We start from the raw sequence: 61,028 nt of genomic DNA on the forward strand, positions 1-61,028 counted from the left end.
AACCAGTGACACAGCTGACATGTACTGGAGTAGTCCATTTGTGACATTTTAATGAGAATACACAGCAATATCTGTCAAATAAACTTCATGAATAGAAAATGAGCGCACTTTATTTTTTTCTCTTAAAATAATTATTTTTCTGCATCTGTAACAGAATTTGTCTCAAAAGAGTCTTCTAAATCATGTCACAATTTTAAACAAAAAAACACCAAACAAACATCCAAGCAGAAATACCTTCAGCATGGTTTCAGTTACTGAAGCTGTTGAAAAAGAAAACATAATAAAACACGCTGACAAATTCACCCAAATGCTCTTCTACAATCCTTACACAGAAAATACTGAGAATAAAGATTCAATTACTTCAAGTCCTACAGCTGCAGCAGACTGTCTCACAGTGAAGGAGGTTGTTGCAGTGATGCTCTGAATGTTGAGCTCTTCTCATAGATAGTTTTGGATCAGCTTTGTTAAGAAATCCTCCTCCTCATTTCAGGGTGTGGCTGATGATTACAGAAACCCCACCTGGACAGATTGATATGAATATATTGCATTGAGTTCATTACAAATATCAGTAACAATACAGTTTAATGGATTTGTCCACTTTTTTAAAAATCTAAATATTCAAGTTTATTATATTTAGAGAAAATTGCAAAATATTGCGTAAAAATGTGTCTCTAGTGTTGGCAAACTTGTAAACAGATGGAAGTACCTGGTTATGATTGCAAGTCAAGAGACTTAGCAGCTCAGGCAGTGAACAGGGAACACCCAGTGAAGCTTGCATTTCTTTTTTCTTTTTTTTTTTGATATTTTATATTGTTTTCAACAGCAAGCAATTGTCAACAGCGCAGCAGTGACAACAAGACAGTCTTCTGCATATGTATACATACACCATGTTGATCAATCAGTTAAGACCAGTCAGCATAAATGGATGTTTACAGCGCTAGGACCTCTTTCCTCCTCTTCATCCATAGATGAGTCCATACAGCAGTAACAGCAGTGAACGGATCCCAGAGTCCAACTGCACAACTGTCAGTATTATAGAAAAGATAAATGAACACAGTAAAAAACAAGTAAAAAATAAAATGGTAACACCCTTCCCACCCACCCCAAAATGAAGAATCAACAGAGTAAAGGTAAATAATTAATTGCAAGAAAAAAAAAAAAAAAAAATGTGTGTCAGCTCCACATCAGTCTCTTTGAAGTGTACGTGTATCCAGGTATGATATACAAAATTACATGTGGAAAAACAGGTAATCCATGCCCCAATAATAGTCAGAGAGATGACGGGGCTACTAAATTAAAGTAAGACAGCCGCTACTTGTGATTCACACGCGCAGAACTGCTCATATGTTCAAGAAATGGCCCCCAAATCCTAACAAATCTGGGAACATCGTTACTGAGAGCGTAGCGTATTTTTTCAAGGTGTAAGCAGGAAACCATATTATTCAGCCAGCACTTAAAAGAGGGAGGTGAGGCTGATTTCCACTCTTAGAGAATGACACCTTTAGCTCCAACCATCCCAAATGAGAGAGCCTGTTGTGCAGGCAGAGGGAGAGCAGGGCAGGAATCAGATACCCCAGAGATGGCAATGAGACAGTCAAAGGTTATCTGCAGTCTGTACGCAGCTTGATAGAGAGAGAAAATATCAGACCTGAAAGCTGTTAGATTATGGCAGTGCCAGAACTGATGTCCCAGGGTGGCACTGGGGTGTCTGCACCTGTCACAGACACTTGAAAGATTTGGGAATATTTTACTTAACTGTGCTTTAGAATAGTGCAGACGATGTACCACTTTAAACTGAATTAGCTGCAGCCTAGTGTTAATGGAGCAGTCTTTTATTCCTATCAGAATATGATCCCAGAGTGTGGCAGAGATTGAAACCCCCATATCTTTGGCCCATGCATCTCTAATATGAAGAGATGATGTAGTTGCAGAGAAAACATTCACAAACTGTGAAAAAAAAATGTTTGGAAGTGGGAGGTTTAATAAGGAGATCATAGAAAACATGTTGCATTGGAAGCTGATTTGAACCCGAGCTAAGTTGGTTTGCAAAGCTCCTAACCTGCAGATAACGAAAAAAATGATGAAATGACAAATTGATCCAAGCAAATAACAAATGCTCTTCTACAATCCTTACACAGAAAATACTGAGAATAAAGATTCAATTACTTCAAGTCCTACAGCTGCAGCAGACTGTCTCACAGTGAAGGAGGTTGTTGCAGTGATGCTCTGAATGTTGAGCTCTTCTTATAGACAGTTTTGGATCAGCTTTGTTAAGAAATCCTCCTCCTCCTCATTTCAGGGTGTGGCTGATGATTATAGACAGAAACGCCACCTGGACAGATTGATATAAATATGTTGCATTGAGTTCATCACAAATATCAGAAACAATACAGTTCAATGGATTTGTCCATTATTTATTATCAAAATATTCAAGTTTAATATATTTAGAGATCATTGCAAATTACTGCTTAAAAATGGCTCTCTTGTGTTGGCAAACTTGTAAACAGATGGAAATACCTGGTTATGATTGCAAGTCAAGAGACTTAGCAGCTCAGGCAGTGAACAGGGAACACCCAGTGAAGCTTGTTTTTCTGTCTGACTAGTTACTGTTATAGCTTAAGTTACTGACACCCCTCCCACAGGGCCAACAGCAACCCCAGGACATCGCCAGCCAGGCCCACAAAGCCCCACCTGAACCCCCATCCCGAGCAAGGTGTAGGGAATAGCGGTGTAGGATGACCCACCTGTGTCCCCCCAAATTGAAATAACTTGATTTTTGATACGCCTTGGGGTCCCTCCTAATGAGCTGGAGGAGGTGCCTGGGGAGAGGGAAGCCTGGGCTTCTCTGCTTAGGCTCCTGCCCCTGCAACCCAGCCGCGGATAAGCGGAAGAGAACGGTTGGATGGGTGGATGTAGCCTTGTGATAAAACAAAGATGGGAACGGTTTACTTTTTTGACATGTTTAGATAAGCAAACATTCAGCTCTGTTAAAAACTGTCCACTGATGAAGGTAATTAGATAAATGAGAAACACAATAGATGGCTGGTTACTTAACTTTGTTGTTACCTCAGACCAAAATTGTGAGCAAGTAATCACACTTTATGAAACAGCTTTACTGACAAATACCTTTGAATGTGAAATGAAACCAACCATGATACATTATTTCTGACAAAGGTTTTCTCACAGGTGTGTCCCTGATTATTGTGTTTCCCCATGTTAAGATGTGGATGTAGATGTTTTTCCTAATAATTATAATTTCCCAACAGTGTGGTATGCAAATGAGATGAAATCATCTCTTGTAACTGTGTATAAAAAGCTCCACTGTCAGAAGAGCATTAGCACAATCGTCCACATCTCTGAGACAGTCTGCTGAAGTTGTGAAGCCCTGACGGTAACATTATCATTCATTTATTGTTTCTTTGTTTTCACTCTAATGTTGATGTGATGGTGATTTTACTGATGTTTTAGAACAAAAACTCATCTGAATCACTGGTAACAGGTCAACTCACTGAAACCATGCTGAAGGTTGTATTTCTGCTTGGATGCCTGCTGAGCCTTGCTCTGGCAAATCCTGTAAGTGTAATAAAGTATTCATAGACTGTCTCAGTGTTCCTGTACTGTCATATCCAAACACGACATTTGTACATTTGTTTTTAAACAGACTGACTCGGAACACGAGCGCGTTGCACGTTCTTCTTCTTCTTCTTCTGAGAGGGTGAGTGTCACATTTGTATTCCTGGGTTTTAATATTACACACAAGACTCTGATACTGTCATAGTTCAAGAAAATCCTTGAACAGAGAATGCTTCATCATATTTAATAATGCATATTACTGATTTTCTTGCAGAATCCTGGAACTACTACCAGTCCTCTTGCCACACTCCTTCCTCTTCTTCTCCAGAATCCAACGCTCCTTGCGCAGAATCCACAGCTCCTTGCAGCTCTGCTTGCTGCTTTAAGATAAGCTGTTTCTGCACCAACAGCTACTACTGCTACAAATGATAAATTGGAAATGAACCAACAATGAATAAAAGCCTGTGCTGAATGACACTTTGTTTTTCATCATTTCATCATTTTCAGAAATCATTGACAGTCACCAACTGTTTTAAATAATTTGATCATACAGAGTTTCAACAATAATTATTCTAGTGGTTAAGCCAACATGAACAAAATCACTTTGTCTTTAGCATCTCTCAAATAAACCAGAACTTAAACCTATATAGCACATATATAGCATATATATTCTTATGTTTCTTAATGAAAAAAAAAAACATACTGTAAGGGTAAGATAAATAAAACTTGGTTTCTAATATAAAAACAGTATGACAGATGAAAAAAAAACAAAAAAAGTAAAAGACAACAGTAGAAATAGAAGGTATAAAGTGATTCTACATTCTCCAAATCCCAAATGAGCTGGAAGAACTGAAACTGTAACAAACACTATTAGGATGTATTTATGAACCATTTCTACTTTCTAATTGCAAAGATAGGCCCAAGGATTCAGCAGGGGGAGTCTGTTATACAGTCCAGAACAAAGAGAAAAAGAGAACAGCTAGTTTGTAATTACAAGGTTTAGTTAATTAATATAAAAACGTAGCTCAGACCAAAAATTGTGAGGAAATGCTGAGAATGCATAAGAGAAAAAGAACCCCAAACCTTTGAAATTTAAATCAGTTTTGGGAACAAACACATATTTTTGGAGCTAAGCTTGTCATGCATGGTCCAGGGTCCTTTTGACCCTGTGTGTGTATTGTTTTGCCTTATTGTGTTTGTTCTGTTCTGGGTTTTTTTTAATTATGGGATTTAGTTTGCTTTCTAGTTCCTTGTGTTTCCTGGTGTCAAGTCTGCGTCTTGGTTCCCCCTTCTGTGTTCCTGTTTTATTTGGATATTTGTCTAGTCTCTGTCTGTTGTGTGCAGTTTTTGCTTCCCCTGGTCTCGTCTAGGTAATCAGCATCACCTGTGTTCCCACCTGTTTCCACTTCCCTCATCAGCCCTCCTGTGTATTTAAGTCCTGTTTCTCTGCCTGTTGTTGTCTTATTCATTGTCTTTCTGCTCTGTGTGTGCATGCCTGCCCGTCCGGTTTCCATAGTATCTGCAAACTTAGTATAGTTATTGTTGTTCTGGATTTTTGCCGCTGGCTCTGTCCAGTTCTGCACTCACCAAATAAAAGCTGAGTTGATTTTTTTTTTTTTTTTTTTACCTCTGTCTTGTGTATCCTGCGTTGGGGGCCTCCTCCTGTCTGCCACACAGCACAGCATTCCATGACAAAGAGTACATATATATTAGAGTATATTAGAGTACTTGTATTTGCCATGTGTCAGGTATGGTGCTGATTACCTTCTGCGTTTCCTCATCTTGTAGTAGTGGAAGATTTATTAATAATTATTGTTCACCCACAACAGTGCATTATGCTAAGAAAAATACACTTTGGCTTTAGCAAAAACGCAGCTTCAGCACAACATTACCAAAATCCTCTTGATCATCTGTGAGACAGTCTGCTCAAACTTCAGACCGCACACTCATTTTATTGCGATATTTGTCCAGTGGGTGTATTCACTGTTTTTCTGTTTGGATGTGTTCTCAACTTTGTTCTGGCCAATCCCATGGTATTAGCAGAGCAGTCTAGATTGAGTAAGGTCATTTTCATTAATCAGACATCTCATAGTTAATTTGAATTGTTTTACCTCTTCTTCAAAGTGCAATAACCAAGTTCTCATAGAAAGCCTAACCGATGAGGCTAGACAGAGAAGCTGATAGCTACTGGAAAAATTAATTTAGTGGTGAAATGCAAATGGGAGAGAGACTATTCATTTTAAATATCTGAATTAAAATCTACACATCCAAATTAAAACTATATTTTAAATAAATTTGTGAATCTTACTTTTCTGTTTAAACTGCATTTAACTATCATTTTAAAGTGTTTAAATTAAACAATGTTTTAGTAAATCCTTCTTTCATTTGAACTATAAATTTGTTGTTCATTAAGTTATCAGTAAAACTTAATTTACTGATTTTCACCATTGTAAGATAGCCTTTTCTTCTGAAGGTCAATGAAGTAATCTATAAACAAATTTATTGATTTATATTTTTTATTATATTATTACTATTCATTTGTGAAAATTTTTATCACTATTTCCATGAGCCTTGATCTCCTACATGTTTACAAAAATATATGGACTTGATCTTTTTCTTGTCCAGTTTTGTATGTATGGCTTCTTTGATCTCATTGTCCTTGTCCATGTCTACTGTTTACATTGATCCCACGCCAGCTGAGAGATATATATTTTCTCCAGTGTGTTCTGGGTCTACCCTAGGCCCTCCTCCCAGTAGGCCATGCCCAGAACACCTCACTCACCCTCACCCTCACTCAGGCGACCTCCTAGTCAGATGCCTGAACCACCTCATCTACGTCCTTTTGACATGGAGGAGTAGCGACTTGGGGTAGCAACTCATCTCTGACGCAGAGTGGGCACTCCACCCTCATTCTCATACCTACAGAAGTCTAATAACAGAACACCACTCGGGTTGAGATCATGCAGGTTGTTCCTCCCAGCCACACCCCTCCAGGTCTCACTGTCATTGCCCACATGAGTGCTGGAGTCTCCCAGTAGAACTACAGAGTGACCAAATGGAGCACACAACGACTCCAAGTAGGATGGGTTCTCTAAACGGTTGTTTGGTGCATGAGTGCAAACAACAGTCAAGACCCATTCCCTCATCTGAAAGCACAGGGAAACAACCTTCTCATCTACTGTTAAAAAGTTTGTGTGTGAAGGTTAGCTGAGTCCAAATCAGTGAAAAGACATGTCATTTCTGCTGGAACACAAAAGGGTTGAAGGGGACTTGTATTACTTGTATGGGGATATTAAAGAGAGACAAAATATATGATATCAAGAGTCTGGAAGACAACAAAGGGGTGACAAGATTGAAGACTGAGACTTTTTTAGAGACAGTTTAGTTGCTTGTTGAAGGACATTGTTAGGATGACCGTAGCGGCTGAATTAAAATAGGAGGCTTGAGGCAGAGGTGACGTGCTGACCCACAGGTGTTTTATTCACCAACATTTATACCACAAAAACATAACAAAACCAAACAGTACAGCACAATGGTGAGCAGGGTTCCAACAACAGTCTGATTTTAACTGGCAGCCTTTTATAGACTGCTGCTAATTCACCACTTGAGCCTAACCATTCTCTGGGGTACACAAAAAACTACACTAACAAACTAAACACACAACTTAACTAATTAACTTTATTAACATTGAAACCATACTACAAAACATAAAATCTGTTACATAAAATACTCATCCAACAGACCCTCCATGCAAAATATACAAATCAAACTGGTAATTGCTTATTCAATCCCCTTTTCAATTCCTTGGTATAACCTGGAACCTTTAAAAGGCTCTCAGGAACCTGGGGACTCTTTTGGCCGGAACACCTTTTGGAGAGAGCACAGGTAAGCAATCTCAACTTAAATGTTTACCTTTTTAAAAAAAATATCAATAAATGCCAGCCATTAAAACATTAATTCTATAAAGGTTAAGATGTAGTTCCTGTTGATTTACCAAATCTGCCATAGTAATATAACATTTGTTCCTAGGCAGACCTTCACCTGTACCAGCTGGGAGACTGCAAACAGGAATCTACAACACAAATAAAACATATTAAACCTTTAATGTGGCTGCATTCCTTTACTTGTCTGCTAAAACCATTTGTGCATATTCCACCCTAAACATGTAATGAAGACCTTCATTACAGACATTCAGAGCTCTTCTTTGGATGTTGGCTGCTTTTTGTTCTCTGTCAAAATGATCCCACACTGCTTCCATATTGTTGAGATCCCGGCTGTGCAGGAGCTAATCCATAACTGATATTTTGTATGTTTTTCTATCCAGGTATGCTTTTACTGCATTGGCAGTATGTTTGGGATCATTGTGAAATGAAAATGTTGCCAGTCAAATGCTTTCCAGATAGTATGGAATGGATAAAAGCTGAATGTCTGCACTTCAATGACATCTTGATTGTTTGATTTAAAATTCACGGTTGTGAGGCACAAATATCAGAAACAATACAGTTCAATGGATTTGCCCAATATTTTCATTGAAATATTCAAGTTTGGTATATTTAAAGAATATTGCACATTATTGCTTAAATATGGCTCTCTGGAGTTGGCAAACTTGTAAACAGATGGAAATACCTGGTTATGATTGCAAATCAGGAGATTTAGCAGCCTAAACAGTTAACAGGGAACACCCAGTGAAGTTTGCATGTCTGTCTGACTTATTTTGGGGTTTTTTGGAAATTAGTTCCTGCTATCTATCTACCTAATTAATGTGAATATGTGCAATTATTTGAAGAATATTATCTGATTATTTATGATAAAAACAATTAGTTTTTTGATGTAGGTGATACAGTTTTGTGAAAAAACAAAGATGGAAATAGTTTACTTTTTTGATATATTTAGATAAACATTCAGCTCTGTTGAAACCTGTCCACTGACAAAGGTGATTTAATTAAATAAATGAGAAAAAAATAAAATGTCAACTTCAGAAACTTACCACTGCAATCTTTCTGCACATACTTCAAAATGGTAGACAAGTACATTTTAAGAATCATGTGCACGAAACGTTAAGTTGTTCACATGAGTCATAATTAGTAAATATTATGTTACTGTTCCAGCAACAACAAGATTAGCTCTTGCATGTACAGTAGACCACAAGCCTCTATAGTTATTCTTCCAAATACAACATTTCTTCACATTAAAAACTTCAAGGACAAGAAGAAAACGGACAGTTTACAGCTGATTGGGTGGCTGGTTACTTAACTTTGTTGTTACCTCAGACCAAAATTGTCAGCAAGTAATGGCAATTTATGAAGCAGCTTTACTGATAAATACCTGTGAATGTGAGATGAAACCAACCATGATACATCATTTCTGACAAAAGATTTCTCACGGGTGTGTCCCTGATTATTGTGTAAGATGTGGATGTAGACATGTTTCTAATAATTACAATTTCCCAACAGCGTGGTATGCAAATGAGATGAAATCATCTCTTGTAACTGTGTATAAAAAGCTCCACTGTCAGAAGAGCATTAGCACAATCGTCCACATCTCTGAGACAGTCTGCTGAAGTTGTGAAGCCCTGACGGTAACATTATCATTCATTTATTGTTTCTTTGCTTTCACTCTAATGTTGATGTGATGGTGATTTTACTGATGTTTTAGAACAAAAACTCATCTGAATCACTGGTAACAGGTCAACTCACTGAAACCATGCTGAAGGTTGTATTTCTGCTTGGATGCCTGCTGAGCCTTGCTCTGGCAAATCCTGTAAGTGTAATAAAGTATTCATAGACTGTCTCAGTGTTCCTGTACTGTCATATCCAAACACGACATTTGTACATTTGTTTTTAAACAGACTGACTCGGAACACGAGCGCGTTGCACGTTCTTCTTCTTCTGAGAGGGTGAGTGTCACATTTGTCTTTCTGGGTTTTAATATTACACACAAGACTCTGATACTGTCATACATCAAGAAAATCATTCACCAGAGAATGCTTCATCATATTTAATAATGCATATTACTGATTTTCTTGCAGAATCCTGGAATTGCTACCAGTCCTCTTGCCACACTCCTTCCTCTTCTGCTCCAGAATCCAACGCTCCTTACGCAGAATCCACAGCTCCTTGCACTGCTGCTTGCTGCTTTAAGATAAGCTGTTTCTGCACCAACAGCTACTACTGCTACAAATGATAAATTGGAAATGAACCAACAATGAATAAAAGCCTGTGCTGAATGACACTTTGTTTTTCATCATTTCATCATTTTCAGAAATCATTGACAGTCACCAACTGTTTTAAATAATTTGATCATACAGAGTTTCAACAATAATTATTCTAGTGGTTAAGCCAACATGAACAAAATCACTTTGTCTTTAGCATCTCTCAAATAAACCAGAACTTAAACCTATACAGTGCATATATGGTATATATATTCTTATGTTTCTTAATGAAAAAAGCATACTGTAAGGGTAAGATAAATAAAACTTGGTTTCTAATATAAAGACAGTATGACAGATGAAATAAAATACAAACAAAAAGTAAAAGACAACAGTAGAAATAGAAGGTATAAAGTGATTCTACATTCTCCAAATCCCAAATGAGCTGGAAGAACTGAAACTGTAACAAACACTATTGGGATGTATTTATGAACCATTTCTACTTTCTAATTGCAAAGATAGGCCCAAGGATTCAGCAGGGGGAGTCCGTTATACAGTCCAGAACAAAGAGAAAAAGAGAACAGCTAGTTTGTAACTAGAAAAAGCATTTCCTGAAGAAAATGCACTGTGAATGCTGCAAGCTTAATGATTGGAGCTGAAATGCCAGGAAATGTTTCAGAGCTGAATTCTGATTGGCTGAAAGAGTTAAAGCAGCTGAAAAATGCTGAAAATGAATTTGAAATGCAAAACAGCTGAAATTGTCAAGAAAGTAGCTAAATTAAACTTGATTTGCTTAAAGGGCTGAAAAACAGCCTAAAGAAATTTTAACTGCAGCTGAAGAAAAACCATAAAAGACATTGAAATGGGTAAAATGGGCCACCATGAGTGAGATGGCTATGGCAGCTGATGACCTTGGGCCATTTTTCCTGAGCATGCTGTTCTGACATTGTGTCATTAATGCTACTGTTTCTCTGGTTAACCACTAGAGTGAGCGTTGTCAGAGCAAAAAGCAACAAGCGTTTTTTCTTGTTCAGCAGGAGTTTGCTCAAGTGTCAATATAAAAAGTTTTAAAGTGTCAAAAATGGCTTGAAGAAATAAACAGACACTGAAACTTTGTCCTAAACATGAAGGAGAAAAAAGGTGCAGAAAACTGTGGAAAGAATAAGTATAATATCATTGAATATGAAAAGATTTAAAGTTCAAAACTCAATGGAGAATCTTTTAAGTTTAGGATAAAGTGGTACTTAAACCTGCTCTGTCTGCTTTTTGTGCATTCATGGTTCCTTTTTCTACCACTGAGCCAACAGGAGTCTCACACAAGCAGTGAGGTTTGCATGCATACGTATTGGAGAGCTCTCCCAAGCTGAATGCTTGTAAATGCACCAATTGAAAACACCTGCCAGGTGCACCTCCTACATTGCTGAGGTGCATGCACTCTGGCCAAATCTCTGTCAAAGTTGGCTCGGTGCACCTGTCAAATAACTGCTTCTAAATCAGAAACCGTAGCTCCTATCAAAATAATTTTTGAACTGTGAGCGTCACAAGGACCTGCTCTAAACAGTGGTGTAATTTTTATTTTCATGAGCTCAAAAGTGTGGTTGTGGGAGCAGTTTAAAAAAGGTGCTCATTTCTGCTTTGGAGAAAATCAGCTCTCTGAAATTACTATGGAGGTTAATGAAGGAGTTGGAAGGTACTCCCTCTGTTTGAATGCTTACAGTTTAAAAAGTTTACATTTGACAGGGTTTAGAGACACACTGTTTGAAAGTAGAGAAGCAGCTCTACATTTTGAGCATACAATGATGGCTGTAGCACAAAGAGTGTGGACACAGTGGCAGTTTAAAAATAAATTTTCCACCTGAAAGTTTTGAAGTCTCCCACTCTACTAATCAGGCTCCCACTCTAGCAAACGCAATACACAACCATTATAAACTCTGAAATGGCTGAAAAAACTCCTTCAACTTAAACGCTCACTGTGCTTAAACCGTAAAAGATCTTGAAACACCAAGTAATAGCTGAATAGCTGAAAGGCTTGGCTTCATTTTAAAGCTTAAATGGTTTTTCTAGCTGAAAGTATGCTGAAGTTATTAGCTTTTAAAGCCTGAAAGGATTTGAAAAGGATTTGAAACTTCCCCATTCATTTTGAATAGCAAAAATGAAGATTATAAAAAGTTCAATATCTTAAAAAGTATAAAGGTTACAAAAAAGAAAAGGAATAGCATAAATCTCCAGAACAGGCTGAACGTTTTGATAGCAGAACGGTGTCTGTAGCCCAAACGCTGCTTGAGTTTTTAGCGACCGAAGTTTTTTGGAGTACAAGAACAATACTGTGAATGCTTTGCAGCATTCACAGTAATTACAAGGTTTAGTTAATTAATATAAAAAAAAAAGTACCTCAGACCAAAAATTGTGAGGAAATGCTGAGAATGCAGGACAGAAAAAGAGTTTGTCCAGTAGGTGTATTCACTGGTATTTCTGTTTGGATGATGATGATACTTTATTGATCCCACAATGGGGAAAATGCCTTGTGAATTTTGCCCTAGCCAATCCTGTAATGTTAGCAGAGCAGTCCACATTGAGTAGGGTCATTCTCAACAATCAGATATCTCATAGCTAATTTGAATTGTTTTACCTCTTCTTCAAAGTGCAATAACCAAGGTCTCATAGAAAGCCTAAACGGTGAGGCTAAACAGAGAAGCTAATAGCTACAGGAAAAATTAATTTAGTGGTGAATTGCAAATGGGAAAGAGACTCTTCATTTTAAATATGTGAATTGAAATTAACACATCCAAATTAAAACTATATTTTTAACTAAATTTGTGAATCTTATTTTTCTATTTAAACTGCATTTTAATATCCAGCGTTATTTTAAAGTGTTTTACTGACATGATGTTTTAGTAAATCCCTCTTTCATTTGAACTATAAATTTGTTGTTCATTAAGTTATCAGTAAATGAATTATTTTCACCATTGTACGACAGCGTTTTCTTCTAGAGATCAATGAATTAATCTGTAAACAAATGTATTGATTTATATTTTTATTAAATAATTAGTATTTATTTGCAAAATGTTTTATTACTATTTCCATGAACCTTGGCATCGTCCATGTTTACAAAAATCTATGGACTTGATCTTTTTCTTGTCCAGTTTTGTATGTATGCCTTCTTTGATCTCATTGTCCTTGTCCATGTCTACTGTTTCCATTGATCACTCAGTCCATCCATTTTCTTCTGTTTATCCACACCTGGGATGTGGGGGCAACCGCCTAAGCAGAGAAACCCAGACCTCCCTCTCCCCAGCCACATCCTCCTACTTCTGATGGGACACTGAGGTGTTTCCAGGCCAGCTGAGAGATATATATTTTCTCCAGTGTGTTCTGGGTCTACCCTAGGCCCTCCTTCCTAAGGCCATGCCCAGACAGCCACCCTTCCACTGATGATGCTTTAATTAACAGGAGATGGATCAACTGAAGGGCCACATTCATCACTTATGTCCTATATCAGGTCTTGGTTGGATTTTTTTGTTTGTTTATTTGTTTATTTCTTAAGGATATGACTTTCAGATCCTGTTGATCTGCTGTAATTTTTTTTTTATGCCTGCTACTCCTTTTGTCCTCCACGTTTCCAGTTCCCTCAATATATTTTACTGGCACACTGTACACCATGCCAAGATACACCAAGTTTTCAAGTAATAGCTCTTTGGGGATCAACTTGTTGGTGCAAAAATACAATTTTACTTTATTGTCTTTGTTGTCGTTGGCATTTTTCACAGATTCAACTTAAGAAATTGGAATAAATTATGCTTCTTACGACAGGTTCCTTGTAGCAAAGTTTTGCTAACTTGTCTGTTATCTGTAGACACAGGACTGGTTCATCCCTTGAGTTTGGATCTTTTTTTATGCTTTAAAGATTCATAAAAGCTGAATGTCTGCACTTCAATGACATCATGATTGTTTGATTTAAAATTCACTGTTGTGAGGCACAGAGGGAAAATGACAAACATTCTGTGATATTATGGACCAAACTGTATAAAAGAGAAGTGATAGTGAAAAAAAACATTCTGAGTCTACATGATTTTCACTTATGAACTTTATTTGGCAGCTACTAAAGACAACAGTGAGCAGAAACACTGATTAAGAAGCATGAATCAATCTGGGAAAGAGAAAAACTAAAGCTGTGCATTCTCAAGAAAGCAGAAGAAGCTGACGCAACATTGTGCTGATGGTTTAAAATTACTCGTTGATCTTTGGTTTCATTTCAGGTTTTAGGGAGCACGAGTTGTAGTGGGTGCAGTTGTTGTAGTAGTTGTTGTAGTAGTTGTAGCAAATGCTTGTAAGAGAGCAAGGAGCTGCAGCAAAAAATTGCTGTTATAGGTGGGCCGCCACTGGAAAAACTGAAACAAACAAACAAACAAAAAACAGTTTTACAGAGAGTGATGCTCATGTGAGATTTATTTGTGCCAATAAAGAAAGCACTCACCTCTCTTGAGTTAGAGCGGGCAAGGCGTTCATGTGCCTGGTCCAGCTGTAGAAAGTTCAAAGTGTGGTATTACTAATATTTATTACAGTAGTATCTGCATATATAATCACTTATAATGATATTGAGTTTGATAATGTCTAAGATAATACTTACAGGCTGAGCCAGAGTGAGGCTCAGGAGACATCCAAGCAGAAATACCTTCAGCATGGTTTCAGTTATTGAAGCTGTTGAAAAAGAAAAGATAATAAAACACGCTGACAAATTCACCCAAATGCTCTTCTACAATCCTTACACAGAAAATACTGAGAATAAAGATTCAATTACTTCAAGTCCTACAGCTGCCGCAGAGTGTCTCACAGTGAAGGAGGTTGTTGCAGTGATGCTCTGAATGTTGAGCTCTTCTTATAGACAGTTTTGGATCAGCTTTGTTAAGAAATCCTCCTCCTCCTCATTTCAGGGTGTGGCTGATGATTAGAGACAGAAACCCCACCTGGACAGGATGATCTGAATATGTTGCATTGAGTTCATCATGCTTAAATATGACTCTCTTGTGTTGGCAAACTTGTAAACAGATGGAAATACCTGGTCATGATTGCAAGCCAAGAGACTTAGCAGCTTATGCAGTTAACAGGAACACCCAGTGAAGCTTGCATTTCTGACGACTTCTTTTTTTTTTACTTGATGTGTATTTATCGTCTGCATCTATCTATCTATCTATCTATCTATCTATCTATAAATAAATATGGGAATGGTTTACTCTTTTGACATATTTAGATAAGCAAACATTCAGCTCTGTTAAAAACTGTCTACTGACAAATGTGATTAAATAAATGAGACATAAAACAAAACACAATAAATTGTGATCTTTCTTCATATATTTACATTCATATACAAAACATTTTAAGAAGCATGTGCACGAAACATTTATTTGTTCATGTGAGTTATAACTAGTAAATATTATGTTACTGTGTCCCAGCAACAACAAGATTAGCTCTTGCATGTACAGTAGACCACAAGCCTCTATAATTATTCTTCCAAATACAATATTTCTTCACATTAAACACTTCAAGGAGAAGAAGAAAATATCACTGACAGCTTATTAGATGGTTGATTACTTAACTTTGTTGTTTTAAGTACCTCAGACCAAAATATTCAGCCAGTAATGACAATGTATGAAACAGCGTTACTGATAAATACCTGTGAAATGAAACCAACCATGATACATCATTTCTGACAAAGGTTTCCTCACAGTGATTATTGCCTGATTGTGTTTCCCCATGTTAAGATGTGGATGTAGATGTTTTTCCTAATAATTATAATTTCCCAACAGTGTGGTATGCAAATGAGATTAACTAATCTAAACTAATCTCTTGTAACTGTGTATAAAAAGCTCCACTGTCAGAAGAGCACAATCGTCCACATCTCTGAGACAGTCTGCTGAAGTTGTGAAGCCCTGACGGTAACATTATCATTCATTTATTGTTTCTTTGTTTTCACTCTAATGTTGATGTGATGGTGATTTTACTGATGTTTTAGAACAAAAACTCATCTGAATCACTGGTAACAGGTCAACTCACTGAAACCATGCTGAAGGTTGTATTTCTGCTTGGATGCCTGCTGAGCCTTGCTCTGGCAAATCCTGTAAGTGTAATAAAGTATTCATAGACTGTCTCAGTGTTCCTGTACTGTCATATCCAAACACGACATTTGTACATTTGTTTTTAAACAGACTGACTCGGAACACGAGCGCGTTGCACGTTCTTCTTCTTCTGAGAGGGTGAGTGTCACATTTGTCTTTCTGGGTTTTAATATTACACACAAGACTCTGATACTGTCATACATCAAGAAAATCATTCACCAGAGAATGCTTCATCATATTTAATAATGCATATTACTGATTTTCTTGCAGAATCCTGGAACTGCTACCAGTCCTCTTGCTGCACTCCTTCCTCTTCTGCTCCAGAATCCAACGCTCCTTACACAGAATCCACAGCTCCTTGCACTGCTGCTTGCTGCTTTAAGATAAGCTGTTTCTGCACCAACAGCTACTACTGCTACAAATGATAAATTGGAAATGAACCAACAATGAATAAAAGCCTGTGCTGAATGACACTTTGTTTTTCATCATTTATTTTCAGAAATCATTGACAGTCACCAAATATTTTAAATGATTTGATCTTGCAGACAGTTTCAGCAATTATTATTGTAGTGGTTGAGCCAAACTAAACAAAATCTCTTTGTTGTCTTTAGCATCTCTCAAATAAACCAGAACTTAATCCTATACAGTGCATATATGGTATATATATTCTTATGTTTCTTAATGAAAAAAGCATACTGTAAGGGTAAGATAAATAAAACTTGGTTTCTAATATAAAGACAGTATGACAGATGAAATAAAATACAAACAAAAAGTAAAAGACAACAGTAGAAATAGAAGGTATAAAGTGATTCTACATTCTCCAAATCCCAAATGAGCTGGAAGAACTGAAGCTGTAACAAACACTATTGGGATATATTTATGAACCATTTCTACTTTCTAATTGCAAAGATAGGCCCAAGGATTCAGCAGGGGGAGTCTGTTATACAGTCCAGAACAAAGAGAAAAAGAAAACAGCTAGTTTGTAATTACAAGGTTTAGTTAATTAATATAAAAAAAAAAGTACCTCAGACCAAAAATTGTGAGGAAATGCTGAGAATGCATAAGAGAAAAAGAACCCCAAACCTTTGACATTGAAGTCAGTTTTGGGAAGAAACACATATTTTTGGAGCTAAGCTATCATATTAGAGTACTTGTATTTGCCATGACGTATGGTACTGATTAACTTCTGCGTTTCTTCATCTTGAAGTATTGGAAGATTTACTAATAATTATTGTTCCCCCACAACAATGCATTATGCTAAGAAAAATACACTTTACCTTTATGAAAAGCTCAGCTTCAGCACAACATTACCACAATCCTCTTGATCATCTGTGAGACAGTCTGCTCATACTTCAGACCGCACACTCATTTTATTGAGTTATTTGTCCAGTAGGTGTATTCACTGGTATTTCTGTTTGGATGATGATACTTTATTGATCCCACAATGGGGAAAATGCCTTGTGAATTTTGCCCTAGCCAATCCTGTAATGTTAGCAGAGCCGTCCACATTGAGTAGGGTCATTCTCAACAATCAGACATCTCATAGCTAATTTGAATTGTTTTGCCTCTTCTTCAAAGTGCAATAACCAAGGTCTCATAGAAAGCCTAACCGATGAGACTAGACAGAGAAGCTGATAGCTACAGGAAAAATTAATTTAGTGGTGAATTGCAAATGGGAAAGAGACTCTTCATTTTAAATATCTGAATTGAAATTAACACATCCAAATTAAAACTATATTTTTAACTAAATTTGTGAATCTTATTTTTCTATTTAAACTGCATTTTAATATCCAGCGTTATTTTAAAGTGTTTTACTGACATGATGTTTTAGTAAATCTCTCTTTCATTTGAACTATAAATTTGTTGTTCATTAAGTTATCAGTAAATGAATTATTTTCACCATTGTACGGCAGCGTTTTCTTCTAGAGATCAATGAATTAATCTGTAAACAAATGTATTGATTTATATTTTTATTAAATAATTAGTATTCATTTGCAAAATGTTTTATTACTATTTCCATGAGCCTTGGCATCGTCCATGTTTACAAAAATCTATGGACTTGATCTTTTTCTTGTCCAGTTTTGTATGTATGCCTTCTTTGATCTCATTGTCCTTGTCCATGTCTACTGTTTCCATTGATCACTCAGTCCATCCATTTTCTTCTGTTTATCCACACCTGGGATGTGGGGGCAACCGCCTAAGCAGAGAAACCCAGACCTCCCTCTCCCCAGCCACATCCTCCTACTTCTGATGGGACACTGAGGTGTTTCCAGGCCAGCTGAGAGATATATATTTTCTCCAGTGTGTTCTGGGTCTACCCTAGGCCCTCCTTCCTAAGGCCATGCCCAGAACACCTCACTCACCCTCACCCTGGCGACGAGGAGGCCTCCTAGTCAGATGCTTAAACCACGTCATCTACGTCCTTTCGACATGGAGGAGTAGCGACTCTACTCTGAGGCCAGCCACCGTTTAGAGAAAGCTCATTTCCACTGCTTGTAACCACAATCATCTTCTCTCTCTCACTACCCAAAGCTCATGACCATTGGAATTAGTTAAAATGCAGGAATGTCTTAAAGACATAAAGCCCTGGATGACCTGTAATTTCCTGCTTGTAAATTCAGATAAAACTGAGGCTAATGTACACTGCCCTACAACCCTTAGAAACATGGTGTCTAAGTAGATGCTTACTCTGGATGGCATTTCCTTGGTGTCCAGTAACACTGTGAGGAATCCTGGAATCATTTTTGACCAGGATATGTCCTTCAATGCATGTATTAGGCACACATGTAGGACTGCTTTTTTTTTTTTTGCATGTGCGCAATATTTCCAAATTTAGAAACATCCTTTCTCAGAGTGTTGCTGAACAGCTAATTCATGCATTTATTACTTCTATGTTGGACTATTGTAATCCATTACTATCAGGCTCTCCTGAAACCTCCCTGTAAAGCCTTTAACAGATCCAAAAGGCTGCTGCTTGAGCTAGACCCCCTTAGGGACCTCATAGTACTGTCTCACCCTGTGGAGCACTTTGCTCTCAGACTGCTGGCTTACTTGTGGTTCCTAGGATATTTAAGAGTAGAATGGAAGGCGGAGCCTTCAGATTTCAGGCCCCTCTTCTGTAGAATCAACTCCTGATTTGGATTCAGGAGACAGAAACCCTCTCTATTTTTTAGATTCGGCTTAAAAGTTTCCTTTATGATCAAGCTTATAGTTAGGGCTGGATCAAGTGACCCTGAAACATGTCGGCTGCTTGGGGGATTCCCATGATGCACTGTTTCTTTTCATTCATGTCTTTTTACTCTGTTTATACAGCACTCTACATTTAATCATTAGTTGTTATTTATCTCTGGCTCTCTTCTACAGCATGTCTTTTGTCCTGTCTCACCTCCCTCAGCCCCTCAGCCTCTCTGTTTCCCTTTCTTAAAAATGACAGCCACCCTTCCACTGATGATGCTTTAATTAACAGGTGATGGATCAACTGAAGGGCCACATTCATCACTTATGTCCTATATCAGGTCTTGGTTGGATTTTTTTGTTTGTTTATTTGTTTATCTCTTAAGGATATGACTTTCAGATCCTGTTGATCTGCTGTAATTTTTTTTTTTATGCCTGCTACTCCTTTTGTCCTCCACGTTTCCAGTTCCCTCAATATATTTTACTGGCACACTGTACACCATGCCAAGATACACCAAGTTTTCAAGTAATAGCTCTTTGGGGATCAACTTGTTGGTGCAAAAATACAATTTTACTTTATTGTCTTTGTTGTCGTTGGCATTTTTCACAGATTCAACTTAAGAAATTGGAATAAATTATGCTTCTTACGACAGGTTCCTTGTAGCAAAGTTTTGCTAACTTGTCTGTTATCTGTAGACACAGGACTGGTTCATCCCTTGAGTTTGGATCTTTTTTTATGCTTTAAAGATTCATAAAAGCTGAATGTCTGCACTTCAATGACATCATGATTGTTTGATTTAAAATTCACTGTTGTGAGGCACAGAGGGAAAATGACAAACATTCTGTGATATTATGGACCAAACTGTATAAAAGAGAAGTGATAGTGAAAAAAAACATTCTGAGTCTACATGATTTTCACTTATGAACTTTATTTGGCAGCTACTAAAGACAACAGTGAGCAGAAACACTGATTAAGAAGCATGAATCAATCTGGGAAAGAGAAAAACTAAAGCTGTGCATTCTCAAGAAAGCAGAAGAAGCTGACGCAACATTGTGCTGATGGTTTAAAATTACTCGTTGATCTTTGGTTTCATTTCAGGTTTTAGGGAGCACGAGTTGTAGTGGGTGCAGTTGTTGTAGTAGTTGTTGTAGTAGTTGTAGCAAATGCTTGTAAGAGAGCAAGGAGCTGCAGCAAAAAATTGCTGTTATAGGTGGGCCGCCACTGGAAAAACTGAAACAAACAAACAAACAAAAAACAGTTTTACAGAGAGTGATGCTCATGTGAGATTTATTTGTGCCAATAAAGAAAGCACTCACCTCTCTTGAGTTAGAGCGGGCAAGGCGTTCATGTGCCTGGTCCAGCTGTAGAAAGTTCAAAGTGTGGTATTACTAATATTTATTACAGTAGTGTCTGCATATATAATCACTTATAATGATATTGAGTTTGATAATGTCTAAGATAATACTTACAGGCTGAGCCAGAGTGAGGCTCAGGAGACATCCAAGCAGAAATACCTTCAGCATGGTTTCAGTTACTGAAGCTGTTGAAAAAGAAAAGATAATAAAACACGCTGACAAATTCACCCAAATGCTCTTCTACAATCCTTACACAGAAAATACTGAGAATAAAGATTCAATTACTTCAAGTCCTACAGCTGCAGCAGAGTGTCTCACAGTGAAGGAGGTTGTTGCAGTGATGCTCTGAATGTTGAGCTCTTCTTATAGACAGTTTTGGATCAGCTTTGTTAAGAAATCCTCCTCCTCCTCATTTCAGGGTGTGGCTGATGATTAGAGACAGAAACCCCACCTGGACAGGATGATCTGAATATGTTGCATTGAGTTCATCATGCTTAAATATGACTCTCTTGTGTTGGCAAACTTGTAAACAGATGGAAATACCTGGTCATGATTGCAAGCCAAGAGACTTAGCAGCTTATGCAGTTAACAGGGAACACCCAGTGAAGCTTGCATTTCTGACGACTTCTTTTTTTTTTACTTGATGTGTATTTATCGTCTGCATCTATCTATCTATCTATCTATCTATCTATCTATCTATCTATCTATCTATCTATCTATCTATCTATCTATCTATCTATCTATCTATAAATAAATATGGGAATGGTTTACTCTTTTGACATATTTAGATAAGCAAACATTCAGCTCTGTTAAAAACTGTCTACTGACAAATGTGATTAAATAAATGAGACATAAAACAAAACACAATAAATTGTGTTTTGTTTCTTCTTCATATACTTACATTCATATACAAAACATTTTAAGAAGCATGTGCATGAAACATTTATTTGTTCATGTGAGTTATAACTAGTAAATATTATGTTACTGTGTCCCAGCAACAACAAGATTAGCTCTTGCATGTACAGTAGACCACAAGCCTCTATAATTATTCTTCCAAATACAATATTTCTTCACATTAAACACTTCAAGGAGAAGAAGAAAATATCACTGACAGCTTATTAGATGGTTGATTACTTAACTTTGTTGTTTTAAGTACCTCAGACCAAAATTGTCGGCCAGTAATGACAATGTATGAAACAGCTTTACTGATAAATACCTGTGAAATGAAACCAACCATGATACATCATTTCTGACAAAGGTTTCCTCACAGTGATTATTGCCTGATTGTGTTTCCCCATGTTAAGATGTGGATGTAGATGTTTTTCCTAATAATTATAATTTCCCAACAGTGTGGTATGCAAATGAGATTAACTAATCTAAACTAATCTCTTGTAACTGTGTATAAAAAGCTCCACTGTCAGAAGAGCACAATCGTCCACATCTCTGAGACAGTCTGCTGAAGTTGTGAAGCCCTGACGGTAACATTATCATTCATTTATTGTTTCTTTGTTTTCCCTCTAATGTTGATGTGATGGTGATTTTACTGATGTTTTAGAACAAAAACTCATCTGAATCACTGGTAACAGGTCAACTCACTGAAACCATGCTGAAGGTTGTATTTCTGCTTGGATGCCTGCTGAGCCTTGCTCTGGCAAATCCTGTAAGTGTAATAAAGTATTCATAGACTGTCTCAGTGTTCCTGTACTGTCATATCCAAACACGACATTTGTACATTTGTTTTTAAACAGACTGACTCGGAACATGATCGCGTTGCACGTTCTTCTTCTTCTGAGAGGGTGAGTGTCACATTTGTCTTTCTGGGTTCGAACATTACACACAAGACTCTGATACTGTCATACATCAAGAAAATCATTCACCAGAGAATGCTTCATCATATTTAATAATGCTTATTACTGATTTTCTTGCAGAATCCTGGAATTGCTACCAGTCCTCTTGCCGCACTCCTTCCTCTTCTGCTCCAGAATCCAACGCTCCTTACGCAGAATCCACAGCTCCTTGCACTGCTGCTTGCTGCTTTAAGATAAGCTGTTTCTGCACCAACAGCTACTACTGCTACAAATGATAAATTGGAAATGAACCAACAATGAATAAAAGTCTGTGCTGAATGACACTTTGTTTTTCATCATTTATTTTCAGAAATCATTGACAATCACCAAATATTTTAAATGATTTGATCTTGCAGACAGTTTCAGCAATTATTACTGTAGTGGTTGAGCCAAACTAAACAAAATCTCTTTGTTGTCTCTAGCATCTCTCAAATAAACCAGAACTTAAACCTATTATTCTGTCCCCTGCGTAGTGTAGCTTTACACGAAGTGACAGAATAGTGAAAAAACAGCATCCCGCCAAGGATAGCACAGCAATTCTTGCAAACAGGGACAGCTGCCCCTAAGGATACCGTATTAACAGTATTCAGACCGAATAGGAAGTCTGTGGCATATAGAATGCCTTTTATTGTCATTATACAGGATGTACAATGAGACAGGAGGGCCACTCCTGTTCAGTGCCATGCAATAGAAAATCAAATTCTCTAAAATAAAAAATAAAAATATTATTAAAAATATTATAAAAATATTATAGTCTAGTATAATACAGATATATATGTATAATATATACAGAATGGACAATACTGTGAACACTGAAAATCAAGATAAAACTCAATCCCCAGTTTTATCTGTGAAATCGCATGTTACCAGATCTGTTGCTGGTTCTTCTAATAAAACCAGCAAGTCTTCAGCAAGCTTAGCAGCAGCTAAAGCTCGTGCCAGAGCGGAAGCAGTACGGGCTCGCTCCACCCTTGTGAAAAGAGAAAATGACCTCATGGTTAAAAAGGCCCAGTTGAGAGTGGAAGAGGCACGCATGGAAGCCGGTCTAGCCACATTGAAACAAGAAGAAGAGGTTGCAGCTGCTTTAGCGGAGGCAGAGGTTTTAGAATCAGCTGCAGCAGAGCTGGACCTTAAATCAGACATTGCAGTGGACATTACAAGAATTCCATATGAGTCGCCTGATAAAAGAACAAGTGATTATGTTGAATGTCACTCCAAAATTCACTCTAGTCAACGGTTGTTGCCCCATCCTGAGTCCTATACCGCGTCTAATAAGCCACGTGATAGCTCTCAGGTTTTGCTGCTCCGTGATGATGAAAAGCATGCCACCAGCATCGCCGATGGTAGACTGTATATCACTCCAGCATGTATCCAGCAACATACTGGCTACACTGAAGGGGATCGCATGGATCAAATAACCACCCAAAATTACCAGAGGACCCATCTTCATAATGACACCCACTTTAAGGGAACGCCACTCCACACACGTCCTCTTAGGATGCATGCACCCCAGTCATCTGCTCCGGATCATACCGGCAGGAATCATTTTGCTGCTTACATGGCTCGTCGGGAACTTGTGACCTCTGGGATGACAAGGTTTGACGATCGTCCAGAGAATTATTGGGGCTGGAAGTCTACGTTCATGAATGTCATACAAGGTCTGAAACTTACCTGCAATGAAGAGCTTAACCTTCTCACCGGGTGGTTGGGCCCTCAATCATCAGAGCAGGTTAAGAGAATTAGAGTGGTTCATGTCAGTGATCCTGCGGCTGGGCTTAGGATGGCATGGAGGCGTCTTGAGGAGAGCTATGGGTCACCTGAAATAATTGAGAAGGCTCTGTTGGACAAACTAGAAAGATTTCCTAAGGTTTGCAACAAGGATCCCCTCAAACTGAGAGAGCTTGGCGATTTGTTAAAGGAGTTGGAGTCAGCAAAATTAGAGGGTTATTTACCGGGGCTTGCTTACTTAGATACCTCTCGGGGCGTTAATCCAATAGTGGAGAAGCTGCCATACAGCCTCCAGGAGAAATGGATGACACAAGGCAGTGCTTACAAGCTGCAAAACCAAGTCCAGTTCCCACCATTCTCCTTCTTCACTGATTTCATCTGCAAAGAAGCGCATACGTGTAATGATCCAAGTTTTGCATTCAGTTCTTTTGGGATGACGACAGCAAGACCAGACAATCCTGTAAAAAGGTACACACATCTCAAGGGCCAAGTCTCATCTCACAAAACAGAGATTTTATCGACATCTGTCATCAAGTCTACAGAGTCTGCTAGCAGTAAGTTAGATGTGAACAGACAGTGTCCAATTCATAGAAAACCTCATCCTCTCAAACGATGTAGAGGGTTTCGAGCTAAGACACTTGAAGAACGTAAAACATTTCTCAAGGATAATGGACTATGTTTCAAATGTTGTTCTTCAACTGATCATGCTGCTAGAGACTGCAAAATAACTGTTCAGTGCAAAGAGTGTGACAGTGGCAAACATGTCACAGCTCTTCATCCAGGACCAGCTCCATGGGCTACCAAAGACCCTGAAGTAGAGCATGGCGGGGAGGAAAGTGAAGAGACTTCTCCTGACATAGTCTCTAAATGCACAGAAGTGTGTGGTGACACCAGTAACTCGCGCTCATGTTCTAAAATCTGCCTCGTAAAAGTGCATCCCAAAGGACAACCAGAAAGGGCTATAAAAGTTTATGCTGTACTTGATGACCAAAGCAATAGGTCTCTCGCATGGTCTGAGTTCTTTGACCTGTTTGACCTTAAGGGAACAGAGGCTCCCTACACACTGCGCACATGTGCTGGAATCACAGAGTTGTCTGGAAGAAGAGGAGTTGGATTCATTGCTCAGCCCTTGGATGGACATCTCAGCATCCTTCTTCCCACGCTTATTGAGTGTAGCCATATTCCTGATGACAGGTCAGAGATACCTACTCCTCAGGCTGTTAAGCACCATGCTCACCTAAAATCTATTGCTCATTTTATCCCTGAACTTGACGATGATGCACAAATTCTCCTCCTCCTGGGTCGAGATGTTCGACAAGTCCACAAGGTGAGGGACCAGCGTAATGGGCCTAACAATGCTCCCTACGCTCAAAGACTTGACCTTGGCTGGGTGGTAGTCGGAGATGTCTGTCTGGGTGCAGCTCACAAGCCTAAAGCGGTTAATGCCTACCGGAACAAATGTTTTGGAGAATGGCCGCCACTCTCACTTCAGTCCTTGTCCCAACCACCTTGTTCTGAAAGAGAGTCTCACAGAAAGGACGTGTAAGGCCATTCAACTCTCAAAGGTTACCATACTTTCATCCTTCTGACAGTCTGCTTCAGAATTCTGGTAGTCATTCACTCAGAAGTGAGATTTTTGAAAGAACAAGGAATGACAACACGGTTGCGCCATCTATTGAGGACAAACAGTTCATGCATTTGATGGACAAGGAGATGTTTATAGATGATGCTAACAGCTGGGTGGCGCCCCTTCCATTTCGCACACCAAGACCACGGCTGCCTAACAATAGAGAACAAGCGCTGAACCGCTTTACCAGTCTCTGCCGAACTCTGGAAAGAAAACCTGAAATGAAGAGCCATTTTCTCATCTTCACGCAAAACATTTTTGACCGTGATCATGCTGAACTAGCTCCACCATTGCACGAAGGAGAAGAATGCTGGTATCTTCCCAGTTTTGGTGTCTACCATCCACGCAAGCCTGACCAGATCAGAGTTGTGCTCCGCATCTTGGGATCTCATTGAACGATGTGTTGCTGACAGGGCCGGACTTAAACAACAGTTTGCTGGGAGTATTAATGCGATTTAGGTGTGAAGAGGTAGCCATCACAGCAGATATTGAACAAATGTTCCACAGCTTTGCCATCAGGGAGGACCACAGAAATTTCCTCAGATTTTTGTGGTTTAAAGACAATGATACCACCAAGGAGATTTTGGAATATAGGATGAAAGTCCATGTATTTGGTAATCGCCCCTCTCCTGCGGTTGCTACCTCTGGGCTACGGCGAGCAGCAGTGTATGGGGAGGATGAGTTTGGTAAAGAGGCGAAGCAGTTCATACACAGGGACTTCTATGTGGATGATGCGCTCAAGTCACTGCCATCTGCAACTGCAGCCATCTGTCTACTAAAAGCAGCACAAGGTATGTTTGCCATCTCCAACTTGAGACTGCATAAGATAGCATCTAACTGCCAAACTGTCATGCAAGCCTTTCCATCAACAGACCATGCAAAGGACTTGAAAAATCTTGACTTAGACAAAGATTCACCTCCATTGCAACGCAGCCTTGGACTAAGTTGGGATCTTGTGAACGACACCTTTACATTCCGTGTTGCCAGGAATGAGAAGCCATTCACTCGAAGAGGTGTGCTTGCAACCATCAATAGTCTGTTTGATCCACTTGGTCTTGTAGCTCCTGTTACTATTCAAGGGAAACTCTTGTTGCGGCAGTTTACTCACAACAACAGTGACTGGGATGCTCCTCTTCCAGCTAAAAAAAGCAACAGAATGGATTGTTTGGAGAGATTCACTGCAGGATTTGGAACAGTTGGAAATTTCCCGAGCCTACATTGCTGCCTCTCTGTCCACCACTCGACGTACAGAGATTCACATCTTCTTAGATGCTTCCACAAAGGCCATCGCAGCTGTGGCTTATCTCAAGGTGATAGATGAGGAAGGAAAATGTCATGTTGGGTTCATTATGGGGAAAGCCAAATTAGCCCCTTTGTCATTCCACACTGTTCCCAGACTTGAATTAGGTGCCGCTGTCTTGGCAGTGGAGATTGCTGAGGTGCTTGTGAAGGAGCTGGACATCAATCGTAATAATCTTACGTTCTACACTGACAGCAAGGTGGTGCTAGGGTACATCTATAAAGAACGCAGGAGGTTTTATGTGTACGTTAGCAACAGGGTGGAATGGATAAGGAGATTCTCGAACCCTGAACAGTGGCAGTATGTCCACACCGATGAGAATCCTGCAGATGTTGCCACCAGGTCAGTGCCTCCAGCTAATCTCTCACAAACTAACTGGCTTACTGGCCCAGATTTCCTGCGACACTCTGAGGAGAGAGACGCACATGAGGAAACATCTTATAACCTCATTGATCCAGATTGTGATGTGGAGGTACGAAGCCACAGCACGACAGCTGCAGACTCCCATAGAAGTATTGGTTCACATCGCTTTGAAAGGTTCTCCAGGTGGAAATCCCTTGTCAGAGCTATAGCCTGTCTCATCCATATCATTCAGTCCTTCAAGTCACAGAAGGACAGCGACAAACAAGTTTGCAGAGGTTGGCATTACTGTTTGAAGCCCCACAAACCCGATACACTGTCACGAGCAAAGCTTATCATCATTGGGTGTGTACAAAGAGAGACATACCAAGTTGAGGTGGCCTGTTTGGAGAAAGGTGGAGTCATTCCCAAAGGCAGTCCCCTGAGGAAGCTCAACCCTGTTCTTGATGATGGTAAACTCCTGAGAATAGGTGGTCAACTCCAGCATGCCCCGCTCGAGACAAAGGAGAAACACCCTCTCATCGTTCCTGGCCTCAGCCATATTGCAGCTCTACTTGTAAACCACTACCATAACAGAGTTCACCATCAGGGCAGAGTTTTTACTGAGGGAGCTATACGCATGGCTGGTATCTGGATTGTAGGTGCAAAGAGGTGTATTTCCAGAAATCTGTGCAAGTGTGTCACATGTAACAAACTTCGTGGTAGAGCCACAGAGCAGAAGATGGCAGATCTTCCATCTGATCGTCTGAGCACTGAACCTCCATTCACAAATGTGGGTTTAGATGGATTCGGCCCCTGGAACATCTCCACTCGGCGCACACGAGGAGGTGCAGCAAACTGTAAAAGGATCTTTTGAGACTACAGATTTGTATCGCCAGCAGTGGAAACGGGTCCAACACTTAGCAAATGCATTTTGGGAGAGATGGAGGCGAGAATATCTTTCTACGCTGCAAAGCCGAACCAAGTGGCAAGATAGCCAACCCAACCTCAAGGAAGGTGACTTGGTGCTGCTCAAAGATCCTCAGGTGAAAAGAAATCAGTGGCCAATGGCTCTCATCACCAAGGCTTATGCTGACAGCGACGGAAAGGTCAGGAAGATAGAGCTAAAGGTCACTAAAGGTGGGACTGTAAAAACCTTCTTTAGGCCGGTAACAGAAGTAGTGGTACTTATGTCTCCATAAATACCTACCTGAGTACCTAGCTAAACATTTATCATGGTCAATTCTTTGTGTTTTTTTTAGTTCCTTGGACTGCTGAGTAATTGGTAGTGGTATTGTGTTCAATACCAGGCAGGGAGTGTGACGTTGTGTGGAAGATGAGAGCATTTTACCACCCCCTAGTGGTCATCTTAAAGAGTGCAGTCAGTCTAATTTACTATAACTTGAATGACATTCGTTTCTATTGGTTGTTTGGATCACATGTTTGGGGGGTGTTACTTCAGTATGGGGATTTTGCACAGTGAGGTGTATCAGAGCATGTCTTTTTATCCTTCTGCATCCGTCTGTGTTAAGCTGTGGAGAAGCTTTGTTTGTAAGTTTATATTTTGTTTCATCTTTATGGATAAAGATTAATGAATATTTTGTTGCTTTGCTTGATATTTAAAGATGATTATAAAGAGATGCTAAATCCTGAGTTGTCATGTGTAGTGTAACTATCTGCCATATTAGAGTGATGAACATGTAACCTTTATTTGTATTGAATACATTTCTTTGTTGTACTTATTTTTAGTTTCACAAGTTTCTGGAAAAGCACTGTAAGAATACATGCTGATGAAGATAAACAAGTAAACCTTACTTCCACGTCTGAATCATCATTCAAGGCTTTCAGTGCCAAGTACATCTGTTTAGCTATCTGTCTCTTCGTGTAAAGCTACACCACGCAGGGGACAGAATACCTATATAGCACATATATGGTATATATATTCTTATGTTTCTTAATGAAAAAGCATACTGTAAGGCTAAGATAAATAAAACAATTTGTAATATAAAGACAGTATGACAGATGGACTAAAGTACAAAGAAAGAAAAGTCAAAAAACAACAGTAGAAATAAAAGGTATAAAGTGATTCTACATTCTCCAAATCTCTCCATTCTCTATAAATGTATCTATTAATCCATAAATTTGTAAATCTATCTATCTATAAATCTGTCTGTCTGTCTCCCTGTTTGTTGCGTGAGTATGCAATTATTATATGAATATTATTTGGTTACTGATAAATTAAAATAATTTCATTTTAGATGTTAGTGATATAGTCTTGAAAAAACAAAAATGGGAATGGTTTATGTTTTTGACATATTTAGATAAACAAACATTCAGCTCTGTTAAAAACTGTCTACTGACAAAGGTTGTTAACATCCTTTGGTCGGAAATATGCTCTTGCGAGATTGTTGGGAGGGGTCAGTGTGTGCTTTGGAAAAATGGCGGCAGAATAAAAATCTCTGGGAAAACTAAAACTTCGTGGTTTTTGGAGTTTACAATGGTAGTAGAGAATGGTTTCCAATTACAGAGTACCACTGAAGTTTGATGAAGCCTGGCCATACGAGTGCTGGAGAAATAAGGTTAACATTTGGATACTTGTTACTGATCTGGACAAGAAGAAACAGGCACTCGCTGTGGCGCTGGGGAACGAAGGGAGAGCCAGAGAGATCTGAACAAAGATGACGGTATGAGAACCTTGGTTCCTAAATTGGATGTGGTATTTTTAAGAGAATAAAAAGACTGAGCTTATGAAGCATAGTCCTTTTGTGACTCATTATCCAAAGACAGTACAATGCCCATGGTTCACTTCATCCTAGATTTTGAGCAATGTTACAATCGCAAGAAGAAGTACAACATGGCGCTGCCTGACACTGTGCTAGCGTTTAAACTCTTGAATGCGACTTGTCTCGAGGAGAAAAGTCAGCAGCTTGCTCTCACAGCGTGCGCAGATTTGACATTTGCCTCCATGAAGTCAGGACTGAAGTGGATTTTTTGGGAAAAAACCATCGAACAAGAAATGGCACAGAAACTCAAGATGTTTATTTTTTTGAGCAAAAATCACAGGGAAAATTCAAAAGGAGCAATGGCTCATCACAGGGCGGAGAGCGGCAGCCACAGAGTACAATGAAATGGTGGCAATGGATCTACATGAGTTGGAATCTGGAGTATGGTACCTGCACATCATTGACCATTTTACACGTTTCAGCACTGGAAACATTGTGAGGACCAAGAAACCCTCTGAGATTGTCAACTCCTTCATTCACTCGTTAAGTGTCCATGGTTCCCCCAAACGGAACTACACTGACAACGGTGGAGAGTTCAACAATGAGGAAGTTAGAGACATGGCAGAAAAATTCAACATTGAGACAAAGACTACAGCAGGATACAGTCCCTGGAGACTTGGTGGGATTCTTGTTCGAGTACATCAGTCCAGGCTTAACAAAATGGATGAGAATAAAACTTTCCTGTCCAGAGCTCCTGAAAAGGATACAGTAAGTGAAAACATGGTTCTGACATGTATGGGCTGTGTGACAGGCAGGAAGAGGACCCCAATGCAGCATACACAAGACAGAAGGTAAAATATCAACTCAGCTTTTATTTTAGCGAGGGCAGAACAGAAGACATGGATGGACCAAACCAGCGGCAGATTCAGGACAACAGAAAATAACTTGAATTCTAAGAGCTAAGGCCAAAAACAGGATAAATGCAGCTGGGGAACAAAGAACAAGACAACAAAATGACAACAGGCACTGAAGACACAGGACTTAAATACACAGGAGGATAATGAAGGGAGTGGAAACAGGTGGGAACACAGGTGATTTCTATGTCAAGACCAGGGGAAGCAAAACTGAACACAACAGACAGAGACTGTACGACTATCAAAATAAAACAGGAAATAAGACAAGGGAACAGAGACGCAGACCTGACACAGAACACAAGGAACTAGAAATAACCAATTAAACCCCACAACCAAAAAACCAGAACATAACAAACAAGATTAAGCAAAAAAAAAACAAAACACACACACACACACACAGGTCCAAAGGACCCCGGACCATGACAGGTTCACACTGAGGTGTCAGAGAGCTCAGATGATGAAATGAGTGTTAGTGGAGAACAACAAATTACTGACAATACAGAGACAGAGGAAAGAAATGCCAGACAGACTAATGAGACACATAGTGACAAAGAGAGTGATGCAACTAATACTCAGGGTCCGACAGAGGTCAAACTAAAAACAGGTCAGACAGTTACATTTACTAACAGAGATGATGGTACTAAACACACTGCCAGAGTTTTAGGCAGAGCAGGAAAAGCCAAGGGGCAATGCAAAAAACTGGTACAATGTACAGAGTCTTGAACCTGAGGGCAGTGAGGGACAAAATCCGGCGGTAGACATATGACAGATGGATAATCTTCACACTGTATCTGAAAACGCAGAAGCTGATATACTCATTGCTAAAGACATTTCTTTTGGTGCTGCTAAACAGCAAGAGATTGAGAACTGGAAAAATAATAATGTCTACGAAGAGGTCATGGACAAAGGTCAAAAATGTATTTCGATTAGATGGGTCTGTACATTAAAAGAAACTAGAGAAGGTATCATTCCCAAAGCCCACCTTGTGGAGAGAGGTTTTGAAGAAATCAACATTCATGAGTTACAGAAAGATTCTCCCACATGTGCATCAGAGTCACTCAGGCTGCTGTTGGCAGTGATGTGTCAAAATAAGTGGAAAATTCATTCTATGGATATTAAATCTGCTTTTTTAAAGGATGTGGAACTCTCACAAGACATTTTCACCCCCCCGCATCCCGAAGTGGGCATGGAGAATGTTCTGTGGAAATTAAAGAAATGTGTAAATGGATTTGCAGATGCTTCCCTCTACTGGTACAACAGGGTCAAAGAACTCATGCTCAACACTGGTTGTCACTAATGTTATCCCTGTACTGCTTTTCATGTGGGCCATGAAGAACATGAGAGTTTTTCTTATGTGGGAATGCACATTATTACTTCGGATGGTATAGTGCACGTGCATCAGCACAGTTACATTGACAACCTACAAACAGTTCATGCAAAAGCAGCACGGGCTGTACAGAGAGATGCTTCACTAATAGCACAGATTTTGTGGGTTGCTAGACGAGGCCAGATGTTATGTTTGACACATGTAGCCTGGCATCTAACATTAAAAACGCCATTGTTCAGTCCATACATGAAGTGAACAAAGTGATTTGCAAACTAAGTCAGAGACAGTCACACTATAAGTTTCAACATTTGGGTGACAGTAGTGGTTTGAGCTTAGTTGTCTTCACTGATGCGTCTCTAGGTAATCTTCCGGATGGAGGTACACAGGGAGGGGCTTTAAGTGCTCTCATGGGAAAAACACAAATGAAAACAAAGAGGTTTGCTGGTCAGACGCTAAGTCACAGCTTGCTGTTTGACAAAGAGAGGTGCTTCCCCCCCTTATGGTTCTTAAGGCACTGGATGAGGGTGTATGGGTATTGTGATGCTACATGCACTATGTAGTATGTATTTGGTTGCAGTTCTTGTTTGTAAATATGCTAATCTGTTCATCACACCTAAAAAAAAGAAAATGTTACTCTGTTTGGATAGACTTTTGTCTTTGGTGACTGGGTGTTTTTATCAGTCAAGGTAAACCTCTCATTAATTGTTTTTCTATTTTCATTTTAAAGAGAGAGGGAGATTGTTAACATCCTTTGGGAAAGAAAGTGCTCTCATGAGATTGTCTGGAGGGGGTCAGTGTGTTTTTTGGAAAAATGGCAGCAGAATAAAAATCTCTGGGAAAAATAAAACGTGTTTTTTGGAGTTTACAAAGCAGATTATATAAATGAGACATAAAACAAAACACAACAAATTCAGGAACTGATCACTGTGATCTTCATATACTTCAAAAGGATAAACAAGTACATTTTAAGAAGCATGTGCAAGAAACATTTAGTTGTTCATGTGAGTCATAACTAGTAAATATTGTGTTACTGTGTCCCAGCAACAACAAGATTAGCTCTTGCATGCACAGTAGACCACAAGCCTCTATAATTATTCTTCCAAATACAATATTTCTTCACATTAAACACCTCAAGGACAAGAAGAAAATATCACTGACAGCTTATTAGATGGTTGATTACTTAACTTTGTTGTTTTAAGTACCTCAGACCAAAATTGTCAGCCAGTAATGGCAATGTATGAAACAGCTTTACTGATAAATACCTGTGAAATGAAACCAACCATGATACATCATTTCTGACAAAGGTTTTCTCGCAGGTGTGTCCCTGATTATTGCCTGATTGTGTTTCCCCATGTTAAGATGTGGATGTAGATGTGTTTCCTAATAATTATAATTTCCCAACAGTGTGGTATGCAAATGAGATTAACTAATCTAAACTAATCTCTTGTAGGTGTGTATAAAAAGCTCCACTGTCAAAAGAGCACAATCATCCACATCTCCGAGACAGTCGGCTGAAGTTGTGAAACCATGTTGAAGGTTGTATTTCTGCTTGGATGCCTGCTGAGCCTTGCTCTGGCAAATCCTGTAAGTGCAATAAAGTATTCATAGACTGTCTCAGTGTTCCTGTACTGTCATATCCAAACACGACATTTGTACATTTGTTTTTAAACAGACTGACTCGGAACATGATCGCGTTGCACGTTCTTCTTCTTCTGAGAGGGTGAGTGTCACATTTGTCTTTCTGGGTTTGAACATTACATACAAGACTCTGATACTGTCATACATCAAGAAAATCATTCAACAGAGAATGCTTCATCATATTTAATAATGCTTATTACTGATTTTCTTGCAGAATCCTGGAATTGCTACCAGTCCTCTTGCCGCACTCCTTCCTCTTCTGCTCCAGAATCCAACGCTCCTTACACAGAATCCACAGCTCCTTGCACTGCTGCTTGCTGCTTTAAGATAAGCTGTTTCTGCACCAACAGCTACTACTGCTACAAATGATAAATTGGAAATGAACCAACAATGAATAAAAGCCTGTGCTGAATGACACTTTGTTTTTCATCATTTATTTTCAGAAATCATTGACAATCACCAAATATTTTAAATGATTTGATCTTGCAGACAGTTTCAGCAATTATTACTGTAGTGGTTGAGCCAAACTAAACAAAATCTCTTTGTTGTCTCTAGCATCTCTCAAATAAACCAAAAATCATACATAGCATATATATGGTATATATATGGCTCATGTTTCTTAAAGAAAGAAAAACATACTGCAAGGGTAAGATAAATAAAACAATTTGTAATATAAAGACAGTATGACAGATGGACTAAAGTACAATGAAAGAAAAGGCAAAAAACAACAGTAGAAATAAAAGGTATAAAGTGATTCTACATTCTCCAAATCCAGAATGAGCTGGAAAAACTGAAACTGTAACAAACACTATTGGGATGCATTTATTTAGTTAATTTCTACTTCAGACCAAAAACTGTCAGGAAATTTTGAGAAAGCATGACAGAACTTTACTGAAAAACAAAACCAAAAAAACTTTTGAAATTAAAGTCAGTTTTGGGAACAAACACATGTTTTCTGGTCTAAGCTGTTAAATTAGGTGCTTGTAATTGCCATGTGACAGGTATGGTGCTGATTACCTTATGTGTTTCCTTATGTTGTGAAAGTTTTACTAATAATTATATTTCCCTGGGAAAGTCAGCTTTCAGCACAACAACTTATCTTGAAATAGTGGAAGATTTACTAATAATTATTGTTCCCCCACAACAATGCATTATGCTAAGAAAAATACATTTTGACTTTAGGAAAAGCTCAGTTTCAGCACAACATTACCACAATCCTCCTGATTGTCTGTGAGAAAGTCTTTTGACACTTCAGACCACACACTCATTTTATTGAATTATTTGTCCAGTAGGTGTATTCACTAGTATTCCTGTTTGGATGCCTGGTGAACTTTGCTCTCGCCAATGTTAACAGGGCAGTCTACCTCAAGTAAGGTCATTCTCATCAGTCAGACATCTCGTAGCTAATTTGAATTGTTTTACCTTTTCTTCAAAGTGCAATAACCAAGGTCTCCTAGAAAACCTATCTGGTGAAGCTAAAAGAAGACACTATTAGCTACAGGAGAAAAAAGAAAAAAAAAAAGAAATGTATTGGGTTAATACAAAAAGTAATGAGACTCTTCATTTTAAACCATAAAAACCATATTGTTTACTAAATGTGTGAATCTTACATGTCTTTTAAAATAATGCATTTTACTAAAATTATGTTTCAATAGATCCCTCTTTTATTTGAATTGTGTATTTATAAATTATTTTTATAATTCTCTTTATTGTTCATTATGAATAAATGGATTACTTTGTAATATAGCTTTTCATTTAGAGATCAATGAAGCATTTTGTAAATAAATTAACTGATTCATTCGACTTACTCCTCCTTAATTCGCCACCTTATCATGGTGGAGGGGTTTGTGTGTCCCAATGATCCCAGGAGCTATGTTGCCCGGGGGCTTGTCCCCATGGTAGGGTCTCCCATGGCAAACTGGTCCTGGGTAAGGGTCCAGACAAAAAGCAGTTCAGAAGACCCTTATGTCTGCAACAACGAGGAAACAGTTTACCCTGCCTGGGATAGGGTTACCGGGGTCCCACCCTGGATCCAGGCCTGGGGAGGGAGCTCGAGGGAGAGCGTCTGGTGACCGGGCATTAGCCTGTGGTGCATGGCTGGGCACAGCCCGAAGAGGTTACATGGGCCCGCCTTCCTGTAGGCCCACCACCCGCAGGAGGCATTGTAGGGGTCGGGTGCAATGTGTGTCGGGCGGTGGCCAAGGGCAGAGCCTCAGGCATGGCCTGGGCTCTGAAACCAGTCTCCTGGAGAGGGGCTGGACGCTGTTCCAGTCTGGAGTTGCCCTCGGTGAGAGGCAGAGAGCTGGGATTGGTATTCTTGTATCCCCCCGGTTTGCTGCCTGTTCGTCGGAGTTTTCACCGGTGGACGAGAGGGTTGTTTTCCCGCACCTTCAGGCCAGGGAATGGGTCCTGACTGTTGTTTGCGCTTATGCGCCGAATGACAGTTCAGAGTACCCACCCATTTTGGAGTCGCTGGGCGAGGTGCTGGAGAGTGTTCCATCTGTTGACTCCATAGTCTTGCTGGGAGACTTCAACACTCACATGGGCAATGACAGTGAGACCTGGATCTGAACCAGAATGGTGTTTTGTTATTGGACTTCTGTGCAAACCACAGTCTGTCCATAACGAACACCACATTCGAACATAAGGATGTCCATAAGTGCACATGGCACCAGGATACCCTGGGTCGCAGGTCGATTATCGATGTTGTAATCATATCACCAGATCTGCGGCCATATGTTCTGGACACTTGGGTGAAGAGAGGAGCTGAGCTGTCAACTGTTCACCACCTGGTGGTGAGTTGGATCAGGTGGCGGGGGAAGATGCTGGACAGACCTGGCGCACCTAAATGTATTGTGAGGGTGCGCTGGGAATGCCTCAGAGCTGTGGCTGCAAGGTGGTTGATGCCTGTTGTGGTGGTAACCTTGAACCAGATGGTGGTCACCGGAGGTTAAGGGAGCCATCAAGCTGAAAAAGGAGTCCTATCCGGCTTGGTTAGCCTGTGGGACTCCGGAGGCAGCTGACAGGTATGGGCTTGCCAAGCGGAATGCAGCTCAGGCAGTGGCCGAAACAAAAACTCGGGTATGGGAGGAGTTAGGTGAGGCTACGGAAAAAGACTTTCGACGGCATTAAAGCGATTCTGGCAAACCGTCAGGCGATTCACTCACACGATTTATAGTGCGGATGGCGTGCTGCTGACTTCAACTGAGGCTATAGTCGGACGGTGGAAGGAATACTTCAAGTACCTCCTTAACCCCACTGACATGCCTTCTGTAGTGGAAGCAGAGTCTGGGGACGAGGGGGATGACTTGGCCATCACCGGGGGTGAGGTCACTGAGGTGGTTAAACAACTCCTTGGTGGCAGGGCCCCTGGGGTGGACGGGATTCACTCTGAGTTCCTGAAGTCTCTGGATGTTGTAGGACTGCATTGGTTGACACGCCTCTGCAACATTGCGTGGAGATCTGGGGCAGTGCCACTGGATTGGCAGAGTGGGGTGGTGGTCCCCATCTTTAAGAAGGGAGACCGGGGGGTGTGCTCCAACTTTCAGGGAATCACACTTCTCAGCCTCTCCGGTAAGGTCTATGCCAGATTGCTGGAAAGGAGGGTCCGCCCGTTAGTGAAACCTCGGATCCAGGAGGAACAATGCAGTTTTCATCCTGGTCGTGGAAGGCTGGACCGGTTCTTTATCCTCTCGAGGATATTGTGCGTGGGAGTTTGCCCAATGTCGGTGACATTTCCTTAGGGTCTCCATGTTTCTTTTGGCCGAAGATTGAAACCCAATTAAACCCAAAATATCCCAAAACTCACTGGGATGAGCAGTTTCTGATACACGCTGTTTATCAGACATAGTAGTTACACACCACACAGACAAAAACCAAAACACAGACAGTAACATAGTTGAGACTAAGATTCACACACACAGAGAAGAGAAGAAGAAGAAAGAAGAGAAGAGGGAAACACAAAGACAGAGAAAGATGCAGAAACAGGAAAGGAAAAAACAGAGGACAGGAAAGAGAAGAGCACACAGAGAGAGGTGAGGTGAGACAGAGTGGCAAACATTTTATATCCTAAACATGATAACCACCCACTTGCCTTTGACCCCTCCTAATTTACATAAAGTCTCAGCCCATGAAACTTGAACCCCAACCAATTGTCTTTTGGTTACTACGCCCACTCTTAAGTCACATGTTTAAGGCGCACACATCACAGGAGTACCTTTTGGTTTATGATAGTTCAGACAGGTATTACAAATGATGAACATTTCTACTCAAACATCTGCTAGGATAACATCATTAGTACCACTCCACTTAGCCAAGTCTTATCTCTACTGTGTTATTGTACCTACATTATAATCAATCCATTGGCCACTTCAAATATCTTTATATAACTGTGATGTTATATTTGTTGTGATTTCTGCAGCTTTCTGAGCCAGATTTCTGTTTAAAAAGACATTTTTAATGTCAGATAGTTTTTACCTTGAAAAAAAAACAAATATATAAAAGTCACTTTGCCAAAAACTGATTGCAGCTTCTACCTTGTGCTAGAAATGCTGTTTCTCACTCAAAATTACCTGACGTCTATCAGTAGAGATATGTTTGATATATGCTTCCCAGATTATAGGTCAACAATTCATTTACAGCCGTTTAAATACAGGGAATGTCTTTTTGGCAAATACCGAAAACTGCTGTATGGCAGACGATCACTTTTTGGCACAATAACAGCCTCTACTACATACTGTAGTAGAAGGCTTTTGAACTTCTTCAGCTCTCCCCCACTTACTGGTTTGTACCGGAGTCCAGCTTTTGTTGTTTGGGTGCTGGGGGGCTCCTGCATTAGCCGCAACTCTGCTTCGCTCCACCTGGTGGGACTCGCTCTGTAAGTTTGACTGCGCTGTGGCTCCAGATGTTTCCTCATATTTGACGTAGTGTTTTTGAAGCCAGATAGCACTTTGTAGCCAGTACAGAGTGCACAACTAACCTTGATATTGTCATCTTTAGCTGACACAAACTCACAATAGTGTCTGTATTTCAGCTAGAAAATGCGCATCTCTCTCCTCCCTCCATTGTTTACATTTGTGTCGCTGTGTGCTGTTATTGTCCTCATGCTAAAAACGGGACTTAACTGTCGCATCTGCTGGATGTCACTCCCCGAGACGCAAGAAGAAAGCAAAAATATATCTTTGTACTGAGGAAAATGACAAAAATAGTAATGCACAGGGACTTGGATAAGTAACTTTAATCTGATTACTGGACTGCAAATTGTAACGCGTTAGATTACTCGTTACCGAGAAAAAGTAGTCAGATTAGAGTAGCGTTACTAAGTAGCGCGTTACTGACATCACTGTACACAATATAATCCAAACTGACCTCATCTTATTGAAAGCACTTCTGTAAATCACACCGCTTATATAGTGCCGAACAGCAACTTCTTTTACTACTGTGTCATCTAGCCCCGAGCAATGGCGGACTCGGGATAGAAATGAAGCCGCCTGCCGTACTGGCAAATACAACTCTATCCCACACTAAAACATACTTAAACATTCCCATCTTATTCAAAACGTTTGTACATAAATCCACACTCATTAAGATAACTTTAAAACAAGGTTTGGATCACTAAAAGAACTTTGATCGCTTACCTGTGGAAAAGCCAGAGAGGAGATGATGATAACAGGCCACCAGCTCATTTAATTCTGACGCTGCCGCTGCGCATCGGCCCTCTAGTCTCCACAGTAACACAATAGCACCCCCTATTGGTGACATACATTTTGTGCCTCTGACTTAAAGAAATACACATTAATATATTAAAAATTTGTTTCAATCCGTTACAATTACATTAGGATACAAATGTTATTCCAATCCAAATTTTAATTCTAATGAATGCACTCAGCTTGAATCTATTATGTAGGACACAAACTGTGAAAGGGAATTTAAAAACAGCTCTATTCTCTGTGTCCTACATTTTAGAGGGTGACTGTACCTCCACATCTAAACACAAAAATGAGTATACTCAGGAGTTACAGTGGGATTCAGAAGGTGAAGGAACCCCTTAGTTCAGTTATAGTGGGGAGAAGAATCGTAACTTTGTATTGTGAACTCCAGTAAATTATCTTGGTGTGCAGGGTCAGGCTGTTATCACCTGACCTGTTACTGCTGCTCTCTTCTTCCTGTCCTGTCCTCTTTCTCACATCTTTCTCCATCAGAGTGAAGTTATCGCTCAGTCTTTTCTCTCCCTGGAAATACTTCAGCTGTTCTTTTGGCTAGCAGACAGACTGTGTGACAAACCGCAGACCCTTTTTGTGCTGATATTTGTTGCGCATTTACAAACGTTGCAGTTAAAATTACCTGCCACACGTTACTCTCTTTATTTTCGCTCCTCTTCTGTAGTGCTATCTAAATGTTGAATGCTGAAGTACCACGGCCCCCTGTTAGCCCTGATTTGTATGCGATAAACCCCGGTGATGGAGGATACTATGACGGAGTATTAGGGCCACATTTAGAAAAAAAAAAAAATCGTGCATTTTGAGAATAAAGTCAAAATTTCGAGAAAAAAGTCAAAATAGTATTTTGAGAATAAAGTCGAAATACTATTTCGACAAAAAAGTCGAAGTCGACATTTCAAGTCAAATAACGGCTGTGGCTGCTATACACTCTACAAAATTCCTTGGGTAGATGAAACAACTTGATCAGCTGTCTTAGGGGCTCTACACACGGGGAGCGACGTCGCTCCCTCTCCATTCATGGAACTTATGCGAAGTGATTGTGGCATCATTGCACAAGTTCCATAGGAAATGAATGGAGAGCGAGCGACGTCGCTCCCCGTGAGGCGAGCCCCTTATTGTGACTTGTGATTCTGCAAATCCCCTCTGTACTGCACGAAGGTGCATTCATCGAAATCCTTGCATCTAACCATTGCCAGTTTGTGTGGTTTTCCTTCTGAGCCGATGCAGCTTTCTGCACATCTCATTACCATCCTCATAGTTATCACTCCATTGTGTTTGTGTACTAAAAGAGAAATAAGTTCCGATTCTTAAGTATAGTTTCGCTAACTCATAATACAAGACATTCTGAAGGTTATAGTAGACGTGGCATGGCAGGTGTTTGACTTGAAACGACTTAAATGTGCTTATTTAGACTTTTTTCTCAAAATACTATTTTGACTTTTTTCTCAAAATCTCAACTTTTTTCGCGAAATTTTGACTTTATTCTCGAAATTTTGACTTTATTCTCGAAATTTTGACTTTATTCTCGAAATTTTGACTTTATTCTCGAAATTGTATTTCAACTTTTTTCTCGAAATTTTGACTTTTTTCTCAAAATTTTGACTTTATTCTCGAAATAGATTTTCGACTTTATTCTCGAAATTTTGACTTTATTCTCAAAATGCACAATTAAATTTTTCTCAATGTGGCCCTAATACTCCTTCGTAGGATACGCCAGTGCGATTGTTTCTTATATGTTATTATTCCTCTGTTTAGGCTCAGATCGTTTGGTCAGTGGTGCACTGACCGGAAATGCAAACTTTTCTCAGACGTGTTAAACCTAAAGTAACAAGTCTGTTTGAAAATGTAAGAAGTAGAAAGTACAGATATTTGTGTAAAGATGTAGGGAGTAAAAGTAAAAAGTAGTCAGAAAAATAAATACTCAAGTACAGATACCTGAAAAATGTATTTAAGTACAGTAATGAAGTATTTGTACTTCGTTACTTCCCACCTCTGGGAAGTGGGCATTCTTTAGGTGTTCGTAAGCACTTTATCATTCCACTTTATTAAATTTACAGTCCTACACTGTATCAGTGGCTACACACTGCAACTTTATCAGCAACAACAGACTACCTATAAGTCACTAATCTGCTGCTGTTAAATTTTTCTTAATCGATATTCACAACAAGTCGTGAGAATGTGATATTGCATTGAGTTCTTCCCTAATTATTCTCCATTTGACCTTATTTTACATTGTATGTTACTGTTGTGTTGTACTCCCGCTGTTTATGCTGTAAATTTAATTGTAATGAAGCTTAGGCGTAAGTTCAATAAAGAAGCTCTGTTTTCACTCCTCTGTCTGCTTTCCTGGATATTTGGCTTCTAGTTTATTTTTCACATCACTTCTGCTTTTCCATGCTGTCAAACTCAAAGCTGGCATCATTGCTCTAGTCCAGTCATCTTTCTGCACTGTGCTCTTCAAGTCAATATGTCTCCACTTTGCATACTTTAATTCTCACTGCTTACTGTACCTCTCATTCTTCTATGCAGACTTATTTGTGCAACCCACCTCCTACCCATCTCCACCTTACCCAAATCACTCACCACCACCACCCGTGTCTAGACTCTGGTGGGGTCCTGCCCTAATTTCTGTCATTGTTAGGATTCAGTTCTGCTTTAATGGGCCATCAAAATCTAACCACCAAATAGATTAATTGAATTCTGTATATCAATAAGTAATGTTCAGCTTTCTCTATTATAAAATAATATGTTTTTAGAGCCTGTGTGGGGAGGTAAACTGACCCTGAACAACTGAAAATGCATGACGATTACACTGGTACACAAGAGGATGGGCTGTCCTTTCGTCTGTGTCAGGATTTTGTGTCAGGATTTTGTTTTATTTTGTTTCTGAAAGACATGAATTTCAGATCCTGCTCATTTGCTGTAGATAGATGTTTAGGACTGCTACTTCCTCCTTTGTCCTTCAGCTGACCAGTTTACTCAATTTGTTTTTACAGACACACTGCACACCATGCTGAGATATACTGAGTTTTTAGCTAATAGCTCTTTGGGTGTCTCCTTGTTGTGCAAAAAATACTTCTTTTATTCTATCTGTGTAACTGTTTGCAGTTTCATAGATTCAATTTAAAGAAATTGGAACAAATGTGTTTTTTGTGACAAGCTGTTAGTAACGAAGTGCCTAATGATACAATTTCAAATTGATTCATTGCTAAGTTGTCTGTTATGTGCAGACACAACACTGGTTCATCCCTTGAGTTAGGTGTCTTTTTATACTTGTAAGATTCATAGCTCAGTGCTAAGTACCTTAACAGAAAAAAAAAAAAAAACATTAATTTGAAAATGTATTGAACTTAAAAAATGCAAGAAATATCAGCCAATGTCCAAAGAAAAACTTTGAAAGACCTTCAGAAAGCCTGGAGAACTATTACTCAAGACCACTTTAAAAATTACTACAAAGTCTGCCTCCTTGGAAAGCAAAACATAATGAAATAGGGAGTGGCTCAAGACTTTCACACACTAGTGTATAGTCTCTGCTTCACAATGCAAATACATAACCCAAAGCATACTGAAAAAACAACCCAAGATTTTCTCAATGCAAAGAAATGGCTAAGTCAGCCATCTGATCACAACCCAATACAGGAGTTGCTGAAGACAAAAAAGAGATCCACAAACAAGCAGCAACTCTGTAATAAAGGCCTAGAAGAACATCTCAAGGGAGGAAACACAGTATTTGGTGGTTTGTGGGTTTTAAATTTCAGTATTAAGTAATTTTCATTGAAGTATTAAAAACAATCCCTATATTTAAAATGATGTCAGTTTGTCCAGTTACAAACAAAAATGTCTGTGATTGTTGAACAGTAAATGCATTATTTTTTGTAAAACCCCTTAAATAAAAGCTGAAAGTTTGCTTCAATGACATTTTGACTGTTTGATTTAAAATTTACTGTTGCGGTTTAGAGAGGAAAAAATTGTGTAATTGTCCAAAAACGTATGGACCTGACTGTATAATAGAGAAGTGATAGTGAAAAAAAACATTCTGAGTCTACATGATTTTCACTTATGAACTTTATTTGGCAGATACTAAAGACAACAGTGAGCAGAAACACTGATTAAGAAGCATGAATCAATCTGGGAAAGAGAAAAACTAAAGCTGTGCATTCTCAAGAAAGCAGAAGAAGCTGACACAACATTGTGCTGATGTCAGAAATGTAATGGTGGCTTAAAATCACTCGTTGATCTTTGGTTTCATTTCAGGTTTTATGGTGCACGAGTTGTAGTGGGTGCAGCTGTCGTAGTAGTTGTTGCAGTAGTAGTTGTAGCAAGTGCTTGTAGGAGGGCAAGGATCTGCTGCAAAGTGTCGTTGGTCACCTGAAAAAAACCCCCCTGAAGTTTTACAGAAAGCGATGGTCGGGTGTGGTTTAATTGTGGAGGATAAAGAAAGCACTCACCTCTCCTGAGTTAGAGTTGGAGTGGGCAGGGTGTTTGTGTCCCTTGTCCCTCTGTAGAAAATTCAAAAATGCAGTATTATTTGTATTTACTTATTACAATAGAATGTGCATATATAATCACTTATAATGATATTGAGTTTGATCATGTCTAAGATAACACTTACAGGATGAGCCAGAGTGAGGCTCAGGAGACATCCGAGCAGAAATACCTTCAGCATGGTTTCAGTTATTTATCTGTTGGAAAAAAAGAGACAATAAAAACAAATTAATGCAAGCAAATAACAAATGCTCTTCTACAATCCTTACGCAGAACATACTGAGAATAAAGATTCAATTACCTCAAGTCCTACAGCTGTCTCACAGTGAACTAGGTTGTTGTAGTGATGTAGTGATGAATGTTGAGCTCTTCTTATATACAGTAGCAGTCAAACGTTTCGACACACTCAGTATGTCAGTTGCGGATCATCGTTGTTAAGAAATCCTCCTCCTCCTCCATATTTTAAGGTGTGGCTGATTAGAGACAGAAGCCCCACATGGACAGGATGATACGAATATGTTGCAGTCATTTCATCACAAATATCAGAAACAATAGAGTTTAATGGATTTGTCCAGTATTTGAATCTAAATATTAATTTCATACAATCAGAAAACATTGTATATTACCACTGTAATGTAGGTCTCCACCCTTTCATTGCGGCAAACTGGTAAACAGATGGAAGTACCTGGTTACAAATCAAGAGACTTAGTGGCTTATGCAGTTAACAGGGAACACCCAGTGAAGCTTGAATTTCTATCTGACTTCTTGTCTGTGTAGGTTCTCAGTCATCCAGGTCATAGTAGTGTCTGGAGCTTGAAAAAAGGTGACTGGACTTTTTTTTGTTTCTTGAAGACGTTTCACTTCTTATCCAAAAGGTTTTCTCCAGTTCTCAAACCAAATGGTGGAGAGACCCAGGTATTTAAACCCCTGTGGGCGTAGTCCCTTGGAGGTGGTTATGACCCTCTATTGTTCATGTGCATGATCAGAGAGGAGGCATGGGTCATTGCAATCAGTGGTTTCAGGTGAAACCAATTTAGGACTTCGCTCCATAGTTTCATGTGACCTATTGAGGTTACTGGAACAAAGGTGTGAATGGGGCTTGAGACGTCTGGGAAGGGAGCTCAGGACAGCACTGTAAGTGGGGTAAAGTTGATGACGTCATCCACCTCCTCTGTTTAAAGATGGTTGTTCACAGTGGACATAGATGGCATCTGTCTTTCCTCCCCAAAATGTGAACATTGGCATCCTCAAAAGAGTGCCCTTTCTCCTTCAGATGCAGATGTACAGCTGAGTCTTGTCCTGTCGAGGTGGCTCTTGAGGCCAAGAGCCACCTCGACATGAATCTTGCAAGTATAAAAAGAAGCCTAACTCAAGCGATGAACCTGTGTTGTGTCTACGTATAACAGACAACTTAGCAATCAATCAATTTTAAAATGTATCATTAGGCACTTTGTTACTAACAGTTTGTCACAAAAACACATTTGTTCCAATTTCTTTAAATTGAATCTATGAAACTGCCAACAATTACACAGATAGATGGAATAAAATACATATTTTTGCACAACAAGGAGACACCCAAAGCGCTATTAGTTAAAAACATCTGTCTCAGCATGGTGTGCAGTGTGTCTGTATAAACAAATTGAGTAAACTGGTTAACTGAAGGACAAAGAAAGAAGTAGCAGACCATAACATCTATCTACAGCAAATGAGCAGGATTTGAAAGTCACGTCTTTATGTAACAAAATAAAACAAAAACCCAGCAAAGACCTGACACAGACGAAAGCAAATGTGAGATAAATGTAGCCTATTAGATAGAAAGCACTTGAGCATAGAAAGAAGTACTTTGGTGAATGAGGCATGTTTTATAAAGTGCTTTGAGAGCTCAGAGTAGAAACGTGCTACATAAGAGCCAGTCCATTTAACAACACTTTTTTTTTGGTTTAACTTGGGATCTTAATGAGTTATTCACGTTCCCTCTGGCTCCCATCTTTGTGGAGTGAGTTCCTTGTTTTATTTGATTTTTTTTAGATTTCAACTTTCAACACTCTTGACTCCCTATTGCTGTCATTTCCTGTACTATATAAGTGGTGATAAATATTTCTGATTGTTTCTCAGGCTGCTTGCCATCTCTCTGAAGCTCTCTGTCTCCCACTTCTTCTCTTCTTACTACAGCTATAACAACACCAGCTGCAACTACCACATTAGCTAAAAGCTCCAATACCCGAGCTACTACTACTACTGTTCCAAAGTAACAAGGATAAAACCTGTGTTAGATGTTGGTCTACAACTGCTTTAATCAGATTTGTCATAAGGAGTGCTTTCTTAATTTTGTAGTTTATGTAATGATGGCAGTTCAAATCTCTGTGTTCTCTTTAGCATCTTCTAATTAATCCAGAAATAGAAAGCATGTTGATAATATATGTTTCTCTTCAACCACTAGAAATGTAAAATTAATTTGTGGTTTTTCAAATGTAGTATCACTAATCTAACTACAATAATATAGATTTTGGCTCTTTTAATTGGAAAATATTGTACAGTTGATTATTAGCATCGATAGTTGTTGGCTTACAAACAGATACCTGTTGCAGACCAACAATTCTAGTAAGGCGATACTTCTCTCACTCTTAACAGTTACAATGAGTTCAGCTGTTAATATGAAAACACTGAGGGCAACATTATCTTGAGCAGATTTGCTATCACAATAACAGTCTTTAAAACATGAATTACATGTTGCAACAGTACATGTTGTGTAGAGGCAAGTGAGGTGAGTTACGAGATTGAAAAAACAACTGTCTCATTTCCGCAGGACATTACTGTTTGTTAGTGTTTCTGCTGTAAATCCTGTATGAGGGTGAAGAGGGTGAAGAGGGTGTGTCTAACCTGCCTTGTCTATTGCTAATTTCTAATATTCCAATACCAAACTTTTTATGCAATCGAAATATCTGAAGTGCCTAAGTATAGTATACTGTAAATATCTGGAAATATAAACAGAAGCTAACTGATTGTTAGAGGATAGGTTGACAATGTGGAGTGAAATGGAATATACTTAAAATAATGAAGAACCTAATGCATGTCTGTATTCTACTGTGTAAAAATTGCTGTTACTGAGAAAGATGAATGTAGCAGCTGAAAATTCTAAATGAAATGAAATATATATATATATGTATATATATGTATATATATATATATATATATATATATATATATATATATATATATATATATATAGGGAGAGCGAGAGAGAGAGAAATTTAGAGATAGAGGTAGTCTGTTTATTAAAAAAAAAAAAATCATGTTCACTCCATACATGTAATATTCCTATTCTTATGGCCAATCTTACTGGACATGTATGCAGATATTTGTAGACATATAAATTCAACTTTGGAGAGGCCATGGTATGAGGTAGTGGGCAGGGGTGCTCAGTGACTTTAGGTTGGGGTTTTGAAATGCTGGGGCCAAGTGTTTTTGTTTGATCTCTGAAGTTCTGATATTGTTAATGTCCTCTGATTTTCTCAGTTTGCTTATTATTTAGATTCTTAGTTTAATAAAAGTAGCTTTGTGTGACTCCTTAGTGTTTCAGTTTTGAATATTCAGTTTCTGTTACATTTTTTTAGTGTGGTTTTTCAGTGTGGTTGTGTCCCTGTGTGTCAAGTCTGCATTTGTCTGTTGTGCTTAGTCATTTATGGTTTTATTTTTGGTAACTCTTGTCTTGTGTGCATTCTGTTTAGTTTTGCTTCCCTTTGGCCAAAAACTTATCCTGTTCCCTGACACAGGTGAACAGGATTCTGTTCGCCTGTGTATTTTTTTCCACAGCTGTGTCCTTTCTCCCTAATTACCGTGTGTGTATTTAAACACTGTGTTTTCTTCAGTTCTTCAATTGTTGCATCCTCCCCTATCCCTCATTGGTAGTTGGTAGTGTGGATCCCTGTTCTGTGGTTTCCAGAGTGTCCTAGCCAGTAGAGTTGTGATGAGGCCCTGTAAATGTGTCTGAATCTTTTCAGCCAAATGTTTCAGCAAAAACCTGGTCACACAAAGCCCCATTTAACAGCTTATTTATTTGACATTTGCTGGGCATTTGATGTACAGCATTCATACTGTCACATGGGACCTTTTAGCATAATTATCATATCAGTATCATGTCAAAATCTCCATTTGAAGCCCGATGAAATTAATTCAATTCAGAATTATTTATATAGCGCCAAATCACAACAAACAGTTGCCTCAAGGTGCATTATATTTTACGGTAAAGAGCCTAAAGTAATTACAGAGAAAACCCAACAGTCAAAATGACACCCTATGAACAAGTACTTGGCAACAGTGGGAAGGAAAAATTCCCTTTTAACAGGAAGAAACCTCCAGCAGAACCAGGCTCAGGGAGGGGCAGTCATCTGCCACGACCAGTTGGGCTGAGGGGAGAGAAAGACATGCTGTGGAAGAGAGTCAGAGATTAATAATCTAATGATTAAATGTGATTTGGTTTATAAACAGAGTAAAAAGATGTGAATGAAAAGAAATACTCAGTGCATCATGGGAACCCCCCAGCAGCCTAGGTTTATGGCAACATAACTAAGGGATGGTTCAGGGTCACCTGATCCAGCCCTAACTGTAAACCTGATCAAAAAGGAAAGTTTTAAGCCTAATCTTAAAAGCAGAGAGGGTGTCTGTCCAAGCTGGGAGCTGGTTCCACAGAAGAGCGATCTGAAAGCTGAAGGCTCTGCCTCCCATTCTACTCTTAAGTAGCTTAAGAACCACAAGTAAGTCAGCAGTCTGAGAGCAAAGTGCTCTATTGGAGTGATATTGTGCTATGAGGTTTTTAAGATAAGACGGAGCCTGATTATTCAAGACCTTGTATGTGAGAAGAAGAATTTTTAATTTATGAGAAGCAAAGATAGGAGAAATATGCTCTCTCTTTTAGTCCCATCACTACTCTAGCTGCAGCATTTTGTATCAGCTGAAGGCTTTTTGGGGAGCTTTTAGGACAGCCTGATAATAAGGAATTACAATAGTCCAGCCTAGAAGTAATAAATGCATGAATTATCTTTTCAGCATCAGTCTGAGACAGGATGTTTCAAATTTTAGAATTACTGTGTAAATGCAAAAGAGCAATCCTACATATTTGTTTAATATGTGCATTGAAGGACATATCTTGCTCAAAAATTACTCCAAGATTTCTCACAGTGTTACTGGAGGCCAAGGTAATCCAGAGTAAATGTCTGGTAAGCCAGATAAGTAAGCCAGCAGTCTGAGAGCAAAGTGCTCTACTGGGATAATATGGCACTATGAGGTCTTTAAGATAAGACGGGACCTTGTATTTGAGAAGAAGAATTTAAATTCTATTCTAGATCTAACAGAGATCCAAAGAAGAGAAGCCAATATGGGAGAAATATGCTTTCTTTCTCATCCCTGTCCCTAATCCCTAATCTATCCTGATTGTGGTACTGTATAAAGTATCAACAGATCAGTTGTTGTATATCAATTAAGTATTGTACATAGACCAGGACACCATAGACCACAGGTTAATGATCAATTTTGTAATCATGTCATCAGATTTGCAGTCATATGTCTTGACAGTCAGGTGAGAGGAACTGATCACCACCTGGTGGTGAGTTGGATCAGGTCACGGGGAAGATTTGAGACAGGCTTGCTGTACTCAAGCAATATAGTGCTGGGAGTTTCTAGCAGAGGATCCTGTACATGAAGTCTTCAATTCCCACCTCCGCCAGAACTTCAAGAACATTTTGTGAGTGCCTGGGGACCTTGTGTCCAAGTGGATCATTCTTAGCACTCCCATGGTTGTGGCAGATATATGGAGTTGCGACTGGTTCCTGTCACGGCAGTAACCTGTGAACCATATCACTGGAGGTGAAGAGAGCTGGTAGGCAAGTTTTGCCAAGCTTGGTTAGCTTTGGGACACTGGAGGCAGCTGACAGATATCAGCAGGCCAAGCAGGGTGCAGAGATAGCAGTAGATGAAGCAAGTCCTAGGAGTTTTTAGAACAAGACTTTCTGGTCTCTGGCAAACTGTTAGGTTGCTCAGGAGGGGGAAGCAGCTTCCTACCCACGCTCTATAGAGTGGGCATGGGGTCCCACTGACATGCCTTCCATAGTGGAATCAGAATCAGATGAAGGGGGGCACTGGGGTACTTAAAACTACTCCTTAGTGGTAAGGTCCTGGTCGGAGGAGCTTTGCCATGAATTTCTCAAAGCTCTGGATGATGTGGGGCTGTCTTGGCTGACATGCCTCTTGCATGGAAATTAGGAACAGCTCCTCTTGGAGGGAATACTGGGGCAATGATTTCGCTCAAGAAATGGGACTATGGGGGCACATTTCAAGGGGGATCACATTACTCAGCCTTTCTGGGAAGATCAGTGCCAGCCTACTGGAGAAGAGAGTCCATCCCATAGTTATGTAACACAAAAAATGTTGAGATTTTCTTCCACTGGAAACATTTAAAAAATGCTATAAGGATTGATTTACTCTTTGCAGTGTTCATTTTATAACAAGCAGGTCTTAGGATTAAAAATGTTATCTGGTAACCTCATTTGAAAAGACAAGTAAGTCTTTCAGCATTACAAACAGGATGCGGATAAACAGTCTGATGCTAATGTTGCTTTGCAGGAAAATAAAACAAAAATAGAAAGGGAGGGGGGGGGAAGTCACTCATATATTTTAATTCCACCATCAGAAGTAAAATCTCTCAAAGGCATTTGCAAGAAGGTGTAAAATCTTATGACTGCTGTAGAGGAAATAAAATGAGGTTCACCATATGTCAACAAGATGATTACAGTGTTTGGAAAAGATTGAGTAGGCACTGAGGTGGAAATGAGGCTCTAGGCAACAGTTTCGCAAGTATATAGCACCTAACAACCTATCAATCATCCATGACTGGCAAATATTTACCATCCTTTTCAATGTATATCTGTAACATGTTTTAACATAGTCATCTTCTAAACTTTACTTAAAATGTAATTCATATTCATATTTTCAATCATACACAAAGTGCAGTGTGTGCGTGTGCGTGCGTGCGTGCGTGTGTGTGTGTGTGTGTAAGTAGGCTGGGATTAAATAATTTAAACCTTTCAGGATTATAAACAGGATGTGGGCCTTTAATGTTGCAAAAGCACGCTCTAGTCTGATAACGAAATTGTGTTTACGCCTAGTTTGGTTTCGCCTCAGGAGGAGGCCATGGGAACTGACCACATCAGAGATGAAGTAACACCTTTAACGTGGGAGATGAGCGTGGGCACACGGAGTCTGTTTAAAAGCCAAGTACCATCTTGGAGGCAGAGTACACGAGCTTGATTTCATTCATCATTTTGCTGTTTACTCTCATACTCTAGTGTTGCATACAAGCAACTCTGACTATCAAGGGAACTGAATTACACTTTGAAGTGCAAGATGAAAGTCTTTCTTCTGATGATTTTGTACTTGGTCAGTTCCTCTGTGGGCGTAAGTACAAAAATGTCTAAACAGTTTTTGTTTGATATTTTCATGACTTGTAAAAACCTCTTCTGCTAATGTTTAAAGCAAATAAATTACATGTTTCTGCAGAACTGTCATCATTCGCACAGCAGTGAGTCTTACAGTAGCGAGGTGAGACTTAAATTATTCCACAATTGTTTGTAAATAGAGTAATCTAAAACTTGGTATCAATTCAATTTTAATATTTTTGCAGCAGCGTGGCAGATACCCATGGATTAGACCTTCATTCAATCTCTGTGCTTTGTTTCCTGTTCTGTGTTCACAACCACCACCTGTTCAGCCATCAACTTCAACCACAACACAGTCCTCCAGGACCACTACCATTACAACTCCGCGAGGAGACAATAGGTGAACAGCACTGATCTAAAAATAAATTATAGCTTATGCTACGTTGACATTAATTTTCCAACATAATCAACACAAAGTTACAGTATAAAAGGGAAATGGATCCTGTGTGGTTTTTGATGTGTGTTTTTAGGATTTTGTTATCTTGAAGCCAGGGCTGAACCACATTTTATTGACATATCATATAAAAACATTGCATACTATATTTGTTTGCATATTTTCACATTTCAGTGTTGGGTCCTGACTTCACTTATAATAATGTTTTGTTTAATTTTTTTCATATGAAATGAAGCCGTATGTATATACTGGAATTATACACTGCATTGTGATTTGGAACATGTAAAATTTAGGCAGGCATTTAGTCAGCTGAGTAAGGATGAGTTTTGTTAGAGACTAGGCTTCCAGACATTAGTGGGAGCAGTGTTGACGACATGCTAGTGTAATATCCACTCAGTGGGTACACACACCACCAACCCTGGATCAACGTAGCTTAAGAAAAGGATGAGTGCTGAGCTGGTAATATACGACTCTGTGCTTCTTCAGATAAACTCGTCGTGATGCTTTTTTTTTTTTTCACCTTCATCCACCCTCTTCATCAATATTTTCACTGATTGCACTGCACTGTTTGGTCCATTGAGCTGACTGAAAATGATTAAGATTCTTGTAAACATGCACCTTTTTCTACACAGCTAGTGTTATCGCTTACTATTACTGTATGTTTGTTTTGCACACATGGTCATTATGAATGCAATCTGTTTTGTGGATGTCTGTCTAACTTGAAACTTGATAAATTTTGTAAACCACCTAATGATTGTTGTATTTGATGCTTTGAGAATTTGATTTTTCAAAATCAAAATAATTTCAAAATAAAATGTCAGTCGAAAGAAGATCCTTGTATAGGAACCTTATTTTATCTCTGTCTGTCTGTCTGTCTGTCTGTCTGTCTGTCTGTCTGTCTGTCTGTCTACCCCATTGCAATTTGCATTCAAAATTCTTAAATATATTATGAGCAAAATGCACATAAATATGTATATATATAGAGAGAGAAATAAGAGGGAAATAAATGAAAAGAAAGGCATACTACTACTACTACTACTACTACTACTAATAGTAATAGTAATAATAATAATAGTAATAATAATAATAATAATAGTAATAATAATAATAATAGTGACATATTGTTATTATATGGGTCCTATACCCAAATTGTCTTGTCTTCTAGATTCTGTTTGCTGTTTTACCATGTGATGTTGCTAGAAATATGTTTTATCACCATAAAATAAGTGGGAGATATTCCTTTATCAAATGTGGACAAAAAAATACGTGGTCGTCTTTCTTGTCTTTGATTTGAGGTGGTCTACAAAGAATTTAAAATCTGAAGTAGGTCAAAACAGCACAGCTAAAGACAACAAGGATCGGATACAAATTATATTTAAGTATATTCAAGTGAAGCACTTGAACCCATTTTTAGATTTTAATGTTTTAACGTTCGAATGAACCGATGAGTTTCACTGAGGTTTTTTTTTTGTGTCTTACATTAACTTATCAAACTTTAATCTTTACGTTTGTAGCAGCTTAAGCTTATTGCATGTCTGTCTTTTAAGGGTTTTTTGCACATCACACAGTTTTGGTTTGACCACACTGCAATTACAACAGCGAGACACTGACACATCAGCCGCACCCATAGGTGCCCTGAGTAACAGGAAAACCACAAGGCCTCGACTCTTATGCATTTGTTTATTCATTTCAAGAGACATTACAGCATCATAAATGAAGGAAAACATGCAGTTTAGGGTACTTAGTAGATTTTCTTCGGCTTCCACCTCCCTGCTTCATTCAGCAGATGATTAGGTCAAATTTATCTTTTTCAGTCTGCCATGTGATTGGTTGGTCCAGTCTGTGAGCAATGCATAAGTTGAAGCTCCCCTGCATGCAGTTTCAGAGATAGTCCCTCAGAGTGGGAACCAATTCAAAACGACATTGAGTTTGTTTTCTTCTTGAAAATGATTATCATAACCCTACTGTCATGCTTCGCCATGGTGGTCTCTGCAGTACCAGTAAGTAGACTCATATTGGTTATGGTTTAAAATATATATTTTAAGTTAACATTTGACATTCTATGAAGTCTTATGTGATAATTTTGCCATGTGTCTTTGTTTTTGTTTTTTTTCCAGGTCAGTTCAAATGTCCATGCTCCCCTGCAGTCACAAGGAGGAGACACTCCAACTCAAAGTGCTCAGCCTGTTATAGCCGCAAACCAGAAACCAGACGCTCCCACACCGGCCCCTTTTTCTCCCAGTGGTCAACCACAGGCTGGAGTTCTGCAGCAGCCTGATCCGAAGCTCATTCCTTCACTGCAGCAGTACACCTGGTATCCACAAGGAGGCAGTCCACTGATCATGCCCATGCAGCCAAGCCTCTATGGATCTCACCAGCTGACGATGCCACAGCAGCCTCTGGTAGAAAGAGAGGGAGGGGAAAAGTGGAAAAAACTGAATAATATTTACTGAAAAATATTTAACTCTTCTTTTAATCCTTTCCCTCTTTTTTCACAAATGTGTATTGTTGCTTTTTTCAGATTTTTCCACCTTATGGATACTTATCTATGTTCTCCTCACCCTATGGGAATCAGCTGGTAAGCTAAGAGACACACTGTCTGTGCGTCTGGAGACTACACACATACACCAAGCATACATGTTTATGCCGGACCGTGTATGAAATCTTTTCCAACCAAGAGCCAAATCAACTTGAAAGACTTTTCCTTTATTTTTTTCTTCCCACAGTGCAGAGCAAGATATTTCTTTCTACCATGTGCTGTGAACATGTACTGCATAGGATACATGAAACACCCTAAAACTCTTTTGTCTGAGACAGCGTTGTGTAAATAAAGACACTGGTATTTTGGCTTTTAGAATAGGGAGTTAATATTACATTTGTAACTTGTGTCAGTGCATAAATTCTTGGTGTGTGTTTTATCTTATCTTCTCTCCCCCAGTTCACCCCGTATGGTTACCCAATGATTCTGGAATCAACTCTTCCACAAATTCCAGGAAATCAGCTTCCCAACACCCCAGTATTACCTGCAGAAAATGCTGCAGGAGCAGTTGCTCCTTCAGTAGATGCAACTCAGGCAATGCAACTACAACAGCAACAGCAGCAGCAACAGCAACAGGTGCCTCTGCATTTGTTTTAATAATAATAATAATATTAATAATAATATTCTAATGCAGAACACAGAAAAAACTTAAAATGATCTAATCTAATACTCATCCACAGAATCCTCAGATTGTATACATGCTGCAGCAACCCATGGTGAGTACACAACATTCTTGGAAAACTTAATTAATGTTATTTGCAATTTCACAATTTTCTTTCTGAGAAAATTTAACTTGACACATGCTGTCATTCCTTACCAGAGCTCTCCTCTTGGCAGTCTTAGCTCGGAGGAACTTCAGGTAACACAGCCAAGATTTTTATCTTCTCCAAGCTTGTTCAAACAGTCTGTTTAGTGAACTCAGTGATCCCACTGACACTGCGATACTTGCCCCTCCCTTGCCTCTTTACAGTATCTTTTCTCTCTTTACTGTTTCAGATGGCTGCTACAATGGGCCAGTTGGGAGTGTACATGCCTACTGTGCTCACAAACCAGCCTGCAGGAGCTGTTCAGGCCAGGAGCCAGGCCGCTGGACTCAAAAACCCAGAACAGCCAGGTGTTCAGCCAGCTGTGGGGACCTCAGCTGCAGGAGGCCAACAGATACAGGGTCTGCCGTGCGCTGGATCACAGACGAATGCTAACGGTGTACCTGCAGGTTTGGCAGGAGCAGCGCCTTCTGCTGCCACTGCCCAACCCCAACTCCAGCCCACACAGGGGACCCTTGTCTGAGGGATTTTTAACTCTCAGACAAGGGTTATCTGACCCATGACATGCTAAGAGAAAACAAAATGCATTATTGATGCATACTAACAATTTTTCAGTGGAACTTCTTAAGGATATTACTAACCATGGTTATTTAATTGCATTATAGTTTTTTAAAATAAATAATACTAAATAAAAAGGAAATGAAAAAAGATTGAACCTGAACAGTTTTGTCTTTCCTAATCATGTGTATCATTGCCTTCCATAACATTTAATTACATGCATTTTCAAGTTGCACAATAACAGTTTTTGTCACTTGAGAGCACTGCAAACAACCTGTGAACGAAGAACTGACCTGTTCAGAGCTTTTAGGTTAAAATGAGCAAATTGCTACACACAGCAGTCAAGGAGTAGCAGAACTTTTAACTTGGAGTTATGTTTAAGTGCAGTATTCACTCTTTTGTCTCTGGCCTTTAGAATCTATTGACTCCTGAGGAAATTAGGCATCTCTTTAGCTGCTGTGTGCACTGCTACATTCACTAACTGGCTGCTAACATGATTAGAAGCTGGTTAGTGAATGTAGCAAGCACTAGATGGCGTTTAGCACAGTAGATTTTCAGATTTTTGTTGCTGGAAACTGCTGTGTGGAACTGATAAAAATGAGACCACAGCTGTTAACCATGAACCGAAAACACCTAAACAGCTGAAATAAATTAAAAAGTCAGGTGACTTTGGCCTTCTCTGAAGTGCTCTGAATTGATTTTCTCAGCAGTGCCATGGTCATGTTATTTCTATGCAGTCCTTGCTACAAAAATATAATAAAACACACTGTGTGCCACTGGTCTTTAAATATTCATTATGTTTCATGTGGTTTAGATACATGAAATCTAAGATTTAAGCCTTAAATGGTTCTTATCAAATATGTAAAATATAACATAAGAGGAGTGTGCATAGCTGTTATATAACACTCATGCTGAGCCATACTTATCCCAGTTTAGCGATTTTTCATCCAGTGCACCTCTGATACCTCTGATCAGCTATAAAACAGCATATGCTCTATTAGAACAGATACACGAGAGTGTGTACTCTGCTTACATTCAACCCCAACTCCTGAATAACCCTGTTGCCCTTTTTTGAGTTTGAGATGTTGCAAGTGGGCACCTGATAAAACACATCACTGAGGAATGTGATTGATGTGCATTTCGAGCCAAAAAAAATGTATTAAGAGATCTCTCAGAGATGTAACTGCCAATTTTGTAATCATAAAACAAAAAACACTTGGCTCACCATCAGCACCTGTCAAAAGTTTGCTCGCCCTTTGTTTTTGCCAGCAAATAAATAGGAGATCTCTCTCCTCACTAATCACACCCCTCTTCGACGATCCTTCAGCGCTCACGTGTTGCCTGGGAAGAAAGGTAATGTAGATCCTGCTAATATCATGTGAAACAGCAAAACAGTTTAATTTTTAATGCTTTTCAAAGAAGTGCACTGAATACTACCAAATGTAATAACTCAAAATATTCTCTTTTATAGCCGAGTTCAAAATGAAATTCATCGTGCTTACTGCCTGCATCCTTGGGATGGCGATCTCTGCTCCTGTAAGAAAAATAGCTACATTTCTGCAAAAAATATCTCTTTTTACATTTACATTCATTCTGAATATTAACTGAAAAGTCTCACCTCAAGTACTTTGAGAATCACCTTTTTTTTTTAGCAGACGGAGTTTTTCTGTCATTATTGTCTTATGTTTTTTTTTTTTCTTTAGTATTTTAATTGTAATTAGTCAAAGAACATTCATAAATTATCTGAATATGTTACACTGACCTGCATTCCACTCAATTATTTTCTCGTCTTTACAGCTGGATATATTCGAGGAGTTTGACATCCATTTCGCTCCACCCGAGGTACAATAAGTAGCAGCTCAGATCAGCTGGTGCATAGTGTGACATTCACACATATAAACCACAGTAAAAGACAGATTTTCAAACTCTGCCCAATTTTCTGCTATTATCTGTTCAACATTGATGTCTTCATAGCTGAACTGCTTGAAGTTTCTTTTTTTACCAATTTTGTTGACTTTCCTCGCAATCTTTTCACTCCTTGAAGTGTGTACAGTGTGATTAATATTGTCTTTCAGGCTGCCCAAGCTATCCCTGCTGGAGTGCCACTTGACACTTTGGAAGTTGTAAGAGTTCAATCATTGTAATGCACCATTTCAAAATATGCTTTACTGTATATACTGTAATCATTCCTTCATATGATATTCTTTGTTGTTTTATTTTATCTTTTTACAGTTGCTCCCGGTTGATGCCCAGAGAAACCGTCTTGGAGGACCTGTTAGTAACACAGTCTCAGCTTGATATTTACCTATTTAGGGTGTAGTATGCAGACTTTAATCTAAAGAATTTAAAATGGAATAGAAATCGAGACATAATCTGAATAAAAGACAACTAATTGTATATGCCCTGCTGTTTCAGAGCCCACGTTATCAAAAAAGAGCAATATTAAACCAGAAGTATTACATTTTTCAGTGCATGTATGAGCTCTTAAGTCTGTTTTCATTGAAAGGTCCGTGGCTTCATCAAGCAGGAGATCCCTAACCCAAATGGCATCGGTTCCAAGGAGTTCGTAGGTGTCTCCACAATATATTTTCGCTGACAGAAGTTTTTGTGTGATGTTATTGAATTAACATTTTCTTCTTTTGCTCTAGTACTTCCCCTTTGGTTTCATCCTGCCTAATCCTGCCGCAGCTGCCCCTGTTGCTCCAGCTGACCCTATTGCTCCAGTTGTTCCAGTTGTTCTAGTTGATCCAGTTGCTCCTGCTGCACCTCTGAATCCTGTCGTTGCGGCACCTGCCCAAGTAAGAATGACTTGTATTTAAATATATTAAGCAAACAACAAGCCTCAGTCATGATTAGATGTGGACCATGTGTGCGCTTTGGTGAAATAACAGCTTTAAAGACTGCAACGGGCAATAAACTGAAGTTAGATTGAATCTAAATTTGTTATGAGGGCAGCAGGTTCATTCCAATAAAAAGTGTCACGTCAGACAAGCAGCCTTCCAACAATTTCTGCTGAGGTGTGGTAAAAACACTGACTCATAAACACACATGTGTGAGACTGTGTTCACTCCTGATTGGCTCACCCAAGGCCTCTGTCATTTCAGCCTGTCAACGATGATGACGATAATGATGACTAAAAATACTGAATCAGCAGGAAACACTTACACTTGGACACACACAGGTACCAATTCACATATTGAGGTTTGAACTAAATAGTTAATATAAATAAAAATGAAAGGATCATGTGTTATTTTTCCATGTCACTGAGTGTGTGAAGTTTTTAATTTGCTTTTGTTCCCACTTTAGGTGACCAGAGGAGTAAGAATACCTGCTTGCTGTGGTGAAAACGATCAGCCAACAATGCTATTTTCTGTGGTGCTACGCATTTAAAATAAAATGGTGCTTTATTTTGAAAACATAAAGTCAAAAACTACGACATGCCTCACAAAAGAAAAAAAAATGGTGCTGTGCAGTGAAATTTGCCCTGACATAACTGTCTAAATATGAATAACTGCATATTGTTTCCTCATTAGCTACATGCAGTATAATTTCTCCTCAATCAAATTTGTGATTTCTGCGCTTCATAATAAATGAAAAAGCTCTTTCATCCATTTTCTTCTGGTTCTTTGCTTGAGATAAATATTAAACAATGAATATCAGATGCTAAGTTCGTGAATTCATGTATTATTTGGCAGATTATTATAGACTTCTGTATTTGTTTTTATTCAAATTTTTGATTAACTGTCCTTGAGCAGTTAGAGAAAACAATAATATATTGTTTTTATAAATAATACAATTTTGGGGTTTCTGATCGTACTGCTATGTTCATTTTCAGTATAAATGGATTTTCATTTAGAGCAAAACTTTTTTTGTGTGTAATGGTTCTCCTTTGCCGTTTTCATGATTTGGAAACACTGCAAATATGATTTGAGAAACTGCAAAACGAAAAAAAGAGACATACGGTATTACATTTCCAACAGCTATATTATCATAAAGATGTAGTTTCAGATATTTATGCCACCTTATGCAATCATAGTGAGACAAATGGCAGAATGAGGAGTAAGCAAAGTGAAGGTGTGCTCTGCTCTAGACAGTGTAATCAAACAGACAACTGCTATTACACAGAAAGTGGATTTGACCACTGGTCATTTAGTAAAGCTGACGACTAGACACCTAAACTCTACCTAGTCATTGGGAAACACCACTCCTATCGCCTGTGACTGCCTCTTAGGTGAGAAAGCAGCGTATAAATATCAAAGTAGCTCTGCAGAAGTCACAATACGACCTGCTGGCATCATCTCCAACAATCAACATTCATCATTTTCTCCTTTTTCTGTGGTGATTTTTTTTTATTATTGCAGACGGTGAGTTATGAAAAACATTAACATTAGCTCATGCATGCTGCTTTAATAGGAAACAACCATCCAGTGTTCCTCTGATGGGAGTTTCACGATTTGCAATGATGCATTTTATGTCTGTAGAACAAACATGAAGCTGGCTATCCTGTGCCTCTGTTTGGCTAGCACAGCCTGTGCTGCACCAGTAAGTGTTAAATATCAGCCAAATGTTGATTTCATGAAGCTGAAACCTGCATATTGCCAAAAGTTTAACTTCTCTTTATGCCTTTAGTTTCAGTACTTGCCTCATTACGCTGGAGCCAGGCAACAGGTGCCACCACCTTTACCGGTAATGATGCATACTGCGTACTGTTTAGCTTCTGCCGTTCTGTGCAAATGTAACTACACATGATGGAGATATAAAATATATGCAAAAACATATACAAAATATTGCTTGTGTGCTGATGTTTTGAAAATTTACATGCATTCAGGTGAACAGTCACTTTGCAGCTGGTTTTCCACACACTGGACTTCCTGGTGGTTACAGTGTGGAACTGGTATGTCAGACTCTTCTTTATTACTCAGGTTTATACATGTTTTCAGATCAGTGCCATTATTTATGAAATTTGGCTCATAACAGGGGTTATGAATCATTCTTACAATACAACGGTTGTGTTTTTTCTAAGATTTACCCCCACAGATTTCCAGGTGTTGCAGGTGGATCAAACCCAGCACAGGTATGCATACAGTCATTTTAGAGATGTTTCTCTATCTGCAAAAAAGTCCCCTAACTGCTTATTTTTGTTACTGAGATTCCTTTTTTCTTCCTTTCTCTTTCAGCCCTTTTCCTCTTTTGGCCTCATCAAGTACTCCATTCCTCAGCCACCAGGCAGACAGAGCGTTGAAGTAGTGAGTGATTACATTTTCCTTTTAA

At 39.1% G+C, this 61,028-nt stretch overlaps 8 long non-coding RNA genes across 8 annotated transcripts; 5 read left to right on the plus strand and 3 right to left on the minus strand.

The window, feature by feature from the left end:
• Positions 1–3,344: 3,344 nt before the first annotated feature.
• On the plus strand, positions 3,345–4,021 carry LOC115796475 (uncharacterized). The gene is made up of 4 exons (XR_004021308.1): positions 3,345–3,391; positions 3,500–3,573; positions 3,662–3,715; positions 3,848–4,021. It is a non-coding gene; the product is annotated as an uncharacterized LOC115796475 (long non-coding RNA).
• Positions 4,022–9,104: 5,083 nt separating this feature from the next.
• Positions 9,105–9,784, plus strand: LOC115795742 (uncharacterized). The gene is made up of 4 exons (XR_004021275.1): positions 9,105–9,151; positions 9,260–9,333; positions 9,422–9,469; positions 9,602–9,784. It is a non-coding gene; the product is annotated as an uncharacterized LOC115795742 (long non-coding RNA).
• Positions 9,785–13,817: 4,033 nt separating this feature from the next.
• On the minus strand, positions 13,818–14,564 carry LOC115794681 (uncharacterized). The gene is made up of 4 exons (XR_004021194.1): positions 14,520–14,564; positions 14,349–14,419; positions 14,196–14,240; positions 13,818–14,109 (listed from the first exon to the last, which is right to left on the minus strand). It is a non-coding gene; the product is annotated as an uncharacterized LOC115794681 (long non-coding RNA).
• A 1,043-nt stretch (positions 14,565–15,607) lies between these two features.
• On the plus strand, positions 15,608–22,479 carry LOC115790142 (uncharacterized). Its single transcript, XR_004020761.1, has 4 exons — positions 15,608–15,654; positions 15,763–15,836; positions 15,925–15,972; positions 22,293–22,479. It is a non-coding gene; the product is annotated as an uncharacterized LOC115790142 (long non-coding RNA).
• LOC115790148 (uncharacterized) lies at positions 19,948–20,520 on the minus strand. The gene is made up of 3 exons (XR_004020763.1): positions 20,479–20,520; positions 20,326–20,370; positions 19,948–20,239 (listed from the first exon to the last, which is right to left on the minus strand). It is a non-coding gene; the product is annotated as an uncharacterized LOC115790148 (long non-coding RNA).
• An 11,176-nt stretch (positions 22,480–33,655) lies between the features above and the next one.
• Positions 33,656–34,092, plus strand: LOC115801368 (uncharacterized). Its single transcript, XR_004021754.1, has 3 exons — positions 33,656–33,753; positions 33,842–33,889; positions 34,022–34,092. It is a non-coding gene; the product is annotated as an uncharacterized LOC115801368 (long non-coding RNA).
• Positions 34,093–43,625: 9,533 nt separating this feature from the next.
• On the minus strand, positions 43,626–44,347 carry LOC115797889 (uncharacterized). The gene is made up of 4 exons (XR_004021464.1): positions 44,314–44,347; positions 44,140–44,209; positions 43,976–44,026; positions 43,626–43,895 (listed from the first exon to the last, which is right to left on the minus strand). It is a non-coding gene; the product is annotated as an uncharacterized LOC115797889 (long non-coding RNA).
• A 9,892-nt stretch (positions 44,348–54,239) lies between these two features.
• Positions 54,240–54,858, plus strand: LOC115774269 (uncharacterized). The gene is made up of 3 exons (XR_004019185.1): positions 54,240–54,298; positions 54,418–54,474; positions 54,835–54,858. It is a non-coding gene; the product is annotated as an uncharacterized LOC115774269 (long non-coding RNA).
• Positions 54,859–61,028: the final 6,170 nt, after the last annotated feature.

The sequence above is a fragment of the Archocentrus centrarchus genome, chromosome 1 (assembly GCF_007364275.1).
Source record: "Archocentrus centrarchus isolate MPI-CPG fArcCen1 chromosome 1, fArcCen1, whole genome shotgun sequence".
NCBI classification, from domain to species: domain Eukaryota; kingdom Metazoa; phylum Chordata; class Actinopteri; order Cichliformes; family Cichlidae; genus Archocentrus; species Archocentrus centrarchus.